Consider the following 72,089-nt stretch of genomic DNA (forward strand, 5'->3'; position numbering starts at 1 on the left):
CTTAAACTCAGATCTCTTGAAATTTCTGCTACTTCAAGCTGCTATTTCTATTCTGTATTCACTTAAAAGGTGTGGAAAATAGGCATATTCTATATCAGATTTTGTTGTTTTAAAACTGGTGGAAGTAAATACTTTGATCTAATCACATGTAAATTATGTGTCACTGTTAAAATATGGGACTGCATGTAAATCTCAGATACAAAAGAAGTCATCACCGTCTCCATGTAGAATGAAAAGAAATGTAGAATATTAAAATCAGGAGGTTCAACTTTATTAGCATAACAGCTTCAGTTTATATTCATGTGCACCAAAAATGCATTCACAGCAAAATAACTCAGAAAGAAGAAAAGCCCTGATTCAGCACAGTAATTTAACTCATATTTAGCCTAAGCATATGCTTAAGTCCAGCTGGGCTTAAGTCCAGATGGAGAAAAGTCCTCTAATAGTCAAGATAAAGTCAATAAAAGTTGAACAAATGATTGCAGGCTGACCAAAAAATCCAGAATAGTTTTTATCTGAGTTCAGTCTTTGTTTCAATTCAAGTGTGTTCTGTTGTTACAAATCTCTTTGTCCGGGCCTAAGCCAAGTCCTCTGAGGCTAACAAATTCATAATAAGTACTATCCTTGAAGAATGGGGGGCAAAAGCTTCCAGACTGCATCAATCTTCCATTGACAGCAAAAGAAGTGGATGGAGCAGCTACAGGTAACAGCAGCAGAAGCCAAGTGGGGCATACTGGTGTATACAGAGAGCCGAACAGGACACTGTTCGTCCTCCATTTTGTGTGAAAAAATGCAACAGGCCATGAATTCCCACCTGCTCCCTTCTCCCTCCTGAGCTGAGCAGCAGTCCAGAGCTTCAAGGTATTCCCTCCCCGTCCTCCCAGCTGGGGGTAGGCTGTCATTGCTGAAAGGTCTCCAGCTCTCCCATACAAAGGCAGGCCTGGTGTCAGGGCTAGAGAAAGGACTTAAACCGCGGGTGGCAGAGAGCTGTTTTCCTCCCCTACCTGCTCTAGGGGAAGCGCTCGCTTTGCAGGAGGTGATTTTCAGTGACAAGACACTGATGCAGAGGTGGTTGTGGCCACTGCATGCAGAGATCCCTGACCTGGCAGGCTGTTGTGACTCCCTCTGAGAATTGGCAGTGCCTTGTCAGGCTGCTCTCAGATTTCCCAGCTCAGTGATCAGTGACAGCACTGTTACAGACCATCATGGCAATGAAGCCATGGCTCAACCGCATAAGGGGGGAGAAGCGAGAGAGGGCTTCGCTCTCTGCCCGTCCGTCAGCGCTTGTGTGAGTGTCTGAGTCCGCATCCAGTTCAGGCATCAGCCCGAGAAAACAGAGAAGGGTTTTGTGACTTGCCTTGGTGAAAGTGTCACACGTTAGCTGCAGCAAAGAATACAAAGCAGTACTGCTACGCTTGGGGAAGACATGAGTATGTTAAAAGCAAAATAAGATCAACATAATAGGGAATGGTTTTCAGCCACTATTAAGTGGAAGAAACCCATGCTACCCTTCAAACAATAGCACCTGGCACCCGAACAGAAAAGCAAGGCATCTCAGCTCACACACATGCAAGAGGCTAACACATGCTAACTGATGCTAACAGACTCTCAGACTCGCTTGAGAGGGTATTCCAGGGCTGCTGGGCTGCAGTGGGCAACAATGGGAGAAGACTGAGGAACTCTGCAGTACCACTGCTCAGACTGACCCTCAGCTGCTCATAAGCAGAACTGCTTGTTAAGACCATGAGCTTTTCAGGGCAACAGCAAAATTCTTACTCAATATGTATATGACACCTAGAGAAGGAAAAGTACATTGTCAGTGAAGCCAAAGTTGTTAGCATAAATATTGCAATGAAAAAAACTTTTTCTCAAATTGAGGAAGAAACACCTGATTAATCTGGACAATGGGCTGTGCCTCCTGTGGGTACAGGCATCAGCAGCAGGGTAAAACATTTTGTCCTGTTCCAAAAGGCTTGATGCCCTAAAAGCTCTAAACCCCCTAAAAACTCTCTGGTGACATGAATTCAACCGTTTCCCAACAATCTTCTTTTCCAGAGCAACAGTGAGACACCCTCTTTCAAGGCAATGCAAAGCGTCACTGGCCCCATGCACACAGGAGGAGATCACTGCTTTCTCTCTCTGCACATTAGGTGACTTCACTCTGTTTGCTGTGAGCTTTTGCAAAAGGTTCCTTTCATCAGCTGCCTTTGAGGTTCTTTGAAAAATGGAAATAATTAGGCATGTGTATTTTCATTGGCACAGAGAGGCTGAAGCCTGATCTGAAAGGCTTTGCCTTTGCAAGAAAATAATAGGTCCAATTAAATGTACTTTATTCTCTGAAGTTCAAACGCCATAGCTTTGGGGGCAAAAATTACGTGCAGAACAGGGATATAGGTATATATAGGACTGGGGTTAAAGATAATCTGGGTTTACAAAACAACAATGCTGATGATTAATAGAGAAGCAAAGGGTGAAAGTGTGACACTCCTGTCCAGAGGGACAACAAAAAAGCCCTGTGTCCACTGGCACTTAGTCCACTGAGAACTGAGTGACTCCATTTGCATGCGTAATCATACACCAGCCTGCTAAAATGATGGATGTAGCTGTGATAAAAACACACTGGCCCTGAAGGGAGCTGGCTCAGACCCCTAATTATCACTCATGATTCCTTGTTCAGTTAATACTTGCAAGAAGTTTCTAAACTTTCAAAGGAATATAAATCTTATCAAAGTATTTCTAATTGCACGTAAATGACAGGTACAGTGTCATTTAGCTTGGGCTGCAGGGAAGGGGCAGCAGAGTTCTCCAGAACCAGTGCAAAGGTCTAGTACTGCATTCAAAACTCAGAGAGAAATCAAACCCTCATATAAATTTTAACTGAAAGCAAAATTGCAGTTAAAAACCAGAGAGGATGCTCTAAAAATAATTAAAATCATGTGAGACAAATCAACATGCTCCTCTGCTTATGGGTCTTGGCTCTCTGGGGGCTAACGCCTGTCTTTGCTGCCTGCAATGGCTTTCTTTCTGTATGCTTGGACAAAAGACACTTTATTACAGTAATTTATCACCCCATAAAAGTGGCTTTCTTGTATTGCTGAATAATTCTGAAAGAAATATGTTTTAAAAATTAAAAATGCAGTCAGTGTATGCACACTCAGGTCTGCTGGGAGACATTTCTGCAACTACTGTAACTGCCTGGGTAGTTTTAATACCTCTACCTTCTATTATTTAAAGTATGATGATATTTTTTTTCCTTCTCTGAGCTTTGTCAGCTATAAATAAAAGATAAGGGTTGAATTGTACAGGGTATCTGTAAGCACTTCCATTATTGATACTTAATGCTACTTGGAGGGGGTGGTAAGACCATGGTGCTTCTCATTTGCACCTAAACCCTGAGGCCCAGCTGAGAAAAGCAGAAGGTGAATGTTTGAGAGGTCATTTTTTCTGTGCATGCTTCCATTTTTTGTCCTCCATGTGGCACCTTTCAGCATGAAAATGAGACCTATCCACAGATATTTAATGAAACATTAAACAAAGATGCTTGGTGTGGCTGTGAAAACTGTTTGATGGGACCCGGGATTAACAGGAAAGGATTCCTAGGATAATCTCGGGACTCAGAAGATTCTCAGACAAGGTGTAGAACTGTGTCCGTGATTGTGAAACAACAAAAACTTGTTTTGCACTTTATTATCCCAGAGGGTCCTTTGTCTGCTGAACTGGAGCTGCTTTCTCCCCAGCTCTGGAACAAAAGGAGCTCCTTTTCTTGGCACTCTTGACTTTTAAAGTGTTGCCCTTGTTTTTAGCGCCACATCAGTCAGTTGTTCCTCAAAAGCAGTAAATTGCAGAATAAGGGAAAAAAAAACATGCTAAGATGGGATCAGTAAGAAATATACTTATCAGACTTGTCCCAAAGCAGAAGGGTTGTTTGACCTGGGATCAGTCTGAAGGAAAAGGAATGTGTTAGTAAGGCTACTGTTAAGGCAGACCTGTAATATGGTTTTACAGGTTCCAGGGTCCTTGTTCCTCACTCTGCTGTCTCCACCAGCTCAGCATCCTTAGGCACTGGACTGAAGCAGGACATTTGCCCCAGGGTGAGTGTCCCTACAAATCTTTTATTTATAGCTCACTCATGTCCTTGTTCCTCAGGAAAGTGGCGCCAAAGCAAACCACATGTACATCTTTTTGTCTGCTGCTGTAGCTGTATCAAGAAATTTTTTGCTGTTAAAACAGATAGGCTTTTCAAAAGGGTGAGGACTACCTACTCTATAGGAAGTGTCATCCCTACAGTCTCTTGGATTTGCAAAGTAGCAGGAATTGGGTTGGAACAAACACATGAAAGTAATCCTAAGGGATAAACGGGCATGAATCCTGCCCTCTGTGTCATTTCTCCAATGCTTTTAAAGATCATGTGGCAAATTCTAGCCCATGGAGCCAGGCGAGTGAGTGCAGTGCCAAAGTTGGAGAATAACTGGGTAAGTGGAGTCACTGTCAGACTCAGCCATCCGTGTGTCCACAGGCTCATACAGGGAGACAGGAACCATTCAAAGCGATGCTTCCCTGGGAGTTTTCATAAGAGCTAATGACCGCCTTCGGTTTTATTGTGGCCCAGTGAGATCACAGAGTAACCGGATTGCTAATCAGCCCCGATAACACACCAGCATTTGCCTGATGAGTCAATAAGTACATTGAGCTGAGTTTCCCCTTCATATTCTCTGTCTTCCATATTGCCTCAGAACTGGTAATGACTGTATCAGATATCCTTTACCAGCCGTACACTAATTACAGATCTTCAACCAGTCCTGATGGTTCTTCAAACCACAAGATGACAAAATTAGATCATTACTCACATCACCCTCTTTGCAGACAATTATCAGAGGGATGCAACAGTATCTCTCCCCATTTCATTTTCTAAGAAGTGACTTCAAGACCCAGAGAGTGAGATAGTGAGTCATGCTCAGAGGTTTCTTCACCAGCTTTTATTTAATCAAAGTTAACAATAAGAAAAGCTGCTCTCTGTGCATAGATACCTAAAAACTGTACTCACATGGTAGCACTGCAAGAACAGCCACACAAACCTCAGGCTCTGCGTAAATTCAAATCACTGGTCTACATTTTAAAAGCAAAGGGGTTGCCAGGCAAATCATAGGCACCACTGAAAGCAGAAGGGTGGGAGCCTGCATCCAACCATGAGCATAAGGGAGAGTCCCTAAGTTATCTCACTGACAGATGGACTCCTTCTGTATCGCACATCCTTGAACTGCCATTTCAGTTGGAAATACGCAGCAAGCAGTCACACAGACACTGGGCAGGGCGCTTAGAGGATTGGTGCTGTAGAAATGCCTAGACAGACACTCACTTGTTGAGCTAGCAAGTTTTGGTACAGGTACAGAGCTACACTGAATCAGACCAGAGGCTCATCTAGCCAGTGTCCTGTCTCCATCAGTGCCCAAGGCAGATGCCTAGGGCACAGTTTAAAGTTAGGCCGCTGTTCAGGCTGACCCAGTTTAGCTTTTCATTTATGAAGTCATCTGGGGAAAGACACACCAGGCTGAGCTGGGCATTTCCCACATAAGCGTGGCAGCATTCCAGATTTCCTAAAATGCCACAAAACCCACAGCCCCACTGCTTACACTGCCCTTGCAGTCAGCTGTGTGAGCTCCTGCTAAGCACAGTTATCTTTCCGGGCACTCCCAGCCAGACTTGCAATACCACAGATACTTTGCAGAGCTGCCCTGATTATGCTTCATGTTATGGTACCAGTTCTACGCAGCTTAAAAGGCATTAATAAATAATTAATTGAAGCTGTTGGCTTGCTATATATATATAAGCAGCATGTGTCCAAAATGGTTACCAGCACATCAGTGGAAGTTACCATAGATAATGATAAGCTACAATTAAAAACAATCTATTGCTCTGCTGGACTGTGTAACCGTATGTAATAAAAGACTAATCACTTATTAAAACAGCTACAAATATTTCATTAACCTTTATGCATTATTTCTAATGGGGCTTGTCTACTCTGCAGTCACTGCAGCAACTAAGTGACAGAAGTACTGGGCAGGATTTAAGCAGCCCTGTTCTGGCTCTGCGGGCAATGCAGCTGCTGTGACTAACAGTATTGTTAGTGCTTAGCCCCGAGTATTTACCCAGCCTTTTGGGCTGGGTTTCTGGCCCATGCTGAGTTCTGCGCTGTTGCAGCACTACAGTTAGCAGCACACAAAGAACAGGTTTAAAGCTGAAACTGGAGCTGCAGCTCCTGTGAGAGCACATTGAGAAATGACTCTTCACCATGGAGCCCTGCATGACACATCTCTGGCAGAGTCAGGCTGCTCCCTGTGAAGTGGCGATTCCCAGCACTGGCATCCCAAACTGGATCCCCCTGGCTGACTTCCTGCATGCTGCAAAGACATTTTGCCTACACACAGTGGACATTCCCCATAATTCTCTAGTGACCAGTTGAACTCTTGCCACCTGGTTTCCTTCCCATAATAGAAATCAGATGGGTCTGTTTTCTGGAAAGAAGCTCTCCAGAGAGCTCTGGATGTCTCTGCTCACCTTCATTTTGTGTGAGCATCACCTGTGCTGGGAACACCCATGTTGTATTGTGCCATTTGCACCTGGGGAGCTCATTCCATTTATTGTGTTCATGTTCTGTTATCAGTTGGATCTGGGTTTACACAGACATATGGAAACTCAGGCAAAATCTTTCCTCTGAGCACACACTATTAACTCTGCTGATTACTCCCAGCAGTACTTACCACTGGATAAGAGAGGCTTTCAGAACTGAAGTACTTCAAGGACTGTGTTTCCTTCACAGAAGCTTGTCTGCTTCTTCAACACCCTGCTATTTGAAGCTCTCTCTGCCCATGGCAGCCTATCACAAGCCTGCAGAAATTAAATCAACTCAAAAATGGTGTGCGCAACTGAAAAATGGTTTTCAGGAATGCTTTTTAAGCGTGTAAAATAACTCCATGGCTTGTTGAAAGCCATCAAGGAGTATGCTTGAGGAACAGTGTTTGGAGACAGCAGAAAATAGCTCTTCATTCCAAAGGACAGTAAAGTATCTCTAGTTCTCTTTCATTCCTATGCAAATGTTGTCCTTTAATGTGGCTGGTCTTCGAGTGATAAAGGGCGTACCTTCCCCATCAGATGAAACTATGGTCTCTTTTCTGTGTTCCTTATCATGCTTTCTCTATGCAGGAAAGAGTCTAAATTCTTCCTTAACCTCTCAGATTCTGCTGTGTTGAAGCCCCAATATTACATCCTATTTGGCTTCCCAGCCCTACCAGCTCTCAGACAGAATCATCTGAGACATTGCCTTGGCTGCAGCCCTCCTTTATTCTCATGTTTGTGGGACCTATTCACACATAAGGGACCTCCATTTTGCTTGATCTGAAAGATATGTGACATGTGGAAACAACATACTTTGAAACATTCATGCAGCAGTTCCATAACCTCTGCCAGAGTTCACAAGTTGCACGTAGACAGATTCCCTAAATCACTACACTGAAATACACTGTTCTCCAGCAAAGCCACTTCTGTGCCTAGATGTAGTTTCTGCCTGTTGGTATCTTTTGCTTTTGAAGGTTGGAATTTGTCTGATATATCAAGGCTAGGGGAGGAAGCAGTATTTTGCTGACAAAGGTTTGAAACTCCCGTCAGTTTTCACCTGTGACTTTCAAACCAAACAAAGCTCTAGTATTGCTAGATGTCACAACAACAATGTAAAGTGTCGCTTAAGTGCATGTTTCCCCACTGTTTCCCCAAAGCACCAAACAGCCAGGTCTAAGCAGAGGGTTTGGGAACCTCTCAGTGAACCTGGGATAAGTTTTCAGCTTGTAAAGTAAGTCGATAAGTTTCTTTTTACACAAATCTACCTTAGGTGATACGTAATTTATTAAGAACACGTGCACCTTGTTTCCACTGGGGTATGAGTGTGCTGGAGCTTGTATGGCAGAGGAATCCTTCCCTGATCCTCTAATACTAGGCACATATTCAAAAGCACCAATCACAGAAGCACAAAGTTTGAGCAGCAGCATGACTCACCACAAAAGATAAAATATCAGCCTCCCAGGAACGGGTCCAGGAGCACAGGGACTGCTGTAACTGATGAGCTGAGTGGTCTGTCTGCTCCAGGGTCCTGCCTCCCACACTTGCCAGCAGCAGCTGTTAGAGAGAAAAGTGCAAAATGCACTGCCCGCAGTGCAAGTTCCTCTCTGCTCCCCACCCCCGCCCCCCGCAGCAGGACAGCAATTTGTGCTCTGAAGCAGCAAGGTTTAGCTATCCAGCCCAGAATGATGTGATGTGGTGTTTATAAACTCATTATTACATGTGAGTAATGAGACAATCCAGAGATCCCAAATATATTTTTTGCCCTGTTAAGTTTTTGACCCAGACAATAATTTTGCTGAATTGAAAGTACAATTTGTATGAAAAAGACTCTCTTTTTCTGTTAATCTTCGTATTCCTGCTTTGCCGTACACGGTCTCTCTGCAAGACTTGTCACAGTAGTGGAGATTGCCCTAGTGCATTACAAATGGTGGAAGGTTAAGAACGATGTGGCAGGTTCTGAAAAATTCTAAAGAATCTCAGGCAATGATTCTTTAAAGTTTTTCTTTGGCATATGTCTCCTTTAGCATTGAAAAAGGGGTTATCTACTGTGGACATTATATACAGGGTGGGGAGCACAAGGAAATTTATGAACTGTTTTCTGGAGAGCAAGCGCCTTTCAGTTATGGTATGTACAAACTTAACATCTTATGCTCGATTTGACAAGAAAGAAGAGTTTCACTAAATTGTCCTTGCATTTGCTCCATCCCCCTTGCTGCTTTCAAATGCAGAAAGCATTCATCTCCTTTTCAAAGATCCAAAGAAGACAAGTCTCAGAAGAGAGCATTCCTGCCCAGGGTTGGATCCAGAGTTTCTGCACTTGACTCTGTTAATAATGGGTGTCCCTGAACTCACTGTTTACAGGATGAATGAAACATTTTTCACCTTTTGTTTGCCTCTGTTCTTGGCGCCTCTGCAAACTATGAAAAGCTGAAAAATCTGGAGCTTGCCAAGAACTGTTAATATGAAAACTTAATCTTTCCTCTCTGGTCTGGCAGTCACAGGTGTCAAACAACATCTAATATCTGATCTTGGGCAACACCTGAGCTTCTTCATACAAAATGGCGCAGAGCTGGGGCTCTACATACACGTCATACAGGTCCATTTCTTCTTGTGTTATGTCAGGAGCAGCCAGGCACTGCAGCACAGCTTGGTCTACTGCCTGTTCCCTCTTCCAGAAGCACCATTTTTTAAAAACAAAATCCTTGGCTGTCTTAATCCTTCCAGTCCATTTTCCAGTTCATTTCACCCACTGAAGTAATCATGGTTACTTCTAATGTGTCTCAAAGTATCTGAAATAGCTTTTGTGATTTCCTACTGCTGGCTTTGGAAGCAAGCGAGCAGGGAAGTTGCCCAGGGCTCAAGGTCTTAGGCAGGGCCTGTTAAGCTAATACAGGTAGTAGTTGAAGCCTCACTGATATAAGTGTAAAGGAGTCGTCCATCCCTTGGCCTCTGCTTGAGTCTAACAGCCATTCTACATGCTGCTTTCACTCCTACATAGTTTGTCCTGTGTGCAAAGTGGTCTCTCTTGGCAGTGCAATTTTCTTCCTAATGTTAAATCTTTTGGGTCTCTTCAGCCAAAGCTGAGTGCAGTTTCCCACAGAGCGGGACACCGTACTGTGTATGTTAAGCCTGATAGCAGGCCCAGTTTTCAGAAGTGCTGAGCACTCACAACTTCTGTTGCGGTCAGGAGGTGCTTCGTGTTCCCTGAAACCACAAGCTCTGCAAGTCCAGCTCTCCATGTCCCCATTCCTCAGTACTGAAGTCAAACCCACTGTCTTCCCAAGTACTCCAGTACTCTCAGCTGATGTAAATTAGCTATATTCCACGGAAGGCAGCTGGACCACACAGACTCGCATTGGCACTCTGATCCCACCTTTGCCAAGGACACTGCGGGTTTGTTTACACGGGTAGCCACTGCCTGGCCCATATTAGTGCTTCAAATATATAAAATATTGCATGCAAGTTGAGACGGGATTGCTTGAATGGGATAGGGAGTATCAGGAAGCCAGGCTGGGCAAGCAATTGCGTGATGTGCACGCCTTGTCCCATACCCTGCAACACACCACCAGTCAGTTCACTTCATATTCCTGTTCAACCACCCGAACGGTCTGTCAGTGGTAACGAGCAGAGTGGGGCCGAACAGACCAGCCTTGACAGACTGTAACAGGAGCTGTGGACCCAGCTGCATGTGCTGTAAAACTCTCCTTGACACCACCACAGTCTGCTCTCTTGGAGCCCTGGAATGGTTTCAGCATTTCTCAGACAGTATCATATCAAATTACTGAAAGTATTTTCAAAGGGGTATTTGCTTCCCTAAATTTTGTTTGCGTTAATAAAAACTGACAGAGTTGGAGAGAAAGCAAAGCACATGTGTTCCTGGAAAGAAAAAAAAAAAAAAAAGCCAGTCAACAAAAATGTGACCAACTGGAGAACAGTGCAATCAGGATGGCTTTGAAACATCTGCAGCCAGAGAGCGAGGGAAGAGCACAGGGAAAGAAGGAGCAAGAAGGGGAGAAGACAGCTCTCCGCAAACCTCAGGCTACCTTCAATGTCCTCCACTCACTGCCTTCTCTTACAGATGCTTATTTACATGTGGTTCAGCCAGGTAAGGCCAGAGCTGAATAGACACCTGGTGCACTTCCAGCAGCAGCATTCTCTTCCTTATGAACAGATATGGTCTCCTGTCTAGGAGGAAGAATAAGTCTCCAAGGCTGATATTCTAATAACTTTTAGCAGTGCTAAATAAAAGTTGGTGGCAAGAGGAGGACTATTTTATTTACTTCTAAGTGCCAGAAAACAATTTTTCATTTCTTTCTCAGGTCAGTCATGTGTTTGTAGCTTAGAGCTAATTAAAATGCTAAATTACCTCCAGCAACTGCAGAGAAAAATCATAAGTTAATTACCTGTGAGAAAAACTTTTAAGTTTCTTAGTTCATTTTGAGATAAACAAATGAAACCCCCAAGATTTGTTGCTTTGGTGGGTTTTCATAACAGGAAATGGTACTACCACATTTCTGTCTGTAGGAACTTCCTCTGGTTCCCCTCTTGGCACTAAGGGAACTTTAGGAAGCTGCCTGAAACAGGCAAAAAACCTTTGCCGTGGCAGGAAGCCAGTTCCCTTCACTTTCTGTCTCCTGCTGAAGTTATTGGGAACCACTGAAAGGCTGCCTGGCACTTGGCTGAAACAGGAAAGTAAAGGTCTGTGTCCTGCAGTTCTGTGCTCTTAACTTAGACACACAAGGGAATTAAAAGAGGAAAAGTAATGTCCTGATTTCCTATGCTAAGCCCTGCTTGCCTTGTGTGAAACAGACAATCTTACTCCAGGACAGTCTGATCCTAGACTGAACCCATCCACACACAGAACAGGTACTGCTCTCTGCATTCATGGGCAGCCTTTTTGCAAACTAACATTAAAAGGCAGACAACACCTGTAGCAACAAAATGAAAGCTGCACTCGTCGGAAAACCTGGCCTTTGGCAGCACACATAAGGTCACATTAAAGTGTCCACATCCCAGCCCTGAACACCCCTGCCTGAAGTTCCAGGCACTCCTGTTACCATCCCGCCAATGGTCTGCGAACGTGGCTCAGCTGCAGGCGTGGAGCAGGGGCTGCTGCATACTGTTTCCCCCATCTTTTAAGCAGCCCATTGCTTACTGCTGCTGAAATGCTGCCTGCGAGTCATCGTACTGCCTCTTATATAGAGAGTTTATAATGCACTATAACTACACTGTACAGGGTCAGAGCTGCTTAAGCACCTGTAATGGGACCTACAAGCAAAGAGTAGGCAAGGATAACACTCTAGATCCCGTGCTCATTGTGCCTGGAGGGGCAGGACCTGGACAACCCCCTGCTGAGACTGTGCCACTCCAAGGAGCTTGCTGTGTGGCAGAGCAATAGAGAGGTCCCTGAATGGTCACTATTAGCAACTGTGAAATACGTATCTCACCCAGACACACCGTTAAAATACATCTTTCTAATTTGGAAAAGCAGATTTTGCCATCCTCCCCCACCCTTTCAAGCTCAGAAATGTTAACAAATGCTACAGTTCAGAGGTATGAACAAGCCTGTCCTAATAATGTGTCTCTCTAGATTCTTGTCATGCTGCCCTGGTGATATTCAGCGTGATAATGAAGGCAGCAGGGAAGGAAGAACAGAGAAAATAGCAAACAACCTGGGAATAATGTGGAGTTGCCATGAAGAGTCACAGATTTGCTTACTGGAATTTAGAGCAGTTTGATTTTTTCACTGATGTCCTGCTTGTTGTAGCAGAAACCAGTACGTAGCAGCAGAACCACTCAATGGGGCTCAACACTGCACGGGCAGCTCAGGTACAAATGAGAAGATTTGTCCTGGGCACTTTGTCAGCTCAAAGATGCTCTTAGCCTACAAGATCCAGATGGAATGAGAGGGTACAAACAGCACCAGGGCTGACATCACCTCACAGCCTCGAGAAGTTCTTACTTGGGCTTATCTTAGCACTGAAAATGCAAGAATGACCTCTCCTTTCCAACCATCCCTGGCCAGCGCCTGGGCTGCCAGTCACAGAAGAGAGCAAGGGTCAAGAGAGCAGGGTGACAAAATAGCTCCCCAGTTTGCTGCAGGACCTCAGGAGGTTACTGCAGTCGGGAGTGAAAGGTGGGAAAGTGAGAGGGGATGGAGCAAAAGAGAGAGGGAGGATCTGCTTGTAGTGGAAGGTGCAGAGATAAAGGAAAAGCCAGGAACTTTCCATCCATCCATATTGGCCTTGCCCTTCATTCTCTCACACCTGCTGCCACATGTGCTCATTCAGCACCCCCAGCACCCGCAGCAGGCTCCCGGCATGACCCCCTGAAAACCCAGCCCTATGATCTTTCCTTTGCTCTTCAGCAAACATACTGTGTGGATTTGTACTGAACAATTCATAGCTGCCATAAAACACATGTGCATGTCATATAACAAGCTATGAAGTGAGGCACATGGAAAAGGCATGTGGTTCCAAACCTGCAGCCAGGGGTACAGGATCCCTAGATATCAGGTGCCCCAGGACAAAGTCGAACTTCAGGAAAGAATCTGGAGGAAAGACCTGAGAAAGGAAGACTGGGTGCTGCCCATTTTGGAAGCAAGTAAAAGATTATTTGCCAGGATAATTAAGAGGGAGTGTAAGATTCAGGAGAGCTGCCTGAGCTGCGCTTTTTTGTGTCCTGTCATAAAACAAAGTGATGGGGTAGGTCAGAGTCTGGTACTGTGGTTTGCGCCTGAGAAGTTCTGAGTAGATTCCTTTTACACCCGGACTGCAGGGAGTAGGGAATATAAGGAGCAGAACAGCAGATACTGCTGCTATTAAACCTACTGGGTTTAATACCCTCTTCAACCTTAGGATGCTGTGACACAAACAGAAGTGGGACGAGCAAGAGATTCAGACTTCTCTGTTCCTCCAAAACTTCAATGCACTGGAATGAAGTTAGCTTTTTATTTTCTGCTGATTTAGCTGATAAACTTTCATGATATGCTCCATCAGGTCAAGGTGGCAAAACTTTATTTTTTAACTGGGCTCAGAGAAGTAAGGTCCTTTTGGTAGTTTCTGTAGAACTCTAGATATAAATTTATTGATTTGTGAGATGATTTTTTTCATCTTGGCATTTGTTTTTAATCTTTCTTAATAGACACAAGGTTTAATTCACTGTAACTAAAGGTACTGGGATTTTAGTGAGTTTTCTGTCAGTTCCCATAACTCATTTTGATGGGAACCCATTGGATTTTAATGGAAACCTATTAGGTGAACATATTGTGATCATTAATGAACTTGATGTGCAATTATACGGGGAACCACCTAAAGGTAATTAAAACCTATCAAGACCACTAGGGAATAAAGAGAAAGGAAGTTAGTCTTGTTTAAGACAATTAGTGTAGACAGTGATCTGAGAACAAAATAAATGATCCCTGATGGAGAAAAGCTGTGTAGGTGGCTACCCTGGAAGATATAGGCCATGCAAACAAGGGCTTCTTTAGAAAATCAACAATTATGGTAGTCTTGGTTTTTTCTATTTTAAGTGGTGCTTTGACAGGGAAGTTCAGCCTTTTCCTTCCTATCACTTAATTCTTCGACATTTTGCTAATCCTCTGGTTTTCTGGGTCTGGGACAGAAGAGCACAGAATGTCCTTCTGACACCTCTGTGCTTGTAGATCCAGGCAGAGGGAAGCAAAGGAGTGTTAATCCCTGTTGTTTTGAAAGGATCTGCTGGATGACATTATGCCTGGATTATGCACACAGACAATTTTCACTCTGTGTTCAGGGTAGCTGGAGAGGTTGCATACGGCTAACAGCACAGAAATGGCAATACCCCAAAGGATGAAGTCTAGGCGTGGCAGAGAGCAGAGCTGTGTTCCACCCTTAGCCAGGGACTCAAATGATACGTAAATTTTCCTTTAGTCTAGTACTGTTCTGCCCTACTGAAATGTTGCTTGGCACCAGGGGCTTATCCTCCTAACCATGAAAGGCCAGCATCTCAAAAAGCAAGCAAGCTGCAGTCTCAGAGTGCCCCCAAATCACCAATATATTCCTCAAAATCACAAGAAATCCTATTGCTTGTTGACCACTAGACAATTAAAAGGTCCCGCGCTCCACTGTTGTTGATCTGCTCACGCCTTTGGTGCAGAAAGGGAATGTAGCATAGTTAGCTGGCGGGTGATGTCCACCAAATGTCATTCCTGAACACATTTGCCTTAGTCCCTATTCACCAGCGTCAACAGCAAGGCTTCTTCCCCATCCACTGGCAAAGGCTTTCGCCAAGATTTTAGAATTCAACAATGAAACAGGCCTGCAACTAAAACATTTATCTGGCAGTTTTCCCTCTTTAAGTCAAAGTGTTATGTTGGCACACTGCACTGTGGGTGGCGATTTGCCAGAGAAAAGCATGTGTTGGAAAACCTTGCTCAATATTATAGCAATCTCGTGCTCGCAAGCCTCGTACAACTCAAGGAGGAGACTGCCAGCAGGGCTCACAGCCGTCCTCCCCTCTTCCCAGGGCAGGCATGGAGCAAAGCTCGACAGTTGCCCAGAGCAATCGAAAAATGAGGTGTTGCTGGACGCAGCCTAGCATGTTACATGTTGGGTTGGGGAGGAATCGGAAAGGTGGGGGGGTTGTACAATGACTGCCATTAATATGTGTCAGCTGGTCAGCAGAAGAAAGGTTTGGGGAGGATAGCATAGAGAGACATTGTTTTATATTTTTGAAACAGTTCCCTGCAGGTCCTTAAGTTTCTTTGCGACCAGCCCAAATGTTGGACAGCTCTGGTGGGCTTTTTATATGGGGCAGATAATCCTCCCTGAAGCAGAAGGAAAGACTACAGGGACTTGCCTGTAGTACAGAAAAACATATTGAGGAGGCAGCAGTAACTTAATATGCAAGAGAGGCCTGGATTCAGAAGTCAGTTGCATCATTCATTTAGCAACACTCAAGCCGTGCAGCAAGAGCTGGGCCGCCAAGTGAGTGCACTGGGCATTGTGCTCCTGCCAAGTTACGTCTTAGGGGAGCCAAGGAATGAGCCAAGATGAAAACAAGAGGATGAAATGGAGTACTACAGAGCCAAATGAAATCAGGACTCTCTTTCCCCTGTGCTCAGCTGACCAGGTACCTGCCCAGTGAATGGGACTGGGAGAACACAGACTGTGGACAGCTCTGACCACCCTTCTTTCCCTGTGCTGTGTGCTGATACGGCTGAGGTGCAGTTGGCAGGGCAGAGCCTGTTGCCCCAGCTGAGCTCAGTGCCGGTGGAGCTGTTCCTCCTGCATACACAGCCAAGGACTTCAACTAAAATGTCCCTCGGACCATCCAGTTGAAGTTCAGCCTTTTGGGGCACTTCTAAGCGAGAGGTCTTTGAGACGCACAAGTCTGCTGCTGAAAGAAGGGCTCTAACTCAGCTGTAACTTCTGAGGCTGGTGCTGGGGGTCACTGGGTGAGGCGAGGGCCCCTGCTTTTTTGGACAGGATGGTCCAAGCAAGCCCTCTTGCTATTGAGCTGGAGGTGTCTCCAGAAACCTTCCAGTCAGAGCACAAGCAGGACAGTACAAAAAACATACCTTCTGTTCTAAAATAGCTATCTACAAAATTGTTATCAGAAATGATAGCTAAGTTAGACATCAAAAAAGCCATGAAACAGGTTAGCATCCCGTCTGCTTTTTCACCATTATGAACACCAAGAGCTCAAGGTCTTCAGACATATCCTTATCCTGCTGTCCCATTTCACTTCCCTCCTGCTCCCTACCCCATTCCTGCAACAGCCTCCAGGCCAGATGTTCAGCAAGTGAGTGGCAGAGTGGCTCTGTGAATCCTACCAGACAATGGTAAACTGCACCTCCTCTGTGTAATCCTATTTTTCTCCCTCAACTGTAGTGAGGTACAAAGAATCTTTTTCACATCAATCTTTTTAATATAAAGTTCTGCAATATCTTCAGGGTTTGTTTGAGACCCTGGTTGCTGTTGAGCTGGGGAAAGAGTTACTGCTGTAATCACTAGAAGTCACAGCCCTGCTTGAAAAGTGCAGCTTCATCTTTTAATTCCTTAGTTTGGATTGTGATTTCTCATTACACTTCAAAAATTAAAGCAACATGCATTCACCCCTCTCCTACGTTCATGTAGCTGCAACACTAGAAGTTGCTTTGAATCACCTGGATACAGAAGATATGGGACAGATGGGAATGGTTCTTGGTGCAGTCTCACAAATAGAGATGCAGCATTACAAATGTTTTAGCTAAGCCAAGCTCCTGGTAGTGGTATAGCTACAGGAAGCGAACAGTCCAACCCGCTACAGCTATCACAAAGTGTGGTTAGAGCAAAAGCAATTTCATTTCTATTTAATGAGGTTTCCAAGTAAAGACATTCTGGGTTTTCTAGGATCTTCATCTTGCTCTATTTAAAACTACCAGCAGGGCAGATGTCACACAGGAAATAACACCGCTGGGCAGCTAACGATCCTGCAACAGCAGAGCTATTGCTCTCCTGAGTTGCACAGAGCAAATACTGGAATCTAGCACACCTCAGTGGAAGTCAGTAGAAGAGCCCCCTTGTCAGGGCTCCCATGCCTGGTGCACTTACTCCTCCAGCTAGCAGGCAGAGCATGAACCTTTCAGATCGAGAGATATTAGAAGGGAACCACCCTGGAAGAAAGGGTCAGAAATAAAACAGCAGTGCAGCAGGTACTCAAAATGGCTGTGTAACCAGAGGTACACCTCACTTCCTCTGGTAAAACAAAAAAGAAAAAGAAAAAAAATGGAGTGTAGAGCAGGAGGGGAAAAACACGTGGCTGTGATTAATACCTCAACCTTTTATTAATATGCCTTTATAATTCTATCTGTTCCACTTCACTGGTGTCAGGAGCTGCTGTGCTTTCATATGTCTCCCAATGCATAATTTGTTTTTGAAAAAAATATGAAGATAATACATTAACATTATGCACATGCCAGTAATGCAAGCCATCCTTCAAAATGCTCCCCTCCTGACAGAACTGCATGCAACGTACACGCCTGAAAACCTCCTTAGGATTCCTAGCCTGCTTCCTATTTACCCTCCATTTGAACTGAAGCAGGAGACGGGAAAAAATTCCTTTTCTTTTCTGAAGTTTCTTGCCTTTTGTCTCTGTGGTGTGGCTGGCCTTGCCCCTGTTGCAGCTGAGATTCTTTTGCTGCATGTTCCAGTTGGGATCCTTGGCCTTTGGAAGAAAATAGCAGCTCCGCCAGCAGCAGGTTCTCAGTTCACAAATACTTCCATGGGGGACACTACTCCATTCTCCTTTCCTCTTTCCCCATACTACCAGCAAAAGCTTCAATTACCTTTTCTTACCACTCTTGCAAGCCATTTAACCCTCTTCTTACTCCTGGGCAAGCTCAGTAACTAATTTACATTGCTTTGTGCCTGTAGTCTCTTCAGATACCTGAAGTGCCACAGATCAGAAGGGCAGACACAGAGCAATATATTTGAGGTAGGAGATAGGATCTGGAGTGTTTTTACCTTTTTGCTTTTGTTTCATATGTCTCCCTCCAGCCCAGCTGCTACTGATGGAGGCCGTGAGAAGGACTTGAAAATGCCCGCTGAAGTGAGTGGATATTATGGGATCTGGGCTGTAATTTTGTATTAATTGTTCCAGTCTAACATATCTGAACATTAGTATTGTCCTTGGATAGATTTCTGTGGTATTTGGTCTTTGCATTCACTAAATTAATAGACCATTTCAAACCTGTCACAGTGACCCTAGGCTGTCACAGACTCTTCCCTCACAGTGGGTATCAAACCCACTATTTCTGCCTGTCTACAGTCACCTAGACTAGTCCCACACCGAGTCCCTGCTTTCCCAAGACACACAACTTTCCTGCACCAATATAATACACGAATCGTACCTGTATATCACATTAGCACTGTGATAGCCTATTTTCATCCCAATCCTTACGCTTACTCCTGGCTCTAAATTGTTCTTTATAAAGAGGTCTGCAGGGACCTTGTTATTTTTATTGCTGTAATAAGGCAGCTCTACAGGAGAGAAGGAAAGTGTTTAGAAAGACAGTAAAGGCCCAGAGGCTGTCTGAATGTCAGGGAAGGCCTGTTGCAGAGGCCAAGCAACTTGGACTCTTGCCTTGGCAAGCACTAATTGCAAAATGTATACCAGGCAATAAAATACAAAGGGTGAAGCTATCCAGCTCAAGGATGAACCTGCACCAGGATCCCTGGCCAAGAAAGGAGGTAGAGCAGAGGTATTACACCTCCTCAGAGGGTGCTTTGGGGTGGTGCTCCTCATTTTGTGCTCAGGGAACAGGCACCTTCAGCAGCAATGACCTGAACCCTAGGGAGATGCTCAGTAAGGGCAAATTACTAACAGCACATGTATGTATTTCAAGTAATTCAAAGCACAGGCTCATCAGGCAGGTAACAGGTGATGAATGGTGCTACCCAAGTCGTGTGCTCAACATGCCCGAGTGCTCTGCGGTCCTGTGAGAGGATGTGTGGAGCCAGCGCTGGCAGCTGCCTGGAGCACCTCCCCTCCCTGTGCCAGGGGCCCTCCCAGGGACCTTTTGGGGCATTTCTAAGAGTTTGCACATCTGTCAGGATGATTCCCCTGCCGCTTGTATGTGACAGATTCATTGTAGCTTTTCCCATGCAAATCCTATCAGAACTGTGCTGTCATGCTTCTTTGTGAGTGAAAGAGTTTGATAGAAAGATTCTGAAAAGAACACAACACACAGGCCTTGCTCTGCACCTGCCGCTTTGGGTGATGTGAAATCTCTATCACCATTACCTGCAGGTTGAGGAGTTTGTTGTGGCAGATATGTTCCCAGGATGAGGATTGACTGGCTAAATCTGTTGATGGTCAAGCAAACAATGATGCATCATCAGATTTGTCTCTCAGGACTTCAACAGAACAGGTTTTCAAAAAAGATAGATAGATCGATAGACAGATAAGTGTCCTGGTGGACCTAGAGGAGATGAAGTAGCACACTGACAGGTGAGAAGTGCCTGCCAGTAAAAGGAATCAGTGCACTGGCTGAAATAGCTATCGATCCCGTGAGTGCTATTGTCTAATCTGAAATCAAGTCCTCCAACACGCATGACAGAAGATCACAGCCTGGATTTAATTTCCAAATCATGCAGTAATAATACAGAGAGAGATAATGTTAAAGGTAGAGCAAGTGTAAGAGACTTCCAGGGTTACAGTTGAAGCAAAAACAAACATTAAATAAATTGGGTGACAAGAGCTGTGCCCATCCTCACTGCAGCCACTCTCGCTGAGCAGAGATGCTCAGAATGCTTTTGACCGAATGTCAAAAATCAGAAAATGCTGTTTCATCAAGAACAGAAGTGCTCCCTGGGAACATGGGCAGTTCAACAAAGCTTGAAATAGGAATATTTCTGAACAATTTGTTCCTACATTCTGAAGTCTATATCGCTATATACTTTATTGTTATATATCATCTCTGACACTTCAAAATTATTGCACAGAAATGCCTCAGTATTAGAGAAAGGTAATGTTTTGATAATGCTGTTTTGCAGGTTTGTTCCCAACTGAAATATTTCAGATGTTTTGTCCAATGTAGCATTTCAACATTTTGGTTTTTATCATAATTTAGGACAAAAATACTCCAAATTCTGAAATATCAGAATTTCTTGGGGGAACAATATTTTGTTTTCCAAAAAGCCTTATTGCTGAGAAACTAAAAAGTTAGTGTCTTGGGAGGTGATTCACTGCTGCAGCAGCATCTCAGATGTGAGAGTACACTATACTAATAGATGAGGCTGTTGTATGATGCTAATATGGAAACTAGAGCTCCAGCAAGCCGTTCATCTCCCTGGTGAACAACTGAGCTCAGTAGCTCACAACTGTTTGCTTTATATGCTCCCTTCTTGTTGCCATGAGTCCAGGCACACATATTCAGTTCCCTCAGCATTCTTGCAAGACTTAATACTCATTCCAGGTTCCCTCTTGGCACAGAAAATTTGCTGGCTTGATCCAAAAGTGAAAGCAGCTTTTCTTGTCTCAATCCCATTGCTTTCAGCACAGTGGCAACTCATTTTTCTGAGTGTGCTGGGATTGAAAGAATGAGCTCTCCACTACATACCTGTGCAAACCACAAAGGCTTGGCCTGGAAGATTTGCTGTGAGAGCCATTCTGCCACCATTATCTCAGAGTTCCTTTAAAGATCTTACAAGGCAGTGATTGATCTGCCCATTGCAGTGGGTTTGACTAACATTTCATTACCTATCCCCACTGAAAATGTTGTTTGATTTAGGTTCAAAGAGCTCATTATGTAGGGCTTTTTTTTTTTTCCCTCAGGAAAAAAAAGTGGAATGCAGAATAAGAAAATATCAAATACTGAACTAATTACAATTTTCCAGGTTTGGTTGGTGTATGAGTGTATCTGAGATTTTGCTCATTACCAGTTGTATAATATAATTTCTACTGCACAGTAATTAGTACCCAAAAAATAACCTAAGGAATTTACACAAGCCTAGTTGGAGGACAAGAAATAAATCACTGAGGAGTAGGTCTAGGGAAAATCCCCAGTGAGGACATTTCACTATTGATGTAAAACACTCAGAGGATTAACTTTCAAAACAGACATTTTGGGAGAAGCTCAGAAACATCTCAAGGAGAGCCTCTGTGCCATATTCAGACAGTTAAACTCCATCTCATTGCACAAGCTAAGTGCTTTTATCTAGTTGATGTCAGCAGATCTCCAAACAGGACCCAGCTCAGGCTTGGGAATCATGCTTTCTGTTGACTTGGCAGAAGCACTGAAGTGATACTCAGCCCATCTGAACACAGCTGCCTTTCATCGCACTACTTTGTTTCCAAGACTCCCCTTCTTTTGACAATTCATTCCAAACACCTGAAGCTGACCTGAAGAGAAATTTCACTTAAGCACTAGCAGATATCTCTTCCTTCTACCACCATGGTATTCATCCTGAGACAATGGAAAATGTCATCAATCCTTTGAAGTCAAGAGAGCTATGATAGACCAGATGACAGATCGGCTCCCTCACAGTCAACCAGGCTCCCTTAGGTTATGTATAGCCATGTGAATTACCTTCCCAGCTGTGCAGTGTGACTGAGAAATAATCATCTCACTCTTAAAAGGCTTCATCTTGGCCAGTGGTGTTCACCACTGCCGGGACAGGACATACTGAAAAGCTGCTGCTTCAATTTTGAGGCAGATGGGTTTTACTACATATGTGGGTTTGGTGAATGTGGTTTGTTCTCCAAGTCAGTTGAGCTATTCTGAACTTTGGCCTGGATCTGAAAGGAACAGCTCTCTGCATATCCCTTCTAAACCAGTTCATTCATTCCTACTTTCTGCCCTTTTTCATTCAGATACTTTTTCCCTTTGAAACATGTCCAGTTGTTCTACCCCCAACCAAAAGAGAAAATAAAATTTACGATGTACATAAGCGTACTCTCTGTGAGGCTCTTCCAGCAGCTCAGCAAGAAATAAAGCCTACTGGGATGTATTAAAACCAATGACCATCCCAGACTGTTTAAAAAGAAGTTAAGATACCAGTAACCAAATACGTTGCCGTAAAATGTATTGCTCTGTCTGTCTGGGTCTGTGTTTGCCATCATATCAAAGCCTAGCAGTGATCCCCAATTTGCCTGTATTGGAATTCTTCATTATTCACCACTCCTCCCAAATCTGATGTGATCTGCAAACTAGGAAATCTTGCTTTCTATGTCCTCAGCCAAGTCTTTCATACACTGTAACTATCAGAAAGACCAGGATCTGCCAGTGCAGTCTCCTACAGTACACGCTCCTTTATTAACTTGTCTTTCATCTTGAAAGGCTTCTATTTATGCCTCCTTTCCCCACTCTGCTCCTGTCCTCTGGCCAATTTTCAATCAGTGAGCCAATTCTTCCCCTTTCCAACTCCCCACCTTTAGACATTAACCTCCGACGTGGGACCCTGTCAAACACTGTCTGAAGATCCAAGCCTCTCCTGACTGCTGCTTAGCCTCTTGTCTATGCCGACAGGAGTGTATGTTCTAAAAAAAGAAATTTCCAAAAGTTAGCGAGGCAGAAAAGGTCCTTTCCGGAAACCATACTGGCTATCTTTGGTCAAGCTGTGCGTTTCTCAACAGGCCACCTTTCATCTATTAAAACATTTTCTAAGACTTGTCTTCACCTGAAGAGAAACGAACTTCCCTGCAAGACCCTGGTGCACATCTAGGTCGTTCCTTAAATAATGGTGGGAGGCTGTCCGCCTTCCACCTTTGAGGAATCTCCTGCAAAACACTTCAGCTCTGTGAAGTGCCTGTGAAAACCTTTCCAATTTAGACCCACAGTTCCTTTAACCTCTTTAATAAGAGAGCCATAGAGTAGGGGGTTTGGTACCAACCATCCACTTCACACCCTCCAGCTCCCTGAAAGCTTCGTTTCCTGTGCTCTCTTTTCCTTTGAGGAATAAAGTCTGGTTTCCACCTTTCTACTTACAACTTTGGTCCAGACAGCTCCTCTCTGACTCAGGTGTATTCTCTCTGCCAGTAGCCAAGCCTGGTGTTTCTACTTGCCTCATCTCTACTCCACAACAAATAGGTTAAAACAAAATTAGCTTCCATCTTTCCAGCTGGTCCTTTTCTTCCTGCTGACACGCAGACTCTGCCAGCTTGTTCTCACCCTGCTCAGTTCCAATGCCAAAATGTCCCCAATTACCAAAGAATCCCATATATCCTGCTCTGTGTGTGATCACTCCTACACCATTATCTTGCCGCTCAATTCATAGCCTCTGCCTAGAAGCAGCAGTAAACCTGTCTCAATGTGCCACTTTACATCCACATTGAGTCTCCTTGGTCTCCAGAGGAGTGTCTCGGTTCACAGTCACCTTTCTGCTATGCCATTTATAGAGATATGTGTGTGCTTTCTTCCTTGCATGCCAGATGAGGAGATGAATATCCTATGTTGCTTACATAGCCACAGAAACAGGCATTTTCCCAGGCCACTATGTTTTGCATGATTAGAAAGAGCTGACTTAAACATATTCAAGTGATTGCATGGGCTAGTTACAGTACATTGTGTGGAGTGGCTGCAATTTTTATCCTCTGTATATTCACATTGCCCTGGACAAAGGTGTTATGTGAAATGGAAAGGAGCAAGATCAAAACTTGTTTTGGGCAGAAGTAGTTCTTGAGTTTGAGTAATTGTTGGGGCTTGGTGGGGAGGGAGGAAAAGATCAGCCCTAAATAATTTGTGTCCAGTTCAAAGACTGAATTTCTCACAGGCTTCCCAGTTCATCCAAAATGTACTGATGTACAGGGAGAAGTAAAAATTATTCTGCTCTGTCTGCCCTACTTCAATGTCCTTCGCACTAGGCAAGGCAAGCCAGCTCTTTGCTTCAGCTTGAGCTGTTTCATTGTCCAGGTTTTAGGTCATCCAAGGCAGTGACAGTCCCTCACCAGAAACCCTTCCAATCTCCTGAATAAATACTGGAAACACAGCAATTCTTCTGGCAGCTGGTGGAGCAGAGGACTGAGAACTAAGCTGATAGCTCTTCATGGCATTGTCCCAGACAGACATACCGGCTGACAGAGCTCTATGCTGCAGACTACTGCGAGCAGTACTGATGTCAAGAGGAAACAGCTGCTCCTTTGGGTTTTCCTGAATTTCTCTGAGTCCAAAGGCTCCCCAGCCCCAGCCGCAGCCACCTGGCCAGGCATGGCCTATGGGAAGGTTCATTCTGTATGCGAAGAAAGTAGGTGAGGCCTCTCACAGGTGCTTGCGTGGCTGCCTCTTACGGCCTTGCTGAGATCTTAACACAGCAGTACAGCAAAAGTGGCAGGTAACACCAGAAAGGCGCCTGGCATGGCCCAGCACTGCGCTGGTGCTGCAGCCAGTGACGCAGCCAGGGACAGGACAACACACCTCGCCTGGTCAGCTGTCCCGGCTCTAAGGTCATTGCCACTTCCAGCTCCAAGCCCTTACTGCAGCAAACTCTCTGCTTGTCCTCTGGACTACACTTCGCTCCCCCTCCACCCCAAAGATAGCCAAGGTCACATTTGCTGAGTTACAGGCTCCAAAGAAGCTTTGTTTGTTTCAGACAAGCCAGGGGGAGCAGACAAGAGAAAGTCAGTCAGTGTTATCACAACTAATGCAGCTCATTAGAATTGTTTTAAACTCTGAAAGCAAATGAATATCTAATGAGATTTCCCCCCAGGTGTAATTAGCAATAAGCTTTACATTGCTCTAAAAATACCCTCCAATTTTTTGAAAAACTAAATGCAGATAACTGGAAGCTCTAGTTACACTTAATGAACTGAACAAAGCACATTGAAAACTAAGAATATTTTAATTGTGTTTATTTAGCCTTCAGCAAAGGATCCAAGACATTTTCATAATCATCAAATTAATTTCAAAATGCTTCTTTGTAAGTTGTCCAGCTAGCAATGTCGATGTTGATCATATCCAGTGGACTATTTCCTGATCGGACAGTCAACTTACTAAACAATCTGTTATTCAAGAAATTGAAGCCATCTTTTCACCAAGCTTTCCCTCCCCTTTCTGCCTCCCATGGGCTGTTTATTGTATAAAAAGAGTTTATCAGCTCAAGAAGAAACACTGCAGTTCTGGTTAGTGAAAATAATTATGATTAGATATCTTCTTTCTCTATATTTGTCCCAAAAAGAATGGTCAGGAAAATACTAATTTTCTTTAAAATTGTCAAGAATTACTAAAAGCAGGTATTGCCTTTCACATTCACTTCAAATTGGTAAGTTGACTTTGTATCACTGAGCACCCCAAATGGCCAATTTATTTTGGCAAATATCAGCCAGAGCTGTCTAAAACACTGACCTTTGAAAGAAAAGAGGCTACAGCTTGGTACATGTATCATCTTTCCCTGTGAGTGTTTAGGACTTGATCCTGGTTTTGATTAAATCAACAAAACATCAGCAAGACAACTGTCTCACAGTTTCTCTGCTTCTGGTGATTGCTGCCATGTTTTTGAGATGTAGCATGAGGTGGCCCCTATTGTGAGTGCCACTATCATTTGGATACCTCCAATGTGCCTTTGTCCATGGGTGATGCTAACATATAATACAAAAAAAAAATCACAGGACAGGAAATAGGGCAACCAGTCCATGCTGCACAGAGCGATGGGGCCCAGTCCTGCAGCCTTTCCCACATGCTGCTCCGAGGGAACATCTCAGCGCAGTGTCCACGGATGGATGCATGTCCTGTGGGTGATGGGAGCTGCACAGCTTCCTGCTTTACCTTCATCAGCTGGGAAGGGCAGTTTGGGAGCACCACATGTCAGTTAACAATCCAAAATCAAGCTGTTAACTGTTTTGTCATATGGATGGATCCTTGCCTCTCAGCCAGGCTGGGGGCGCTTCCTGGGCCTGCTTGCTAGGGCCATCCTGACACAGAGCCTTTCTACGCCACTGTGCCATTGCAAGTCAGAAAAGCAAATGCAGAGTAAGAGCAGGGGTGCCTGTCGCCTTCCCAAACATTCATACTGCTGTGAGATATTTTTTTTTAATTCAATACTGATCACTAGAAGGCGGAGCAAGCAGAGTAATGAAAACAGAGCTTGAGTCAAAGAAACGAATTCATAGAATAGGAGCTGTGATGAGACCTTTCCTGTGAATTGTCAGTGTCATTCCACTAGAAAATTCAAAGTCTAAACAATAACTCAGTCCCTTAGACTCCCCCACACTTCCGTCACAGGTAACGGAGCTGCTGCTTCTCCACAGACAGCGTGTTCACAGCTTCATCCACACATCCCTGAATAAGCATGAAAGAGCAGGACACAAGAAGGGACCATGGCAACTCTCCCTCCTGCTTCTGCTGATCATCCTCCATGAGTAGCCCCTGGAGCCCAGGCTTGGCCCAGAGCACAGCCTTGCTGCACTGCTTCACACAGCCCAGGTAGTCAAATCCCATTGATGTCCTTTGTGTCTCCATGCCTAGCTTGCCAGCTTCCTCTGAAGCATTGCAAAGGAGAGTTAATTAATTCTGATCAGTTCTAATAGTCTTCTAGGTCACAAATTGGTGATTCAGCTTCATTAATTTGATTTCTAACATTTCATCCTTTGCACTCTGCCCGATTAGCTTCTTGAAATTTAGTTTCAGTAAATGGGATGAGCAAGGCAGAAACTTCCAAAGAGATTTTCCTCATTGGCATTTGGAGGACAAGCCACAGCACAGAACTCCTGGATTGGCAGCCAGGGTGAGGTCACCTCAATTCTGCAAACTTCTTGGTGACAGGGATAGTGTGGCCAGGCTGCAGTCTGAGTCACTGTGCAAAGGAAGCATTGATTTTCCTTTCACTCAGACAGGCCTGTATCAAGAAAAGCACCAGAGCAAATTGCAGTAGAGTATGACTAGCACAGGAGGAAAATCAGGCCATAGAAGATCTGAAAATAACAAAGAATTAATTTTTCTGGTAGTATTTTTAAATAAAAGCTGACATTGATTTGTAGGCATATGTAAGCAGAGATTATATATACTGAAAAGTTCTCTATTCTTTCAGGCATCTATACATGCAACATCAGGGAAACAAAGCAAATCATGTCAGCTGCACTCTAGGGGAGTGAGAATACTGCAAGTCACCAAATGCTGTTCCTTTGTCTTATGTGATTTTTAGACAGGCCATTGCTATAAGACCCCCTGAAAAGTGAACATTTCAGGTGGAGGAAATGAATATATTATTCTGTATTTGAGACCTGGGTGGGGTTTAAAAACAAAAAGACATTTTTCAAAGTGACCCAAGGATCATTATGGCTACATTTCTAGTTTTCAGATGAGAAGTCTGTAACATGACATGTTCATATTTGTCTCTCTGTGGTAAGAGTCTTTATTGTATTCCACTGTGCAGCATCCTTTTTTCCAATGGGAGACCAAAACCACTTCTTCCTTAGTAGGACCTAGTCCTTCTTCCCAATGAGTAAAAGCTTCAGTATACTTACACATGCCTGCAAGTCAATGCTGTACGCACAAAAATCATTATATCAGCTGGGGAGGGAAGAGGGCAGGAACAGTATCAGTCAAAAAGCAGCATTTAATTCTGTGATGCTGAAAGTTTCACGAGAAGGTCAGAGAAAGACATGAAAATGTTCTGTGATCCCTGGTGGTCCAGGCAGAAAATTGTACCTTTTGTCTCCATACAGATGACTGAGAAACATCTTCTTCTAGCTGAATTAACCCCAGAGTTCATTGTGAATCTCAGCCCAAGCCATGGCTTTTCAGCCAGGTTTGAATCAGCAAGGTGCATGTGGTTTTGCCACAAAACCACAAGACAATATAAGTTTGGGGATATTCCATCAAACCTAAGCCAAAGCTTATCACAGCAGAGAAATGTGAAAGCAGGCTGGTCCCACCTGGCTTGTGGGTTTCACTGCAAACACATCACAGAGCTTGAGCTGCAAAAGGAAACAGATTTCTGAGGCCAAAGGAAATCTTGGGGTAAAAATATTTTCTAGAAAATTAGTTGAAACATGCAGATGTACAGCCAGAGCAGCGCAACCTGAGAGAGAAAACAAACCCACAGCTGTGGCTGGAAAATAAACCTGCTCTGTCGGCAGCACAGCTTTTCACATCACAGGAGCCAATGAAAAAGTGCTCGAGTGTTCTCACTGCTCAGACATGTGCAACCTGGACCCTTTGCTGGGCTTATTGTTCCCTTGCAAAAGGCCCATTTATAGCAAGCCCAGCAAGCCTGAGAGGGGAAGGAGGACAATGGCAATCTCTCCCATTCAGCAGCAGAGGCCTAGGAAATATTTGCTACTCCAGGAGAGCAGCAGAGGAGCCTTTTCAAAGCTGCCTTTGCTGGGAGCTGAGTGACAGCTGAATCACAGTGCTGCTTTCCAAGAGCCAGACCTCAGTAGCACTGCCAAGAGTGGCCCGTTGTATTCAGAGCCCCGACACAGCTGCAGTTACTGGGAGGTCCTGCCATTGTCCTCCCCCAGCAGAAAGATGTTTCTGTCCCCCCTTTATAGACCTCCATCGCTGCCCAGTACAGGCAGGCTGAATGAAAATGTCAGCAACAAGCACCGAGCAGATGTGAAGGGACCATGCTCTCTGACCTGGATTCACCCATCACGTGGGCTAATGCTGCTAGATGGAGAATAGCTTTATAAGACAACTTCAGGGGGATGGGATGCTGCCATTTGAAACAGCGTGAATGTGGGGCACAGATATGACTAACTCAGGAACTGTGCTTCAAGGGAGGCTGAGAGAAATTCTTCCAGGGAGACATCCAGGAACAGATCAGCACTGTAAGAGTTCAACAGGATTTGTACACTCAGGAGTATGCTGAAAACTCTCCCCATCTAATCCCACTCTTAATTTCCACATAGTGCACATTGGTGCACAATTAATACCCCACTTTTGAACAGTGGCTGTAGGCTTAAGTCCAAGCTTTTGCAGTAACAAAACCAATAAAAAGTAGTTTTAGAAAGCATTAATAATGTAATGTTTCCAGAAAGTAAACAGTATGTGGTATCATTCTGTCTGTGGTATCATTGTCTCTGCAGAATAATAAAATGAATTTTATTCAAAACAAACAAAAAAAAGAGTGAAAACAACTAGTGTAGTTTCACAGTCCTAAGTAAATAAGATGCAGGAAAAAATAAAACTGAGTAAGAGAAAAATACCACACATGTTCAGAATAAATTTTAAGCACATTTTGTCCCCACTATGTTTGTGACACTTCCTCAGTGGATGCTAGAACTGCAATTCATCAGCCCAGCGCTCACATAGAGATCTTAAACATTCACCTGAAGTGCATCCAACTGTCTGATTATACAAAGATTCAGAATCTGCCCTGTCTCCATGCATGCACTGCTCCACCAGCCAGCACCCACTGCCATGTGACTTACGTGACTACCCACGACTGCAGCTAGCATATGGGCACAGATTTGCAGCATCTGAAGAAAGTACCAAGCAACACGATTGAGAGTTGGGTAAGAAAAGGAGAGGAAGGGGAAAAGAACTGGGAGGTCTGTCAACAGGGCGAGCAGTGTGGTCCAGGGGGGATTTTACTTCATTTGGGAAACAACGGGACATTTACGGAAGGGACTGTGCTCCTGGGGATAGTACAGGAGAGCAGCTGCTTTACACTGTCAGCCAGATCAGAGACAATGCTGCATCCAAGGGCTGGATGTGAGCCAGGTGTACTAAATGACTACAGAGATACCTAAGATACAGGGATGGTAATCTCTCACCAGGTTTGAAATGCAGATGAGGGTCTGCAGAAAGGGCAGCAACACAAATATCTTGGAGCTGAGAAAAGCCAACTTTGAAGGGAAATGAGACAAAGCTGAAGGAAATTGGCTGGGATTCAATAAAGCCTGAGAAAAGCACAATGGAAAGGGTTTAATGCAGTCAGAAAGTAATTACGTTAGAATAATTCTACTTTACAGCATTTTTTTCATCATCAGAATTTTTGTCGTGTTCTCTCTCAGTGAGTGGCAGAAGCCAAAATTTCACAAGGGAAAAGTCCTGAAAGAAATCTCGTGTGCCAAAGTACTGAAGACACAGGATCCACGATTCTTCTCAGCCAAGAAAGAAGCACTAGAGGAAGGCAAAGCAGGCACAGCGGTGCAAGAGCAGGTGTTGGCAGGCCTGCCGGAAAGCTTCGTGGCAGTTTGTACCTGCCACTTCGAGTGCTGTCAGGTGTGCAGGCAGGAGAAATAGCCGCTCCATTCAAAGAGCTCCTGGGTAGAAGGTCAGTGCTGTGAGTGACAGAATAAAACTAGAGGGACGGAGCAACTTCTTACCCACACTTCAAAGCAAACAAAGTGCCAGTACAGACAGCACAATGAGGCCATTGAAACCAGAGAGTGATAATGGGAGAGGAGGCGGCACCATACAGCTTAAAACCAAACAGATTCTTCCCAGAACTCAATCCCAGAGGCATTACAAACTGAAGGGAAAAACAAGAGGGTAAAAATAGATTCAACTCTGATCCACAGTAATTGCACAACAGGGATAACAGGGATCTCAGAGGTGGAGATCATAAAGCGGCAGAGTTTTAAAAGTTAAAACTGTGAGCACCAAGAATCAAAGCAGAAGTTGATGAATCTGGAAACTACAACCTAAAATGTTGTTTCGGCTCTGGGCTGGCTGGGACATTTCTCTCAGTCCAAGAAAGGGTCCTCCTGCCACTTTTACAAACAGGGGCCCTTGCTAGGAAAGTGGGGTATGTGCAGCTTATACAGCCACTAAATCCCAAGGAGAGGGAAAAAACATCCTGCTCCTGACCCTGGCTGTAAACAGAGCAGATACGAAGCCTCCAGCTCTGTCTTACTACCATCTGCGTAGTAATCCTGATGAACTACAGCATTTTCCAGCCCAGCAGGATTTTTCCATCTCTCAGTTCTAAGGGGAGATTATACTGAACAAATGATTTGCACTTTAACTTTAAAAACTTGCTTTTCCCATGTGTCTTTGTTCTGATTTTATCTGCCTTAGAAGGCAAGGCAATTTTGACTAACACAGAGTAATTAAAGTTTGAGACCGGAGTCTTAAACTACTACCATTAAAATTTCTTCCAAGTTACTGACTCCTAAATAGGTTAGACACATGGAGAAGGAGCCTTGAAAAATGAGCACGAGCAGCCCATAGGGTTCATCGTGTGCGCATACAGGCACATGGAGGGGACGCAGAGTGATTAGCATCGTTCCACAGATGGGGAGTGTCCATCTAGCTCCAGCCCCAGGGACAAGCACCACAGCCACTGCAGTTCCTGGTCATGCTCTCTTCTCCCTCCCTCACCAAAAAATTGCCAGTGCCTTCAGCCTCTGAGTGGATCAGTGCCACAGAGCCTGGGCCAGTGCCAAGCATAGCTCGTTTTATCTGCACAAGTATATAAGCAGGCTTAGAACAGGAGTAATCACAGCATGCATTGCCAATTTCATGTGCTAAAAAATAATGACTCATTCTTCCTCCCCAAACTGATCATGTGATAAAGAGGAAAGCTAGACTTTGGTTTCTCTTTCTTTGCTTTCTGGTTTCTGATCCATTAGGCTGCGTTCATTTCGTGTTTTAAAATGTTCTTGCATAACCACAAGGATTAGAAATATGTTTTCTAAAATGAGAGTTCAAATTGCACAAAAATCCATTTCTTTAAGCATCTGGAAGAAAAAAATCCCACCAAATACTGCAGGACTTAGTCACACTACCAACAGGACACCAGTGAGTCCTCTTCCAGCAATCCCAGCCTGATTCAAGTGCCCTGTTCCCAAAAAGAGTTCTGCCTCAGGAGTAAACAGACAAAGCCAGAGAACAAGCCCTCCTGCTACTCTCACTGCTGCCTCTACCCAAAACCCTGAAGAACAGAAGCATGTCTTTTCAAGACTGACACTCTCACACCTATAAGAAAATATTTCAAATATTACATGTAGTTGTACCAACTCGTGATGCCTTCTATACCAAACAGTCCCTGGTTCGTGACCATACCATGCTTCAGGTACAGTTTAGAAAACTTCTTTCCAACATCACTCTTCTTCTTGCCAGGGGAAAAAAAAAGTTAAGCTTTCCCTCCTAACAGAAGTATTAACTATTGTTTTCATGTAGCAAAGCCAAGTAAAAGAAATGTAACAACCACTAATGCAACAGCTATAGGGCTACAAAACGATGCTAGCCATTGCTGGGGGTTATTACCAGAGTCCTCGTAATTCAAGAGAATCTCGTATCTCCCTGCATTTACAGCAGGAACACAGGCCTTCTGCTGAAGAACGGAGCATTGGGTCTCTCTCAATGTCACACTGAATTTATATGTACCTCAGAGTAGAGGCATATGTCATTTTTCTGTGATTAACACATTTCTAATGAGATCCAGACAAATCTGACGGGGTGATAGGGTTTGGAGGGAAATTAGGTGGTTTTGATTCAAACCCTGGCTTCCATCAAAATGCTGTGGTCTGTTAGAATGTCTGCGGACATCATTTTACAACACACACTCACACACACAAAAAATTCCCTGGGGGTTCTAAACCCTGATTTGCAGCAGGACCCAAACTAGAAACTTGTGTAACCAGACTGCCAGGGACTAGCAGGAGCCTCTGCAAGGAGAACTGTAGTGGCTGGACAAGACAAGACAGAGGGGTGCCACTGGAATGGGGTGCAGATTCCACCACCTCTCACAGTTACAGCTTTTGAGGGCCTTTGTCCTTGCTGTCCTGGGAAGTTGCACACAGCAGAAATGGCCAAGCCACTTCCTGAGTCACCCATCACTACTGTCTGCAGGAGCTGAATGTGTCTTGGAAGCCTCCCACTTTAGCACTAACTGTGATCAGTCATCAACTCTGCCTTGCTGCCATCCGATGGGCTCCCAGCACTAGGTGGTCTGGCTGTAGGCACAAACACAACCTAAAAAGATAGTAAATTGTGTGCACAGACACATGGTTTTTTTCATGTCCACCAGATTATAACTAAAAATATTTCAACAGCTGTTTCTTTTTGCTGCAGGGGAAGGCAGGGAAAGGGAAGCACATGGCCCAAGTTATTATCTCAAGGATACTTAATGCTGCTACTAAAAGGAGCAGACATTAACTATGCTGTCACAAATCTATGTCCTGCTGTGGACCGAAGACTGGCAAGTTCCTCCTCTCACCTACAAGTAATTCTCAAGCAGCCATCGCATGATGAAGAGTTTGAGGGCACCTGAACGGTCATTCCGCTGTCCAGCGTAATGGGTCAATTAGTACTTCATGGCAGGTTCTTTTCTCATCCTCCAAAGCACAACTGCTACTGGAAAGGCACAACCAGGAGGGAAGGTCCAGAGTTTTAGACTGGGCCTGGAAAAGCACCTGCCTCCACCACCCAGAAGATACTGAGATGAAGTGCCCCCTCACATTGCATTTGCTGTACCACACTGCGTAGGTTCCTGGCAAGAGCAGGCACTGACATCTCTGTGCCCAGAGGTGCTCTTTGGGCCTTTCTACTCACTCCACAAAACCCATGCTGCCTCAGATCAGATATGGGTATTTGTTCTCTCAGGACATATTACAAGTGCTTTAGGGCTCGTCTCCCGAAAGCAAACCCTCAGCCTTGCTGCTCACTTTATGCTCCTCTGTAGCTACCCAGGAGGAAATGTTTCCTTCATGCTGATTCCTAGTGTGATGCCTAATACAACCAGGCAACATGCCCTGTATTTTAACTGTCTAGTAAATATTTCAAATGCTTCTGGATCACAGTTCAAGCATTAGAAACAGCCTGGTCCCAGGATAACAAGCTACCCCTGCCTATAAAGAGCAATGGTTTATGCCTTTCTACCTGAGCATGCGAGAGAACAGCAGCAGAGTGTCACCATTCTTAGCTAATTTGGCACTTCAAGCAAGAATGGGGCTTTCATCTCTTCCTTTTCATTATAACATGGTGAGACACACATTAGATATCAATAAGTAACTAAGCTGGCTACAGAGGACAAACAAATAATTGCAGACGCTTGCTTGGTAAGTGATAAGCCTTTTTGGGCTCGATCACCACCTGTAGGCAAGCTTTGATTCATACATGAGATCATGGAAGAGGAAGTCAGGCACAAAACAAACACGCACAAGAGAGTAGCACTTAATTTCTTCTGGTACCTAAGACAGCAAACACAAGCAAGTGTAACTCTTGTAAAACTCCAGTGGGGAAGAGGCAGAAGAGATTACTCCGGTGCTTTCATTTTTTCTAATCAAATTAATATTTATTCTTTGCACGTGTGCCTCCCTGTTCCCACCCAAGTATACACCCTGCACTGTGTGATGGTATCTCCAGCGCCAACGGTTGCTTCAAATAAAGAATCTCATGTTACCTCCCCCTTAAGAGGGGACTAGACGCAGGGTCTCTCTCACTTGTGTGTATGCACCAGCACACAACAACGAACCAGCCTGAGAAGCATTTCCTTGGGGCAGGAAACTCAGGTAGCAGCAGCAATAAAACACCTTTACTCTCATTCACAAAGCCAGGTCAAACCAGAGAAAAATAGGTTGCGCCATCACCTGCTGAACATGTACAATGTGGAGAAATGGGTTCGGCTTCAGGAAAGGGCAGCCAGGCTGCAAAGGCCAGGAAGAAAACCTGAGTGCTTCAGCCCTTGCTCAGCAGGGCTGTGTATGGAGCTGGCTCCTGTTTCTCGAGGCCTGAACCTGACACAAATGCTTCCAAACTCCAGACTTCAGCCTGGGACCTCCTTGGCCTGACAGCATGCTTCACCTTTAAGCAAAGTTTAAATGTCAGATGGCTGCTAAGCCAAAGGACAGCGGAGCTGTGAGCTGCACCCGGCGCAGCAGAAGATGAAGTCAGGGAGATGTCTGTCAACTTTTACTGCCGCTCTCTCCTGTGCAGCGTGAGGAACAGGAGAACCTAAAACACAGCCCGTTCTAACAAGGGGCTTATTTGAACTTTAACCAACACAGTAGCCACTAGATGGCAAACTCACAGCCAAAACTGAATACTGACCGTAACAGACTCCTCAACTGCTGTAAAATCAATGGTGCAAAAAGCAAGCGGGGGGACAGGGGAACGGGGCAGGGGCAACAACACACACCAAACACAGCAAGTTCCTTCACCAGGTTCAGTTTCTTTGTGTATTTCTGTCCCATCACTATACTGCACAAAGATGAGCCATAACCAGTGTGCTGTCAACTGTGTAAATCTTCTCCTGCTACTAATGTGCAGTTCCAAACATCACAGGCACAGTCATGGCAGAAGAGACAAAACAAAATTCCAACACATCCACTAAAAAACATATTGCTGAAGCCAGAAAAAAACGGCAGCCTGCAAATAACATGGCTAAAGGAGACCAGATTGCAGATTATGTATTATTCATTGCTATCATCATCGTAAGCCTCCAGCCAATCTAGTTTTTTCAGCATGGGCTGCAGGAAAGGTGGGGCCACTATGTAAATCAGAAATATCTTGCAAATGACTCTTACATATTAGCTGCATGTCTGTGAAAAGAAATGAATTGCATGGTAGCCAAAGCTCTACACAAGCAATCATCTTTGTCTTGCAAAGTGGCCATTTGTATTTTATGTCAGCCTGTTATTATCCTGAATCAGTTCTTGAGCAAAGATCAAAGCTAGTGTGGGTAAAGCAGTCCTCACTCATTACATGTTGATAATTTTTCTAAGTAGGAGTCCTTTCCAGGAGCTGGAGTCACAGCAATGGGCACTGTTACGTGCACAGATTCTGCAAAAAAGCTGGGCCACACTGAGCCAAATTTCAGCAAAGATGCTGAGAGCAGCTGCCTGCCGCCACATCCAGAGAGACTGAATGTCAAAATTTCTGTGCATCTGTAAAAATACAAGGGCAGCAATGTGATGGTAATTTTACAGAAAGCACTAAACTTCTCATTTAGCTACAAGGGGAAACATCCCTTCAAGAATAATAGGAAGTAGATCCATTTTTATTTAGTGTCCAAATGTACAAACCACCAGTGATTTTACCATGCTACTGTACAGGGAAAGACCAACTCTCAGGCAGTTAACATCCCTTGTATGACTATAACAAAGAGTTGATCAAAACAATTTTCTTTTTTACACCAATTTCAGAAGTTCATTTTCCCCAATAGAAGAGTTGTCTGCTGCACTCAAAGTAGCAGCAGTGCTATGTACCCAGACTCAAATACTCCTTTCATCCACAATTACTTTAGGAGTGTCAGGAAAGAATAAAGTCACAATCCTGCAAGCATTACTGAAAATATTTGCCTCACCCAATGATACTGTTTCACGCCCCTCAGCAAATTCAGCCTAAATAAATAAATATAGTGGATCCTACTGATCCCTGGTTTTGTAAGCGTGGAGCCATTCAGCAGAACTCATTTCCCAGGTTACTCTTTCATACAACTTATCAATAAATTTTACACCATTAGTTCTGAATTACAGTAACTCCATAGATCTGTGGATCACCAAAGTCAGGGTGTATCTTGCTCATAATACTCACAATAACCATCTGCTCCTTGCCAGCTGTGAACCTCAGCTCCAGAAAAAGATATGCCCATTGACCCACTTTCCAAGAATCCCAACTGAAGTACTCTGGAGTCCATTCATGTGGCTCATCCATATATACCCTCTCTGCTCTGCTTTTTTCAATTCCACAGATTTATACAAGCCAGAAAAATTTCTCCTGAAAGGGTACTGTGCAGCCTTAAGCAACAACACATTGCTTCCTTTTGCTATTCTGGTTCTGCTGTTTCCCTGCTCTTGCACCCACTCCTTTAAATTGTTGACACATCTCATAAGTGTGTCTGTTATGACCAACATATTTGATCAGTGTGTTTCAAACCTGAGCACTGCACTTGCCCATTTAATGAGCAATATTTTAGACATTCTCCAAACTTCCTGTCACCAGCATTAGCTAACACACGAGCGATCCAGACAGACTCTTTTGTTCTGAGCAGCTGTGCCGTAAAACAGGCTGAGTTATCTTTGTGGCCACAAACTGCTCTCCAAGGTCTCCCCATCCCCAGTCTGCCATATGTTGCCCCGATAGTTTGTACAAACTCTTTCATTTCCTCTCTATCCTGTTGCATTTCATCAGGTTAAACTAAAAGCACACACCGGTATCCCAAAGCCTGGCTGTCTGTAGTGCTCTGTGTGCTCCGCTCTGTTTTGCAAAGGGCACACAGCCTTTCAGTGAAGTTCCTTACATGGTCTCTCACTAAGCTCTCTGATTGTCAGGTTTCTCAGCCTTGCAGCTCTTCTACTTTCAAGGAACACTTGTGAGCACTGGAGCACTGTGAGCACTGGAGGTGTCACACTCAAAGCAGTCCGTAGCAAAGACAGTGCTAGGTGGTCATGCTGCAGTGTGGCTATCTCAGGTCAAGATCGAGAAGTCAAATTGATTTAGATAAGGAAAACCGTCAAAGAATTTTGAAGCCATCCACTGAGGTTGGAGAGAGACAGGGCCACTCATTGGCCAAAGCGCTGGGAGCAAGGTGTAGCTTCCTATCTATTTTTGTTCCCTCTCCATCCCACTATGGAATGTTCCCAATACTGGGGACAACTAATCAAATGAACATTGGTGCCACTAAGATAAAAAGAAAATATGAGATGAAGTGCTGATCAAAATTAAATGCTGGTTAAAATACAATCCTTTGATCCCCAGTTGGGACTCCAGGTTTCAAGAATTGACAGCCCAGTCTAACACCCCCATGTGATGAACAGCCAAAACTGGCACTGGATGTGGCTCCACAGTGAGTTCTGTGACGGAGACCTCTTCCACATTCCCATGGGGGGGCCATGTGGCAGAGGCATGCATCACAGACAGGTCCATGATGTGAGCTTCTGCCAGGCACAGAGCCATTAAATGGCTTTCCTCTGCACCCAACAACTATCATCTGTGCCACTCTGTCTAGTACCAACAAGGCTGTGTTCCCTCCACAGTGCTGTCCCTCCTCCCCAGCAGCCTGCTACATAAAGAGTGTGCACAGAAAACTGTGTCCTGGTTTGGAGAGGAAAGTCACTTCAGATGATCCAGCCACAGTAGAGGAGCTATCTCATACCACCCTGTCAGGCTGCCAAACAAACACAGAATATCTAGCTCATTCATAACTACTGAGATAAAGGCTTGCATCAACAGCAGATTTTGAGAAAAGCAGAGCAAACTATAGCTAAGAAGCAACCACTTGGAAAGGCAGAGGCTGTGCTGTACAGACATCACGTGCTTCACAGGAGGAGAGTTTGTGTCCTTGATGCTTTACTGGAGAACCCTGTGGAGCCTCACTGACATGACAAGCAGCAATGGTGAGAGTGAAGGAACATTCACAATCTCTTGAGCTCTGATTATGAAGAGGAGCCTTTTCAGTTCTTCTCAGTTCCAACTTTGGAGGCCAATGAGACATGAATACGTGTCAAGCTCAGTGTCAGAAGGATGCTAATGTGTGTATATAACCCAGTCTGACAGGCAGCCTCACTATCTGCAGATTTTCTCAACTCTGAGCAAGCTGTTGCCATCCAGAAATCCTGCACCAAAAGTCACCGTAGTAAGCTCACTGCAGAGGCCCAGCACATTTGATGGGCAACACTGCACTTTCTGCACCTGCATTGTGTGGCACATGCATATATATTTCTGTCTGGATAGGGCCATATGAGAGCCATACCCCTGGCCATGACCCAGCCGGCTGCACTAACTGGAGTTTAGGAAATACTGTCCCTGCTCCAGAAGACACTACTACAGTGAAGTCAGTGGAGCTCAATCAAAATGCCACTTCTGCTGTGAATCCAGGGACTCACATCCCCTCCCACTGGGGGACAGCACATTTTCCATTTCTCTGAACAATCTTACCAAGCTGCAAGCATCAGCAGCACTAAATTCTGCTCTCTTTTGGGAAGGAGCCAAGACTGCAAATGTAAAGCACAGGATGTGATTTCCTGCCCCTCCTGGAAAAGGAAGCTACAGTCCAAAAGGTACAGAAAGAACTATTAATCCTAGAACAACCATTTTAATGTTGATGAACACATGATGCAGCTGCAGAAATACCAATTCAATTTAGACAGAACTTGTAATGTGCTAACCATGCAGGACTCATGATACTGAAAAGGGGATACCAGATCTGGGTGCTAAGAAGAGGAATTATTATTCACAGGCCCCTAAGGAGAGATGCCTCTAGGACCATTGCTCTTCTGACAGAATTCTTTAATCAAGAAAATACTAGAAAACCATAAAAAACTAATGGTAGATTCGTTACAGAATCTCCTACAGGTCTACTTTATACTGTATGTATGAGCCAATCAGCAGCAAGGTGCTGGCTTCTTGGGAAGGGAACAGCTTATGGAGTGAAAAGAAAACTAATGTACAACCCCAGCAGGTTTACTTTTGCACAGGCTTTAAAAAGAGATGGAGAAATAAGCAGCGCTATTGAGTTAGTGCAGAGATGGGCTGTACAATTCCAGTAGCTGTTGCCTGCTTAAGCACAATGAAATAGGATGAATAGAAGCCCTAATGTGGCTGACTCACCCTCATTACCCAACAGCTTAAAATGGGGGGTGGGTAGGGGGGGTGTCTTCTGAGGAGATCAGAAAATATATTTTTAGATGACTTAAGGTGTGAGTCTGTACAGTTTACGCAGCCCAAGCCACAAGTGCCCGTTATTTTCCATCTGTATGATTGTAAGAACTCTCCCATGTGCAGAGCTCAACAACTACTTTTGTTTTCAGAGTGTCTGCAACCATTTGCAAAAGACTGACAGACATGCATGCGCAGACACACACACCGTGCTGTCATGGGGACTTGCCTTCTGTTCTTTCTCACTACAGTTTCCCTCAACCTAAAATAAAAGCATGTTATGCTGTGCCCTTTGTGCAAGAAAATATAACACAAGAGTGTTTATTTGCCTATGAACACTATAATCTTCATAGATCGATATTAAACCCCTTCACACTTATTTTCACTGCCTAGTTCAATTGAACTTAGAAATTCCAATGTATCTTGAGAGAGTGCTGAACAGCTGCAAACTAGCCAAGGGATCACATTCCCACAGATGGTATTAGAGTCCAAAGCCCTTCATGTTTGACTGTGGGATATGTACAGGTCAAATGAGAAGTTACACTGTCTGGGAACAAAGTTTAACAAACCTTGCAGACAGTGCTATTTGTTTTTACAGTTCTTTGACTTAATACCATTTACTTGGAAACGGCTATTTTATAGAGGTTTTTTTTCTGTAGAGGTAATTCAAGGCCAATTAGCTTTCACCGGAGGCCATCTTCTATGTAAATTCTAGTATGTCCAAACTTTGTAGCTTCTCCACTGATTGATTAAATGTAAGGTTTGAAGTACTGTTTTCAGCGGTAATCTGACAGGTGTCCAGAGAAATGCATTAGGCTATACAGTGGTCGAAGGAGGGGATTAGGAGCTAGGACCCTTAAACTCTAGATCTGCTCAGTATTGTTAATTATCCTTGCCAAATTTCCTACCCTCATTTATAATCTGTCGGAGACATGCAGTAAATTTACTGGATGGGGAAGGAGGAAGATGTCCATGATTGTTTGGCACTCGCAGGCATTATCTGCTATGGCCTGTGCTCAATGTCATGCAGCTAAGGTGAGACTGTCAGCCCTGCCACCATCACTCACTGCAGCTGCCTCCAGCTCACAGCTCAGCACTGGTGTGAGCAGCCAGTCCAAGAACAGCCAGTGACAACAGTTTGCTCACAAAAAGGCAAATAGGTGATGATGAACATAGCAACTTGTTCTTGCTTGTGATCAGTAGCACCAGAAAGGATGCTATTCAGTCCAGAAAGACCAAAAAGCATAGACCCACATCATCTGTCTGACCAGAAACTGCTTTCATGTACTTGCTGCTATGCTCAGTAACGATCCAGAGCTCCAGAGTTTTGGAACATGCATTTCAGGGGCAGTGACTTTCCAAATACTGCAGTCACAAGAAGTATGAAACTTAGAAAAAGCAAATCTTTTTACTATGGCTGTTTCAGAAAGCAGGTGTACAAGAAGACCCCAGGTGCCCAGATGCTGGACAATGCAGGCACAATTGTATGTTCAGAAGCAGTAGCAGCTTGTTCAAAACCTCTGCCTGAAGAGCTGAACTCTGGAGTCATCTTTCATTATTTTTAACCAAAGCTCAAGAGCTGCTTGGCAGACACGAGCTCTGGATTGCTAGGCAAGCACAAAGTTTTATTGTCCCTGTGTGATTGAGAGGCTAACCCACAGGATCTTTGTTTCCTGACCTCATGTATTCAGCGAACACTGTAAAGTGCACAATGGTCAATGTGGCAGCCTATTTGCAACAGCCAGGGCAATAGGCAATTATGCTCTGGAGACAAAATGATTGTATGCATGTCTATATGAGAGTAGGAGAGAACAAGAGAAACAAAGAGGAGAAGAACTGGTGAGAGTATCAGCCAATTTCTCAAATGCCCTGCCTTCCACAGACAGGCCAGTGGGCCACCCCCCTCCTCAAACTGCCCAAAGCAGTCATGGCCTCCAATGAAAGTGTCACCTTTGAAACTGAAGAGGTGAGCACAGATGTAAAACAAGATCTGCTTCCAATTGAGTTCCACAGCCTTCCTTCAACATCTCCAGTTCACACATCTTATGTTAGCGTGTCCTGGACACCTACAGCCAGAGCACAGCTGAGTGGATTCTCACTCAAGGCTGTCCCCAGGATGCAGAAATATAAATTATCTAATCACATCGAGATAGAATATATCTGCATTGCAGCAGAATGGGCAATCTCAGAGCTTTCCAGTGGTATTCACAGTGCCTTTCTTCATGTAAGCTTCCAGAATTAATCACCAGTGTATGAATTTGGCTTCCCATCCCTTTCCCCAGCTGACAGGAATTGATGGCACCAACTGCCGTCACCACTAGAAATAAGTGATTCCTTCACTAGCATGGCAGACATATGCCAGCTAAGAAGAGAAGATCTGATTATCAGACTTGCTTGTTTTGGCTTTTCAATGCACAAAAGGCTGTTTTTCTCAGAATTAGGGTGACTGCAACAATCTGTTTTTAGACAGAGTTAGAACCGCAAGATAAAAGAGGCAGAAATCTTCTCATCTGCATATTTATCATCAAAATGCAGCAACTGCATAATTTAAGCTTAGTGTTAAAAATATTGTATGTATATTTTAAGGTTTTCCTACTCAGGTGAAAAGGAGACATGCTTTCACTAAGGAGGTTAATTATTTCCTAATGGTGTGAAAACAACAGAAAAAAAGGAATCAAAAGGAATTCTCTTACCCTTCCCCCTACCTTGAGGCACAGCAAAGAGACATCTCCATCCATACCCTTCACAGACACATGCAGTAAAATGACTCAGAACAATAGAGCAGAGGCATGCACTAGTAACTGGGGTCCCACTGAGCCCCACGAGGGTCTGGACACTTGCACAAAGGTACAAGTTACAAGACATGTGTGGAGAGAGCAGGAGCTTATTCTCAGCTCATTAAACTGTTCACCTGAGAAGGGAAGCACCCCCACACCCAGGGAATGGGCACAGGCCCTAACCACCTAGTGGGTCTGCCAGAGGAGAGGTTCTCCAATACCACGGGCAATGGTGCCACCCAGCTGGGCAACCACTGCCCCCAGCCTTCTCCAGCATCAGCATGCCAGCAGCTGCCTCCTCTGCAGTCCTGAGCAGAACATAGCTGGGCTCTGGCTGCCCTGTGTCATCCTCCCCACCCCACACACCCTCGGAGAGGTGCTCTTCACTAGGCCAAGCTCCACAGGGAAGAATGAACTAAATACAGGCTGCCTCTGTGGTATTCAGTCACGACTGAGCTCCGTCAGTGGCACCACAGGAGTTTCCTCACTCTCTCTGCTATACATATGTAGCCTTTATACTCTGTAGAGCTGAAGTCACCAGCTAGCTGTACATGAAATCTGACTTAGTAAGAGGACTTCTTCACCCAGGGGTGTCCTGGTTTATTGTTGTCTTTCCCACTGGCCGCTTCCTTAATAGACACATTTTTATGTGACCTCTGCTGCTGTCCATACAGACATGTGATGTTCCAGACAGGACCTTGCTTTCATTCTAGGAAGCATCCTTTCCTCTCCAGCACTGCCCAGGAACCCTGCAGCACGATCAGTCACTGCTCAGAAATGTCTCTGCGAGCTTGGCATGCCCCATGAGGGCTGCAGAGCAGGCTGGCCTGCTGGACACAGCCAGCTGGTACTCCCTTCGCTGACACAGCTTTCCCATGCTCTCTGCCGGCTGCCTTTGCAACCTCACACGGCCACACAATCCACTCTGCTTTGACAGCCTCATCCCTCAGACCCTAGTACCTATAACTACCTGATATGCACATGGGCTTCTGTTTAAAAAGACAAGTTAGAAGGGCAATGCATGACAATAGACCGCAATCTGAAGACAGCCAATCAAACCAATAAATCCCTACTCACTCCCCAACAGCTGTAGCCCAATTAAACTCAACAGTTCACAGGTGTTCATGTAATGACTTTAACACAAAAAAGCACCGTTCCCTTTAGGGGCCTTTAAAAAAATTTAGAGCTCTTTAAATTTTATATACCAACAACATCAAACCAAACTAGGAAATAATAAAGAAGGAAAGGAGATAGAGCAAAGAAAATACACAGAGTGTCAGCGTCAGCATCAGCAACAGCCTAATTAAACAATAGCCAACAGGAAAATGCACATTCTGCTCACCCAGCCACGGCCCTTCTTGAGACCTGTGTGCTGGATGCAAGAGCAGTTATTCATACAGCCTTTTCAGCATTGTTGCACCAGACACACTTTCATTCATGAAGTCCCTCTGCCTCCTCAGAACAAAGCTGTGAATGAACTCATGCTAGCAAACCAAAGGCCTGCATCTATCATTTCTCTCCAACTCTTTGGCTCCCTCCCTACCATGAGGTCAAAACTGGGCTGGTCTCCATGGCGTGCTGGGAGGCAGAGCTGTACACCTCTGGAAGTGACTAATGACCCCACTATTTTCTGTGGCCCTGCAGCACATGTTAGCTGATCCAGGGAGCCCTGCTGAAGCTGACACCCTTGCTGTTCGGGTTGTCTGCACCATCTGTTTGCTGTGTGCCAGCAGCAGGCTCTTGCTAGGTGCCTCCTTATTCTTGGATTTTGTTACACCTTGCTATCAGTTCTGGCCACAACCTCATTATTTTCTTTTGTAGTTTTCCCATTGATTGCAGGTGTTCCCTCTACTTCTAACTCACCTTCATCCCCTTCATTCTCACAGACCTACATGAGCCCCTAGCACTGTTAGGATCACAGCTAGGAGCTGCCACATCTATTCATTGCAGGAGGGATGAAGAGACAGGAAACACGATTCTCATAAACCAAGAGAAGGAAGCACCAGGCTGGAGAAGAATGGATACTTTTGGGACCCTACAGGGTCCTGAAGATGCAAAGAATTTGCAGTACCTCAACCTTGGGGGAAACTCAGTCCAAGGATTCTTTCTTACTGCCCTTGCTTTGATTATGTGTTTGTAGCTTCCAACTTTCCCATGGTGACCCACTAAAGCCCAAGTGGATCTGAAGCTTTTGCCTTGAAGCAATCCTGGCTTCAGCTTTTCATTCTTATGAAGAAACGTGAAGTGTTCTTATAAAGAAACATTTTTGTCCAAAAGATTTTTTAAGAGTATCAGTGAAAAGATGCTGCTCTGTTGAGAATTAGAAGGTTCTGGGAGAGGAACTCAGTTTCTCTCCATCTTACTAAAAAACAAGAGCCTAAGAAACCGAAATATTTTGAGGCTTCAAAAATCAAGTTACAGTGCCAAAACAGTGCAAAAGAAGGCTTTTCCAGAGTTCCTAGAAAAGGAGAAGACTGTCTTGCTGGGCCTTTGAAGCCAGGAATTAGCACAGGAGCAAACCAGGCCGCTCTGAATCCTGAAGTCCATTTTTGCATTAGCACAGCACAGACAGCAGCAGTAAACTCCCTGGCCCCAGTCTGCCTTTCCCAGAATATGAAATCTTAAATACTTTCTAGAAGCAAAAAGATGCGGGGTTGCAGACTTCATCCATTCCCTGTCCTCTGCTTAGAGGGAGGACTGTAAAATGTAATCCCCCTACAAAAGGCAGATTCATAGAGCAGTATGGAGATCTTCACAGTTATGTATCTTATTCATGCACTGACAACACCTAGCACACTGGGCCGCAACCTGGAGACTCCTTTAGGAATTACTGTAATATAAATAGTAAATGAATATGAATAATTATCTGAAGATGATAACTAGTGATTTAGATATGAAAAGGCCCCAGGATGCAAGTGCTAATCTCCTGAGATACTTAGCCATCCTTTCAAGATGCATGAAGACATATAAGTAGGCTAATTACAAAGGAAAATGTCTCTTGTATATAGATCTCATCTAAATTCAGAAGTGAGGCAAAAAACAAATTGAGAAGATACCCAGGAAAAGTTCAATAATATTGCTGGGAAAGGTTAATTTTCAGAGATTTCTTTAAGATAACCCAGAAAAACCCTTAAATACAAAACCAGTTAAACCTTAAATAGCAACTGCAAATGTCACACCAGAAAGGCACTCTAAAATGAATAGGACTATTGAACTGTGGAAGCATCATGGCAAAAACCACAACAATTTCATTTTCTTAGTTCAGTTTCAATTTCTAATTCACACAAGTAGCTTAAACACGTTGATTTGAGATCAAAACAGAACTGCAGGTTACATAGCATCTGTTCTATAGGAGGGTGCTGTGTGCACTGAGATAATTTTAGATGAATGTGTTATAAACAAGATCTGTGGAACATTGCAGAGTAGCAAGTTTTGAGAGAGAAAAACATACAGTTTAAATGCATAAATTGTTTAGAATGTTTAGCATGTGGTTGTAAAGCAATCAACCAAGTAATCTGTTTTCCAGAGTAGGACAGCTCACACAGATGAAACAGTAGCTTCCTCTGTAATTAATGTAAGTCTCATTCAACACTCAGAGAAACATCTTCTTACTCTGTGCAAACTTGGTGCAAAGCCACAGCTTTTAGCCACTGCTTTTGTTATTTTCCAACAAGAAAGTTGCCCAGGCTGCTGCTGCAGTTATCAGGCCTGCATGCATGACATATTCTGGCTGGAAAAGGTCCACTGATGACCAGACTAGACCTCCCCTGGGACATACTGGTCAGTGTAGACTGCCACTTTGATACTGTTATTTTGGGATATGGTCATTTTTGCTGTGAATTTCTGAGGTTATAGAGAAATAAATACATGTTTATTCCTTCTTGGGGAGGACAGTTTTGGAGAGACCCAGGAACCAAGCTACACCGCTGAGGTGCCTTTCCAGATTCGTTTACCAACATACTCTAAGGACATCAGGTTGCCTGTTCTGCCTACAGCAAGGCGAACACTATACTGTGTCCTGCACTCACAGGACTGGTTTCTAACAGGTCTTCCTATTCTAGTCCTAGACTCAACATTCCTCCAGTATTCCTGGGTCATCTCTCAACATACCTTATTAATCCCACAAGTCCTAGATAAACTCAGATGATAATCAAAAACTTGAGTGTAGAAATGTAAACTAGATTAACATTTTATTTCTTCATAGTTTTTCCACCGTGTGAAAAAGGTTTGTGTGTAACACAGGGATTTCTGACATACTCTGCCTTGATTTATCGATACAAAAATTTTCTGCATTTCAACTCCTCTTTTAGTCAAACCTAAAAGTGAGTTCATGAGAATGGTGTAGGTTCAGGTCAGAAAAAAGGCATTTCATATGTGAATGTAAATGAAGATGCATGAAAAGGGTTTTCCTTTTAGATAAAAAATCTGATATTTAAAAAAGTGTGAAACTACCTACAGAATATAAGACAAATATCATTTCAGTTGGTTCATAATCCTATCCAGGCTGCAGTGGAACATTTCCCTGAAATGTTTCCTGCCTTGCTCAGTTATTTATGATTTGCTTTCTAGCCTAACTGCAGCAACTGACACCCTGCAAAGAATCAGAATAAGAAGAGAAAGCAGCTAGCACCAGCTTTCTCTGAGATGCTCTAACCTTCTGACTCCAAAGCAGATTCATCTCTTATCGAGCCATCACCACAACTCACCACAGGAGCAGTGCGCTGCCATAGTGCTCATGACCAACTCCACAGTCACTTGTTGCTGAACACAGAGCACCCAGGTACTCAGACTGCAGGGAGGAGCTTGCAGGGTAGGCTAGTTCAGCTCAGTGTCAATGTTTAGGCGATAACACTCTGGAGATCTACTGAGGTCTGCAGCACTGTATGAGTTCTCACCTTAGTGAAACCTGTGATGAACTGTAACATTTTCCATCATCTGGAGCAAGGGCTAAGTGCAACCTGCTGCCCTAGTAGCAGCCCACTCCCGCTGAAGCACAGTAACACAGTAGCTGCCAAGCCCTTCCTTCTTCTACATGAGCTTTTCCTGCCTTCCCTGAGCCTGCTGAACTGATGCGAGACACAACCACACCAGGCACACTCCATTCAGTGAATGAAGCTGGCTCTGTTTTGCTGCTACGAAGACCAGCAAGAAATTGCAGCAGCTCTATTCTGCCCTAGGGAATGGAGACAAATGGGTCTGGCTCTCTCTATAGCAGAGTCACCCTCTCATTGTGACCTCCAAAAATTCTCTGTGGCAACTACACATGAGAGCATAGTGAGCCTGAGCAGTATTAACAGGGACACATATTCCCTCCTCAGCTGCGTAAAACTACCCAACAGTAGCACCTCTCAGTGGAAGCTGCAGCAGCCTTGCTTCAGCAGAGCCCTTCTGCAGAGACCAGAGGTGGAAGGGAGATAGGTCACTGGGTGTGATGTGAAAATACCCTCCTTGCAGTCAGCACTGGTCTCCTGCAGCACTCTGCAAAGGGAAAAATCACACTTGTGCTCCAAACCAGCACAAAATTGCCACTAGACTGCCAGAACTGGTTGCCCATGAGGACAGGCTCTGGGTACTGGATTGAGCAGGGCAGTGACATCTCTTGGCTAGACATACTCTCCACTCTCTCTGCTCACATGTTTGTGGCTACCCAGTGGCACAGAGACTAGGCTGTGATGAGGATAAGGTGCCCATCTGCTGTTTGCACTGGTTGCTCACAGGGCATGCTGTGACCTCCTCCCACCCTTCTCCAGGCACCAGCCGCTTCCATACATTCATCTTCTTGCATATTGAGCCACTGTGCCGTCACTCACAAAGCTTATATTTAAATACGTCCTTCTGTTGAACTCAAATTAAATATAGCCTAGTTGAATCTGATACCATGAGAGAACCAAGGCTGGAGGCGAGACCGAGAATGAGGAGGAGATCACAACTGAACAAATACATTTAAAGTTGTGAAGTTAACACCAGGCTGCACATCTGACTCAGGTACACGCTGGGTTTGCTTCTTTTCAGCTCAGCTATAGTATTAGTTGCAGTGAGGTCATCCTTGCATGTCCTTCTGCTTTATGTCTCTTACTAGATAGACACACACAAATCTTCAAATTTTACAGACAGAATGAAAATTCACACAAACATTTGTCTTCCTGACCTGTCAGCACTTACGGCAGCGCCTGACTGACAGATGCACGACAGGGGAAATGAGAACCTCTGAAAAGGCAGGTATCTCAGGACTGATTTTGGAGTCTACTGACAACAATAACAATCAGCTCTTAGCTAATGTCACAGTGCAACAACAAAGCCTGCAGCAGCTTGTGCTGCAATTCAGGCCAAGGACTCATTTTGGGCCCTCTCCTGATGTGGTTTGCCCTGCCAGCCATTTTTCAAGCAGTGCTTAAAATCTGTTTGGGGAGAGTGGCCTGGGTGACTGGATCTGAAAAAGGACCAGAGCTGAATGTATGGATATTAGCAAAGACATAATTAAGGAGCCCAGATGTAAAAAACCAAAAGACCAGAAAGTGTGACCATTGAAGTAAGGAAGAAAAGTTGTAACGTTGTGGTAAGAGCGTTCACAAGAAGTAATACAGTAAAGTTAAAAACCAGATCTTCAGGCCTGCAAGACTCAAGTGTCCAGATCCACTAAGCTGTCTGCTTAATACCTTGAAACTCTTCATTAGGCTTCAGGTTGAACAGCTTCTAGCAGCAGAACAGATTTCATCTAGGTCAGTCAGCCATGAAAAGCCTCATCAGTCATCACATGATAACCTTGATTGAACCATCCACATATATTTAAGAAACCAGTCCCATTAGTTGCATTGTGAGGAACCAAGCCAAGTTGTTCCTATTTCCGTCCCAGTATCCTAAAAGCTAGTCCAGATCTACTTTGCTCCAACCAGCTGACTTACTTTATGGCTACCTGTTGTCTTTGACAGCTACGAATCCACTATGTTTAGTTACAAACTGAGCCAGGGCAAGGAGAAGCAGAGGAGGAGAGGGAAAAGCATGCTGAGTGAACTTGTCGGGCTTGCAAGAGTTAAAGGTGCTGTGTGTCCCAGTGCCTGTAGACTGTCTCCAGTACTGATAAAACAGTGTGCTTCGAAACATATGGTAGGCAAGCCCTGGTTTGTCCTGCTGCAATCTCTTCAATTATTTTTTCTGTTGTATATTTTACAAAGGATAAATCAGGGAACATTTCAAGAAATGTTTTCTCATTCTAAAACTTATCAAAATATTGCTGACACTGATCCATGGCTGGGAATGTCATTCCTGAATAAACATGATGTCATTCTCATTCCATTCATACTTCTCCTGGACAGCTGCTGTCAGCCTCAGTGAAGAAAAATGCCACCTCGCTGGTGACAGCTGCCACTTGAGGTACTTTGTATATCAGCCTCCATAGGAAAAAAAAAGGAGCCAGTCACGCAGATGCTATTTAAAGTATGTTGCATCTTGATGAGAAATGCAAAAGTTAATATGGAGCAGGTTGCTCTGTGTCAGAAGTCTGGACAATGAAGAATAAGGAACTTTTCTGGTCTCACCTTCCTAAGAAGCAAGACTCAGAAAAGGCCCTCACTCCTGCACTGCATTTGCTTTAAAAACAAAGGAAGTGCTAGCTAAGATGTGCTTTGGTTTCTTTACTTTTCTTTATTTTAATCAAGACCTGGAAAGTCTTCTGGAACTTACAACTTAAGGGGGACAAAGAAGTGCATGACCAAACCTATTTATGTATGCTTGCCATGACTTTATACCTTCTATGTCCCAGAAAATACCCTAGAGGTGATACTTCCAACTTGGTGTCATCTGCAAACTTGCTGAGGGTGCATTCCGGTAAGAACCTGTAACTTGACAAAGCAGGTAACTGCCAGGGAGCAGACAAGCCCTCTGCACCTGTTCATGTTTAGAGGGGACTGTTCAGATCAAGGGCTTCAGTCAGACTCCAAAGTGCAAGCACCAGCACGCTAGCGAAGCTGTGGTCCAGTCTGCAACAGAAGGCACATGCATTACTTTGCAACCACACTTAGAATGCTCTGGGAGAGTTCAGAAGGACACAGGTAAATGAGAAATCAGGACAGAAGAATGAATATTTTGACTTCTGATGATGGTTTTTATTAATTTCCTAGGCCACAAAGAAAACTAAACCTAATCCTTTAAGTTTCCTCCACCACCAGTAGAGTCCACAAGAATTGATTACTACAAATCCCTGATATGTGTTGATGGAAACTGTTTTGAGGCAGTTGAACCCTTGCATTGACTCACTTTTCCTCATTCAGTGTCAAAGGGGCAGATGTATAATCTGGCAAGCTTTCCAGATGCATCTTGAGCAAAGGAGAGCACTGCAAATCATTAGTACTAGGCAGGATCTTTCAGTCTGTCACAGTACCACTGGCAGCACTCAATATGTACTCACAGCACACCCAGGATGACAAGCACCTCATGGAGGGGACACCAGTATTCACCAGAGCCAGTTTCTCAAAGAACAAATAAGAAAATTATCTTCCTTGCATGCTGTGGTGTTTCATCACACACACTCTGCCCCCAGTAGAATGGCAACAAGCCCATGCTAGGCATGAGCTCCTTTGTAGCCATAAATGTTGCATTAATAGGTTTCTTGCTAGTACTGGGCTATCAGTTTAACTTTATTACTTCTCCTGTCCCATAAATGCTCTCAGGTTCTCTTCCAAGGAGTCTGTGCAGATTGCCAAACAGAGAAGAATGACAATGACATGGCCTCTGGCTCTCCCCTGAAACAGCAGCTTTTCTGTCATCCCCTGGAAGTGCTCCAGTTTCTTTACAGCTCTGGAAACGTGACCTAAGCAAGGTTGCCAACACATGTTCGTCCATGTCAGACATTACTCTGATTCTGGAGCCTGCGAGGAGCCTGTCAGCTATCATTCTGCCAAGAATACCCCAGCCCTAGCTCCTCTGCTTTCAAATTCAGTCCGTGTTAGGCTGAGTAAGAGGAGCTGTCAGGTATGTGGAAAAACAATAGCAGCTCTTGCTTTAATTTGCATGCCCAGTATTGAAATCCTTTGTCACTAACTCAAGTAGGCAGTGGATAAAAACTAAGTGAAATATAATGATGCAATTCACATAAATGCATGAAGAGAGGATCTCTGCGCCTAACCTCATGCTTGCCAATGTTCTGGTGCAGATTTGTTGTGTCAAAGCATCAGAAAACAAGCATGCTGGAGTCCCCTGATCAAAATGTTCACAGTCTCACAGACTGTCCACTTCTGATTTCAGCACAGTGGCAAGTCACCAGTTCTTTCTTTAACCTGCTTTCCTCTGACACCTAAACACCGCCTGACCCTCTGCTGGGACTGCCCTCCAGGTGTGTCCCATACCAGGTTGCTCTATAGTTCTAGCATTTGGAAGAGAGAAAGAAAACCTCCGTGCAGATTTTTTATGTGTGTTGGTCTTGCCTGGCCCTTTTGACACAGAGATCCTCTGCTTCTTCACCGTTTCTTCCTGCTGGCCTGTGTGCGCAGCCTTATTCCCTTCTCAGGCTGCCATTGCAGCCTGCACGGCTGGTAAGCACCCACATCTCAGGCAGCTGAAACACCGAGCACCTCCCAGCGCTATCGGCTCCTCACACTGCAAGACAGGTGGAGAATAAGGGAGCTCCAGCACCTCAGCTTTAAAAAAGAAAGCCAAAGTGCAGAGCAGTCACCTATACAAGACTTTCACAAAACTCTGCCTTAAATTGGCACTAACAGAAGTAAAGCTAAACTTTTCTCCACGTGAAAGCCCTCCCCTGTCTCACAGCCCGGCTCTTTGTCTCACCAGCAGCCACAGATCTCCCCAGTGCTCAGATGTGACACACCCTAAAGCCCCAACCTCACTTTTAATTAAGGACTGTGCCCCTGCCAGCCCGTTTTCCAGGAGACCGTGCTCTCCTCATGGAGAGCCCCCTGCGGCACCCAGGCCTCCATGGCCTCAGCCTGCTCTGCGCAGGGATGCAGCCCTCAGGCCAGCACCGCCGCCACCGCAGGCACTGCACATCGTTCATGAGAGAGGATACGACAGAGGGAACTGAGCCCCATGCTCAGTGTAGTGCACTACATCATTCAGTTGCTGTGATCCTGCTGCAAACATCTCCTGAGGGGGAACATGAGCAGCTCCACACGCTCCAGGCCCCAAACACCCCAGACTTCCAGCCTGTCTTCTCTCCAGCCTCACCTGGTGCTGTCTTCTGGGCGATGTTTCCTCACATGGCGCCCACAGGAGATCACCTGCTCCACAGAGGCCTCCACTGACACCGCTGGCCCTTCCCTTCATGGGGAAGGGGCGTCCACGTCGGAGGGCACCGGCAGCAGAAGGCAGGTCCCTCAGACAGGTTCCCGCCATGCCCAGGCCGCGGGAGGGTCACTGTGCTGAAGTGAATTCTGGGATTTCCTCCACTTTTGAGGATAAAACACTCGCTTTACAGAGGCCATCACCTCACTGAAAGCACCTTGCACCTGAGGAAAGCCCCACCTTCCTCCCAGCAGCCACCGAAACACCGCAGTTCTGTGAAACGTCCTTTCTCGGAACGTGGCCGCCTCAGGAAAACCCAGCATTTGATTCGAAACCAGCCCCGACAGCCACCTGCCTGCTGCAGCGCGCTGTGGCCGGTCTGTGGCGGGAGGGCAGCTGCCAGCCGGGGCTGCCACTCCTCCGAGCAGGAACCCGCCCACACCACTCCAGAACCTTCTGGCACCTTCCCTCAGGGAGACATGGCCACAGCGGGGCCCAGCTGGGCCATGCCAGGGCAGGGTGGCAGCGGCCATGAAGGATCCCCCGCCCTCACGAGGCCTGCGGGTGCTTTGTGAAGGAGGGGGCATCGCCGGCTGCAGAGCAGGGCCAACCCTTTGTAACGGAGTGTGACAGTTTGCAGGGACACTGCGGGAGGCAGAGGAGGGGACAGGAGCTGCCGCCACAGCTGAGTGGGCATTGCCACAGCACTGTGCAGCCCCCGAGCCCCCCAGGGCATGCCCAAAGGCCCGCCAGCACCAGGTCCTGGGGCAGGGACAGGACTTCCTCCATCAACCAAGACAGAGCCTGCAAGCCTCAACAAAGAAAAGCTCTAGCAAAGAGTTAATTAAAGAGTTCCATTTCCCTTCGACACAGACCCTGGTCCTTTGTGAGCACAAAACTAAGCCTGAGCATTCCCACAGCTAATTATGAATATGTTGAGGAGCTTTTTGATATTACCGCTGTGGTTCATGCTGTTGCTGCACAGTGCAGACAACACCCACCAAAACCACTGGTGTGCTGGCTGCAGCCTCTCCCCTCCCTTGTTTTGTTCATTTATGTTGCTTGCAAGCTTTAGTGGCAGTCTGGTGTATCCCTGGAACTAAAGCTGTAACTGCTTTCTCCAGGAAATTCTCAAAATTGCACCATGTGAATCTAACCCTGTAATAGTGATGGGGAAATTACAAAGATTTTTTTTTTCTATAAAAGGCTCCTGTATTTTTCTCCTAAACAGGCGGGTCCACAGGTAGAAATACAGAGCAGGCACATACATGTAAAGCCATGGTTGCAGCAACCTTTCACCAAGGTTCGTCAGAAGCTCTCACAGCTCCTGGCTGTTTCAGAGCAGAGTTGAGTTTTGTGAGTAGATACGTGGTGATGTACACCCACAAGGAAAGCGGCTGCAAAGCTCAGAACACAGACAGTACTTCCAGAGACTGCCTCTGCTGGAGGGCTTGCTGAGTCACATGCTGACTGCTGAAATACGTGGTCACCTGCTAGCTCAGCTACTGCAAAAATGGTGGGAAGGTGATAGCAGTTCACACTCTAATGCTTCCTCTCACTGCTCAGTGCCAGGTCATCCAGCATTGTTTGCTAATGCCAAGTCCATGTGGGATGTTGAATTAGGACATGGTGTCGGTGCCCTGAGCTCACAGCACAGTTTTCTCCTGGAGGTGCAGCTCAGTACATGGTTAGCATCACACCAACAAAAAGAATTCTGGACTTTAGTTGGACTAAATGTTGCAAACACATGATAAAGACCAACTTCTCCGCAGACTACGTGGAACAGCGCACAATAAAGCAAACCATGTCACAAACGTGAAAACCTAGAGCTGCTTTCTCATGTACCATCAAACTCCAGGACTCTCTCTGCCAACAAGACTACTTGCCAGTTTCTTACAGTAAGAGAATTCTTTACACCATTTGGGCTGGTTAAGTATGGGTACCAGCACGTGCTCATGTTCAGCATTGATTCTCCCCAGAAATCCCCCATGGGAACACTGAGAGCAGCTGTAAAACACTCCGTCAGGTCTGCTCCAGGGAGGTGATACTGTCTATCTGCCCGGTCCAACTGATGATACTGGGCTTGGCCTTCCAAGCTCAGCTAATCATGGCCAGCTGACAAGAGACCCTAATAGGAGGATCTCACTGGAGCATTAACAGGAAGCAGAGAGCGTTATCTGTGCAAGGGAATGACTGCTTCAAACAAGGACAAAATCAGAAAGCAGAAAATTAGAGCTTCAACCATAAAGTTCAAAGAACATGGGGGAAAAAGCATGAAAAATAATTTTGACACTTTGAAGTAGAACTCAATTGTTCCATTAAACTGTATTTTTAATAAAAAATAACAATAACAGCATTCCAAATATCTATTTTATAAGCTTTACTTATGTATATTTTTTTAATACATGTCAGAAATTCTTACTTGAGGCAAATGCAATATTTATAGAAAGCAAGAGACTTCAAAACAGCTCCAGAGACTTTAAGCTCTCGATTTATTCACAGATTTAGAATAACTCAGGAATACAAAATGACAAAATGTACATTTTTTATATTGTTTACTAATGTATTGTCTCTTGTCCCTGATCCGTCATTTTCCTGACTGGAGGAAACACATTCAGCTTCTTCACTCTCTTTAATGCTACACACTTCTGGAGGAAAATATTCCCATTTGGTGAAAATCTATCACAATTCTGTCTTGCAGAATATCATTCCCAGAGAATTATGTGAAGATCACTAATAAATACATTTTTGCAATGACAGTCATTTCTTCTTTGGTCATGATTTGTACCTATTATTTGCCTCGGCCTCTCCAGTTCCCAGAGAAACTGCTGGTGAGGGTGAAGAAGAGAAGAGGCAGTGCAGCTTCACACCAACATCCAAATGGAGGTTTGCCAGTGGCTATAAAGGCTAGCAAGGTGTTGGTAGTGAGTTAACCCCTAGTTAGACTGGGTGTGGAAAGATGCCCTGCATGGTGTGTTGGATCTGCTTGGAAGCAAGGAGCAGGCTTTCAGGAGGATGGCGCTGGGAGGTCCATGTCTCCCCCCCCCCACCTCAGACACTGCCTGTCTGTGTGGGCTTGTGCAGGTCACAGAACCTCATCCTCAGCAGAAGAAAGGGCCCTCCCTCGGCCAGGGCCCGCTCGCAGCCCCTGGGCCCAAGCTGTTCTGGTGAGAGATGCCATGAACAGCCAGCAGAAAATGGGTAAGAAGATAGGAAGCAGTCAAAATACTCTTTCTGTTAGCATAGTAAATGCTTAGTTTTCAAAAACAATGACTCTAGACTCACAGAAAAGAGTTGCTTAAAAATGCCAAATATTGGCTCCTTTTGTGTATTAAGTCTGTGTGAATGTGTGACATTCTTCAGTTTGGAGACAGTTCTGAAACTGCAGAATTTCCACTGTTCCTTTCTGCCTCCTCAATCAGCAGGTGAACGTGTTTCCCTCTTGCTGGCAGTTGTACCCTGGCAGCTGCACTTTCTGTTCTCATGTGGGTTTTTTCATTATATTACAGTGCACCTGTATTTTTACATACATTGGCCATACCTAAACGCTGCGATAACTGAACACTGAAAAATTTAGGAGCAGCCAGTCTGTAACACTCCACCTATGGCACAGGCACAACATTGCTCTAAAAAGGAGGAAGGGGAAACAGTCAAAAGCCTAAGAGAGCCTTGCAGCATGAGCTGAAGTCTGCTGTCCTGTGCTCTGCTGGAACAAAGTTGGGATATTCAGCTGCAAATAGCTCCACAGTGAAATTTCCAAATCAATACCATGTTTTACTAAGAAACCATAAACTAGTACTGGCTTCTCCTTTTTATTTCAGCACCATGTAAGCTTTAGAATGAAAACTGATGTTCTAAAAAGTAATCTAGCCTCTGATTTTGGGGTGTAAATTTATTCCACATACTTCACTATGTGCCTAGCAGAGGACACTGGGAAACAAAGGAATTTGTGACCCACATACACAAATAACTATATGTGCAGCATGATACAGATCTGGGCAGACACAGGGTTATTTTTCTTTTCCAAGAAAATCCTGGATCAGAATTAGTCAAAAGACATGTTAACCTGGCAAAAGATAAGTCCAGAGCTCTCCCAAGTGTACTGCTGATGAATCAACAGCTAGAGCACTCAGCCAGCTCAGTGTTGTGCTAGTTACACAGCAATAAATGACGTACTTTTGCTACACAAATTGCAGCAGTGAAGATATGCCGTGAAATGCATAACTGTTGAAAGATGATGAGCACACAGTTCACTGTACTACTACAGCGTGTCTTTTTTCATTAGACTTAGCCTGACGTTTCCAACTTCTACCAAAGTCCTGCTCAACCAGAAGGTTCCAGCACCAGATAAAAGACCACAAATTTCACCTACTCAGTTTCCTGAGAGAGAAGAAACAAATTTAAGGTTATGCTTCCCCTTGGACCCACGTGGGCCCTGCAAAGGCACAGTGTCTGCCCAAGATCTGCACAGGAACTACAGATCTCAACTTAGTTTGTTGAACCACAGGTGTCATTGGGGCTACATTTCCTGTAGAAGCAACCTCCACCCATACTCATGGCTACCAATGTTCAGAAAAACAATTCTGATGCTTTGGCAAAAATAATTTTGCAAACTGCAGCAAACCAACACTGTTCGGCTCAGTCTTAATTCACAGGAGTGTCCAAAGGTAGATGGCAATTTGAACTTCCTTCTTCCAAGCCAGCAGCTGCACTGGTCACAAGCTGTAAGTGAACTGTGTTCTGCAGCTGCACATTCTCTCTAATAAGTTGGTGAACTTACCGTAGGTGTAGTGCTACCTATGCTCTTCTTCAGACCATCTCTGAGATTTTTTTACTACTTTAAATAAGTGCTTTTAAAACTGATGCAGTTGCAGTCATTTCTGTCACTAGCATCCAAAAGTGTAACTCAGGGCACAAAACATCAACAATTTAAAAGTGAGAATAAGCGCTGGGATCTTTTTTCCTTCCATGGTATCTCAAGTTCAAAGTATGATTCCTCACATAGTGCCTTGATTCCAGCAGCTGGTCTTTAAGAAAAAACAGTAATTGTCTAAAGGCATGTGACAAAATCATGCAAGTTGGTAAAAGCAGAGCCAGAGGGGTGGAAGAAACTGGTGAGTCAGCTCGTCACAGAAACATATTTAGAGCTTAACTGTCTGTAAAACTCAATAGGGGCTATGTGTTCTAGGGCACTGGGCCAAAATATGCCCAAGAGCCTCCAGCTCCATATGACAGAAGTAGCTCTATCATGCAAACAAACACTTTTCTGAGCAAAGGATTTTAACTGAGTGAGCAAACAGGTCTTTGTGAGCCTTTCAGCGCAAATGGCTTTGTGCTACCAAAATCTGGACCCTTCAGACAGAGACGATTTTCCTCCCTGACATTTCCCCTTCCCCTAAAGGACGTGGGAACAGTTCCCAAACCACTGTGCACTTGGGGAACAGAGGTTGCATAGCTCACTCACCAAGTGGCCACACACTCGCACTCCCGACAGGTCCAGCCCTGTACTTCTGCACCTCCTGTGCCCTCTGCACCTGCACCAGTCATTCCTCCAAAGAGAAAACAGTACATTAATGGCCAGTTTTCTGCCTCCATGCAGACACTAGCAAGTACCCAGTTGTACCAGACCCACGCAGCAGACTCCCTGGCAGGTGTCACTCTTGAAGAGAAACACCATCAGGAGGGATGGCCCCAGGCCAGTCACCCAACCTGCCATGAGCCAGTTGCTGCAGACACTGGTCCCACTGTACCTGTTGCTGCCTGCCTCAGCTACTGGCTAGTTTCTGCTCTGATCATAAAAAACTATCTTAGAGCATGAAAACAATCAGTGAAACTTCTAGGACATAAAGCAAGGGTGCAGTCCAGAAAGAAACGGTGTCACAGGGCAAGCCCGGCCCAGAAGGATTTTTACGGGCATACAGAAATACAGGGAGCTGCTGTGCAAGGGCACACGTGGCTGCCTTGGGAGACACGGCTGCTGCCACAGGCAGGGCCTGGCCGGGCTCCGCGCTGGCGGGAGCGATCAGCACGCACAGACTGGGCTTAACAGCGGGTTTTACAAACAGTTTTTACCAGCTGAAGTGATCCTGCAGCTGCCTTTGGAGACTGCTATTAATAGTTAATTTTGGACCATTTGGTTGGTGCTGACAGAAAATCCCCCGAAGTGCTCACCAATGAAAGCTTTCCCTGGCTACCTTTAAAAGGGGTGGCTGATTAACCAAGAGGTTTAATTGTTATTTTTGATGTTCTGGGTGTTTCCATGAGACTCTGGCACAAAGCTGTGGAGATATTTTAATATAAGCTTTGACAAATTCACTGGAGCTAAAGCAGAGCGCTAACACTGGAAGCTCTGAGGAAGTGCCAAAACAGGAGTTTTTAGTGTATTGCACAGCTCAGGTTTGTGCTACACAGGCTGCCATGGCCAGTGGCATTTCTTTGCGGGACAATTTCGCTACTAGCACCCCGTACCCTCCTTGACCAGAGTTGTCCCAATACACACAAAACTACTGTTTTTTCACAAAATCAAAGAACAAAGCCTTGCTGACACCAAAAATGCCCCACATCACCCTGATAACAACCATTATGCAATTATCTGCAGAGACATGGTGATAACTCTGCTTCAAAGGCATGGGAGATACGGTTTCAAATTAGGACCACAGAACAAATTCTTTGGTTTGATGACACCAAAGAGCTCATACAACTCTGCTGTAACGAGTAGGCATAACACACTGACCCTCATGGGCCCTGCTTCAAGCCCACGGTGGGCTCTTAAATCAGCAATGTCCAGTTTGGGTTATTTTTCTTCTATGTAAATAAGGAAATTCATGCTATTAAGAATCGTGGTTAAACTGCACAATAAAAACCATGGGCATTTGTCTGTATGGAAACCATCTGTGGTCATAAGGTCTAGGGCAAAATCACAACTGCCCTGGGTACCTAGAGAAGTGGTTACTGGCATCACCAGGCCCAGCTGCTGCCTGTGCAGACCAGCAACTGGTGCCATTCCAGCAAACCCTGCAGAATCACAGAGAGCAATTTCCAAAGCATTTGAGCTGGTGCTTTTCACCGGCACTAAACTCATTCAGCTCCTGTGCAAGGACAGGGTGGCGGAGCAGGTTTCAGATCCTGGGGAGACCTGTGCATAACCCCACCTGTGCCCATCCCCTCTGCGACCTGGCCTCACTGCCGGTTGCTGCACCTTGGCATACTGCAGGGCCTTGGGCTAAGTCAGTCCTTTCCGTATCGTATCGGTTATTGACATTTCCCTGTTCGCAGCTGCTGCAGGAGCAATGCTGTCACCAGGGCTCAGTGCAACGACTGGATCGGGGATGTGGGGGAAGGCTGCTCATGCTCTGAACACGCTGGATGAGCAGGACCCACAAGCTCCTGTGCCGAGGGAGCCCTCTTCTCTCTGATACTTTGTCTTAGCAGGACCTCACATTTTTGCATCTTGCTCCAGTGCTCGTTCACAAGCCTGACACGTATGACTGTATCCTGTGTGGCCCCTGCTAATTCATGACAACACTAGTGACGGACAAGAGCTGGCATCTTCCCCATCAACACACACTCTGGGCCAGCATGAGCAGCAAATCTACAGTTGAGGAATCTCTTAAGTTAAATGCTGGAGTGAGTGCTTGTGGCTGTATCTTGCAAGCACTGTTCAAAAGACTTGGCTCCTGGGGTTGGAGTATATCATCTTCAGTGTGAGCCTCGCTGAAGTTAATATTAATGCGACAAATATTAATGCTACAGCTAAGCCAGCCAGCTGCTGCACAAGGCAAAGAGGAGAGTTTATAGCTGAAAAGTCCCTGCAGCCTATTAGTTCTCTGCAAGACAGCAGTCTCATCCTTCCAGATGTGAGCTCTGGCATTCAGCTCCAAAGCGTCTGAGAGCTGTAGAGCTGGCAAGCTCTACACATGCCAAATGTGTCAAAAACATTTCTGAGGAGCGTCTGCTCTTGCTACCCATCCCATGCTGTCCCGTGCTGTTCCTGACATGACCGCAAACGGTAGTGTCACACACCAGGGTTCTCGCTATCAGGAATGACATTTTGAAGCCACACTCCCGGTGTCAGCCCCAGCTCTGCCGCCGAGCCCTTGTGCCAGCACGGGCTGGTGATTCAGGCTGCGCTGAGACCGAGCAGGGGGTGCTGGCCGCAGGGCGCTCCACCTCCTGTCACCAGGCAGGGACGCGGTGGAGGGGTCCCGGCTCCCCTCTGCTGCCATCCCTGGTTTCCTCGCCGTGAGCGAAGGCTGAAGCACGCTGCTGGGCACCGGGGTGTTGCAGAGATGTGGCTCTGGGCACAGCCTGGGTACCTGCCCAAACTGGGAGCCTGCGTTGTTGGGCTGGGTTTGTGGATTCTCACCTCCCTGGTTCGTAGGTGCGTATCAGCCTGTGCATGTGCCACTAGCTGGAGGTGTATTTCTATCACACACCGGCTTAGCAGGACCCATGCCAGAACCTTTGTACACGTTACTAAGTTTCAATAAAGAAAACGTTGCTTTGTTGAAGGGTACAACGATAAAACTGAAACCTTTTCCACTGCATGTTTAACCAAAAGTTACAACATCGGTGGATGCTGCGTTTAATTCTCATTCACACAGAAGCAAATGGCTTGCAAAGATGCACATTTTCATGTCCTGAATAGCAGTACTTTTTGGAAAAAAAAAAAGGCCTTTGAGAGAGCAGTGATCGCTGCGTTCCAGCCCAGAGGTGTGGCTGCCACCTTCCCTCCATAGTAACGTGAACAAGTGCGCTCCTTGGGGGAATTAGAGAGCTGAATTAGCAACCACTGGCCCTATCGTGGACACATGTCACAACGCAAACCAACACTGTAGGAGAGGTTTGCTTTTATTTGGGGGTGAATTGTATTTCCATGAAAGAGAGACAGTAAGGCTAATGGTGCAGGCACAGAAATTAGCCAGGATGTGACAGAGGCATAGTGAGTAATGCACTGGAAGTACTAGTGGGGGGGAAAGACTGAGCAAGAAGTATTTTTCTTCTTTTTTACATTTGTATGTGGACAGATAATACACACTTACATCTCTTGGTGTGTTCTATATTAGTCTCTCCAGTGTCACTGTCTGCCCCTAAAAGACCAACATTTCCCACTCTTCCTCTGCTTCCACAGAAAGTTTTACATGACCTCTGCACAGGTGGAGAACAAATTTTGTTCCGCCAAGTTCTGGCACATTAAACCTAACAAATATACAAGAGATGCAAGAGTAGCTAATGCTGTGTGCTCATTGCCTTTGTGATACATCACTACTAAGGGGAGTGTAGAGGGGGCCAGTCCAGAGCAAAACTATTGTTTGCAATTGCCTTTTCCTTTTGACATTTTCATCGTATGTTCTTTTAGGATTGTAAATCTCCTGCAATGCCTTTACAACACAGCTGAGAAGAGGCAATATCTAAAAGGCTGAGGAAGAAAATGTCCTGCCACCTGGGAGCAGCACTCTTTATCTCCCCAGTAACATTCAGGTGTCTTGGGCCAGTCTGGCTCTCTTCTTTTCCACTATATTTTTCAGTCAATGCATGCCTGATTCTTTTTTTGTTCTTTCCTGAATTGCAGGTAGCTTTGAAAAAATACGCATGAACCAGCCCTGCCAGGTGAAAAATAAAGGCTCCTGATTGCTATCATTATTATTATACCACTAGACATTTTATTAACACTAAAGTGTGACATTTCCCTCCAAAGAAAGGCCTTCTTCTGCCCTTCTGCATGGCTACTTTATTGAATCCAAACTCCGTTTCCGACGATCTTCACCTGTTTAAATGCTGCTGTGTTTCTAAAAGCAATTTAACCTTTCATCTTTTATAGATGGATCCTTTTTTAACAAAAATCCTATAGGGCCATTTTTCTCCTCATCTCCTTGTGATCTCAGTGATATTACGTGATGTAGCTTTTGAAGAAGAAATGCCGAAACAGCAGCTTCACCACCTGCAGCTAATGCAGCAGGAAAACGGAAAAGGCAACCTGGAAAAATCCCTTTTCAACATTTCTCTCACAAGCTCCTGGTAAGAAACCCCCAAACTGACAATGTCTCTTGCATAGAAATGATGGGCAAGCGCCCAGGAAGGAGGGAAGGGCCTGGAGATTTTGCCAGTGTAAAACCCTTCAGCTTGTTTTCCAGCCTTACATCCTCTCATTGCATCAATGACTCAAGCGCCACCCAGCTATAATTATCTATATTTGGCAATGGCTGTGTGTTGTCCAAGGTAACACAGCCTCCTGGGATGAAGAAAGTTATTCCGAACACAACCAGTGCCAGAGAGGTGCAGTCTTTAGAGACAGAACTGTTTTCAAGGCATTGTTGCATGATTTTACTGCTTACTTACTGCATGGCTCACACGGGATTTTTGGTTCAATAAAAACCAGACAAACTACAGACACTAGTATGTATTTTCCTCTACTAAACCCTCTAATCCCAATTCAGTCCAGAGTACTCAGAGAAATTCAGCCTCTCTCCATGCCAGTACATGCTTCTCCTTCTCCCTCCTCAGCCCGGGCATCTCTCCGGGGGAGGCAGATCCGTCCTCACAGCAAGGCCAGTGCTCCCTGCGCCCACACACGCCACCCCAGGCAGGGATTTACCACCAGGGACCAGAGCACCACAGGGCTGCACTGGCACCAGCTGCAGCAGGTCCCTTTCTCCTCCTCTCATCTGCTTTGGCACCAAAGCTGAGTGATGGCCAGAGCCCACAGGGTCTTTGGAAAGACCTACCACAAATGCAGAGCCCTCCACAGCGCCGCTTGGTCCAGCTCTGCCACGTGCCCGTGGAGAGGCACCTGCCTCCGCTGCCCAGCTGGGATCACCCCGTGCCAGCTGGGGGGAGCACAGAGAGCCTGGGTGCTGTGGGAAACTCAAGGTGCCTCCAGACAGGGCCGGGCACCCTCTCCCCGTACAGCCACGCTCGGCTCCTTCCTGAGCCCCTGGCCGGGGAGAGCAGGGCGGCAGCTGGCTGCCTTACTCACGTGGGGAGGGACTGTGTGTCCACAGAGGAGCCCTGATGACCCTTAGGCTCTGCTCACCCTACGTTTGCACAGCATTAGTCCTATGTTTTCTCATCTAATGGCTCTTGTGGGCTGCACCACTTCCACAAGGGAACTCACCGCTCCAGGTCCCCCAGGAGGCCCAAGCACTGCGGCAGGAGACTGAGCTGGCTGAGCAACACAAACAGCGGCTGCCACAGCCCCAAGGTCTACCGGTGCCGAGGGGGACAGTCAGAGGTCCCTGTGAGCAAGCCCTGCCATGAAGAAAACCAAACATGCCCTGGTCTTCCTGTCACCGAGAGGTTCTCAGGAGTTTTTCAGGGAATTTTGAGCAGTAACAAGTAGAGAACTTGGACCTTTTCTTTATAAAGTCTCTGGATCTCTAGTTTGAGCATTGTCTGGTGACTATGGAGAGGAACTGCTGAGTGCTGCAAATGGAAGTTCCTTCCTTGGTGCGGGCAGGTGTCCCTGAGCAGGAGCAGCGCTCGCTGACCCTGAGTACAAGCTGTTTTGCAGATCTCCTGCTCCCTTCTCTCTCCCCTTCCCTGTCCCTCTGCATATCAGGTGTCAGGTTTTAGTTTTGGAGCTTTTGCTTCAGAGAAGCTTCTTCCGGCTACACCTGTGAACATCCTCTTGCTCTGGAAGATGTTATTGTGCATTTCACCCACAAATGAAAGACTGTGGACTCTCACAGGTGTGCCATCTCTAAGCTGTAGTTAAAATCTACATTTAACTATAATTTACTTTATAAAACACATTAATAAAAATAATTAAGGCCACATAGCCAGAGCATCCACCAGCCAGAGACATCATTAACATTCCCTGTACCTGAATAACAAGCAAGGAAAAACAACACAGGGATTTAGAGTTCAACTTGCAAAAGATAACACCATGCATTAGAAGCGAATGAGCCTCCCAATGGGAGAAGCACTAGAGAATGGAAAGAAAATAAAGTAGGGCAGTGTGCCAAATTCAGGAGGTTTAAAAAAAATAAGCAGCACAGCCATCACAAAAGAATCCCCGTTTCAGCCCAGCATGGGAGGAAGTATGAACTGAAACCCAACGAGGATTTCCATGTTACTGTCTTAATTTGTAAAGGCTTTGAAAAATAACACAATGCTGAGCTGGTCTTTCTTTTTGGGGAAGAGGGGAGAGGGTCAAAGGGAACTGTATTGGTTATCAAATAATGACAGAAAAAGCTATTCTCTCTGGCTCTCCTAAACTCCCAAGTGACTTGAAGGGACACAAAACACATCCAAAGAAACCCTTGCACAGGAAGGCAAAGCAAAGCCTGCACCTTTCTCCAGCACGCTGCTCTTGTGTAGCTGCTCCCTGCCTCCTTGCTGTGCGCTGACACACAGCTGCTGTCCCCCCGAGGGACGGGAACTGCACCTTGAAACGGAGACCGATGCTTGGCCTCACGCAGGAAGACACGCTTTGGCGACTGAAAAGCATATGGCAATAATGGCAGGATCAGATCTTGGGCATTCAGTGAGAGTTCTGGACACACGCCACCATGAAGGGCTCGTACCTTGTAATTACTGGTCCAAGCTGGAGGGAGTTTATGCTAATGACACCCACAGGTACAGGACACAGAGCCTTTTTGTCCATATTGCTGAGGGATGCCACATTCACATCTAACTTTGCCTCCTGTTCAGGATTTTTGATTTTCCCATTCTTATTCTGACAATTTTAATTGTATAAACCCCAGCTTTTCACCTTTTGTTACTCAATGGATATAGGAGAAGGTGAAATGCAGGTAGAGCACCACAAAAGCAAAAGGCAGGTGAGCTTTGAAGGAAAAGGGATCTAGGAAAGGGACAAAAAGGAGCATAGAAATGGAGGGTTGATCTCTGTTGTACTCACAGCATGTAGTAAGCCAAGCAACAGCTACTGTACCTTAACTAGGCAACCGGTAGAAAATCAAACCTTCCCTGTGATCAATAGGATAACGGTGAGAGTTTGATTAGCCTTCGAAAAATTACAATAAGGAGAGAAATTTTTCTCTCCATGGGCTGGGTGATTTCCCTGTGAAAGTTTTTACAAGAATGAGGCTGCATATAATGCGTCTTGTTAACCCAAATTACATGCACTCGAGTTCCCTCTCTTTCCCCAAAGAAATCAGAGGAGAAATCAGGCGTGAAATGGCATGTGGGTGGGGCTGCGCAGAGCAAGCACCACACTTGTAATTAAATGAGACTCGCTGAGCCCCCCCTTCTCACAGCCTTCCAGTTTTTCTGCTGGGCTTCGCTCGCTACCCAGAAACTGGGGAAGTACTGCTTGTGCACGGATTTTACACACTGTGCCAGAGAAAGCATGCTGCAAGGAACAGGGGTGCCTCTTGCCTTTCTCTAGGTCAGGAAACCTTCAGGCCTGAACTTCGTGCTGCAGCCCCAGAGCAGAGCTGACTGCTAGAAATGCGTCATCTACTAATTTGTCGAGTCCACTTTTTAATATCTGACACAGAAGGGCTTCTATCCTGTTCACTAGAGGCAACCGGACAGTGTGATGCATTGCAGTGTAATTTTTCTAATCACGTTCATCATTTCTGCTACCAGATAATGTCACCAGCTTCACCAGATGTGCCAGGAGCCCCTTCTGCCCTGTCACCCCCGAGCGTGTGCCCACACCCCCATGTGCCGCTGTTTGCACCGATGGGGTGAAACTCCCTGTGCTGGTCCCCGCCAGCGGGCAGCACGTGTGGCACTGCTGTACAGCACAGGGCAGCACATGTGACACAGCTGTACAGCACGGGGCAGCACGTGTGACACAGCTGTACAGCACAGGGCAGCACATGTGACACAGCTGTACAGCACGGGGCAGCACGTGCAGCACGGGGCAGCATGTGTGGCACAGCTGTACAGCACAGGGCAGCACATGTGACACAGCTGTACAGCATGGGGCAGCACGTGCAGCACGGGGCAGCACGTGTGGCACAGCTGTACAGCACAGGGCAGCACATGTGACACAGCTGTACAGCATGGGGCAGCACGTGCAGCACGGGGCAGCACGTGTGGCACAGCTGTACAGCACAGGGCAGCACATGTGACACAGCTGTACAGCATGGGGCAGCACGTGCAGCACGGGGCAGCACGTGTGGCACAGCTGTACAGCACAGGGCAGCACATGTGACACAGCTGTACAGCACGGGGCAGCACGTGCAGCACGGGGCAGCACGTGTGGCACTGCTGTACAGCACAGGGCAGCACATGTGACACAGCTGTACAGCACAGGGCAGCACATGTGACACAGCTGTACAGCATGGGGCAGCACGTGCAGCACGGGGCAGCACGTGTGGCACAGCTGTACAGCACAGGGCAGCACATGTGACACAGCTGTACAGCACAGGGCAGCACGTGTGACACAGCTGTACAGCACGGGGCAGCACGTGCAGCACGGGGCAGCACGTGTGGCACTGCTGTACAGCACAGGGCAGCACATGTGACACAGCTGTACAGCACGGGGCAGCACGTGCAGCACGGGGCAGCACGTGTGGCACTGCTGTACAGCACAGGGCAGCACATGTGACACAGCTGTACAGCACAGGGCAGCACGTGTGACACAGCTGTACAGCACGGGGCAGCACGTGCAGCACGGGGCAGCACGTGGGGCACAGCTGTACAGCACAGGGCAGCACATGTGACACAGCTGTACAGCACAGGGCAGCACATGTGACACAGCTGTACAGCACAGGGCAGCACGTGCAGCACGGGGCAGCACGTGTGGCACAGCTGTACAGCACAGGGCAGCACATGTGACACAGCTGTACAGCACAGGGCAGCACGTGCAGCACGGGGCAGCACGTGTGGCACAGCTGTACAGCACAGGGCAGCACATGTGACACAGCTGTACAGCACAGGGCAGCACGTGCAGCACGGGGCAGCACGTGTGGCACAGCTGTACAGCACGGGGCAGCACGTGCAGCACAGGGCAGCATGTGTGGCACAGCTGTACAGCACAGGGCAGCACATGTGACACAGCTGTACAGCACAGGGCAGCACGTGTGACACAGCTGTACAGCACGGGGCAGCACGTGCAGCACGGGGCAGCACGTGGGGCACAGCTTTACCGCATCTCACGTTCACAAGCTACGTTTCATTGACCTGGAGGCTTGAGAGCCTTTTGAGCCTTTACATGGCTACACGTTGCGGTGGGTTTACAGTCCGCTCCCAGGAAGTGCTGCAGGAGACCCTGCAGGCTGCGGCCGAGCACCCAGGGGTGCTGCTGAGCTGTGGGGCGCGTTGGTGTGACACCGGTGCCCGGCCAAGTGCCCCCCAAGAGCCTCCCTATTGCCCTGGCCACGTTCAGGACTGTGGGTTTTCTCTCGCAGCCCTGTGCAGGGAGGCAGCACGCTGGCGCGGAAAGAGGCAAACCCCAGCCTGGCTGTTCCTATGGGAGTAGGTGCCTCCAGCTGCCGGGGGGTCCGGCCAGGCACAGGGGGGCTGCGGCCCCTTCCCCCACCCGGCCCAAGGGCGCCAGGACCCTTCCCTAGACCTTCCCGCTGCCGAGCTCCCGCGGCTCTCGAAGGCAGCGGGGCTGGGGGGACGAGGAGGGGCTGGGGGGCTGGGCTGGGCTGGGCTGGGGGGATTGGGCTGGGCTGGGCTGGGCTGGGCTGGGCTGGGCTGGGCTGGGCTGGTGGGATTGGGCTGGGCTGGGCTGGGCTGGGCTGAGCTGGGCTGGGCTGGGCTGAGCTGGGCTGGGCTGGGCTGGGCTGGGCTGGGCTGGTGGGATTGGGCTGGGCTGGGCTGGGCTGAGCTGGGCTGGGCTGGGCTGGGCTGGTGGGATTGGGCTGGGCTGGGCTGGGCTGAGCTGGGCTGGGCTGAGCTGGGCTGGGCTGGGCTGAGCTGGGCTGGGCTGGGCTGGGCTGGGCTGGGCTGGGCTGGGCTGGGCTGGGCTGGTGGGATTGGGCTGGGCTGGGCTGGGCTGAGCTGGGCTGGGCTGGGCTGGGCTGGGCTGGGCTGAGCTGGGCTGGGCTGGGCTGGTGGGATTGGGCTGGGCTGGGCTGGGCTGAGCTGGGCTGGGCTGGGCTGGGCTGGGCTGGGCTGAGCTGGGCTGGGCTGGGCTGGGCTGAGCTGGGCTGGGCTGGGCTGAGCTGAGCTGAGCTGGGCTGGGCTGGGCTGGGCTGGGCTGGGCTGAGCTGGGCTGGGCTGGGCTGGGCTGGTGGGATTGGGCTGGGCTGGGCTGAGCTGGGCTGGGCTGGGCTGGGCTGGGCTGGGCTGGGCTGGGCTGAGCTGGGCTGGGCTGGGCTGGGCTGGGCTGGGCTGGGCAGGCCCCTCTGCCCGCAGCGTGCGAGGCCCCGCAGCGCCACCGCCAGGGGCCCACCCGGGCACCCCCTGGCTCCGGCACCCTGCGGCACAGGCACCCCCTGGCTCCAGCACCCCATGGCCCGGGCACCCCCTGGCTCCAGCACCCTGCAGCCTGGGCACCCCCTGGCCCACCTGCTGGCATCGCTGCAGGGAAGAGCCGGAGCAGCCCCCAGTGCGGGAGCTGCGGGACGGGGTGCAGGAGTTGGGTTTGTGAGAGCTGCTCATGTCTCCTGGTGTGCAGTGAGGGGGAACCCCGGTGCGGTAGTAAGGAGAGGGGCAGCCGGTACCTGGAGAAAGCCAGGACACTCAGCCCTACCCAAAAGCCCTTTGGGGACAAGGAATGGAGCTAAGAACATGTGCCAGTGATGCCATCCTGTGCCCACAGGCTCTTTGGGGGTGGTGGACTGAGCACAGGAGCGCTCAGGGACTGGTGTGAGTTTTGTGCCAGGTCTGGTTTCATAGCTGGAGACCAGCCATGCTGACCCAGCCCGGACCCCAGGCCAAGCCTGCGAGGGCACCCGTTTGACACCGTGTTGGTGCCTGATGTGATGCGGTTCGTTATAGCCTGGACAGCAATCTTGTGCATGTGGGTGCTGCAGTTCCCAGTCCCTGCCGTAACATCCACGGGAATGGATTCCCTGTTTCCCAGACAGCACAGAAAACAGTGTATTCAGTTGCTGCTATTATTAACGGCAGTAATAGAAGTACAATAATGTAAATACTAATAATTTGCACGGCAGCAGTGGCAAGAGCGCTCGTCTCACAGTGGGGCCTAGTTGTGCCAGGTGCCAGAGCACACGCAATGCCCAGAAGTCTGCAATCCAAAGACACTCAGCAAAGTCTAGGTGACAGGAGCACTTCAGCCCCACTCCTACAGCTGAAGTCTGAGCTGCTAGTGGAATGTAATGGCAAGATGGACGTTTGGTTATGAAAACAGATGTTGTGACTCTTCCCCTGACTTCTGCTTCGCTGTACACTTCCCTCTGTCGGTGTGGAGACCTGCCATTGCTTCCAGGCTTGCGCTCCTCTGGCTTTCTGGTCCTGGCTGTCCTTGAAGCCCACTGTCTCCTTGGCGGCTTGTGTCCCTGTTTCTTTTATGCTACTGGTGCGCTGGCACCCTGCCTGCTGGGGCTCCTTGCTCCTCAGGCCTCCCCTTAGCTTCTGGCTTTGTTTTTGTCAGTGAAGCATACGGTACAGCGCCAGCGGTCCCGGTGATGCAAGGGAAGGCTGCGGTTGCAATAATAAGCTGTGTAAGTAAGCCCTAAGGGGAGCAACCTGGGACAATACGCTCACGGTGCTGCCTTCCTCCCGGGAGCAGGGACAAGGGAAAGAAACAAAGGAGACTAAGTGAAGAGAGGCAAGCAGGTGGCACTGGGGAGACAGCAGGTGGAAGCAAGGCAGCAGCGTACAAAAGATGAAAAGAGGAACGTAAGAAGAATATGAAGCTCAAAGAGGTGCTCAATCTGGGACAAGAGAATGCCGAAGAAGGAGCCACGTTTTAGGCCTTTGCAACAATAGGTTGTGAGGGGGTCTGCTTAGCAGAGGATCAGCTCTCCTCCTTGACTGACAGCTGCTAAATGTGTCAGTACCTCAAAAGGAGATGTTTTCAGTGCATGCACCTCAGGCTGCCTCTGCTGATCCACTGCCTCAGGTTAGGTGTATTTTAAACACTATAAAATAGCAGCATCTTCAACAGTTCCTGAGAATCTCCCCTTCTCTGCAGTCATCAAAATGCACTCCTCATTCATGTCTCCGTCTGACACTGGGAATATCTCAACCCTTAGCAACAGGTGATGACAGGGCATGACATGTTACATCAGTGTTTCAGTCTCTAGAAGAGCAAGATTAGGTTTCTCCCACTGTTGCATTAATGTCCTGTGAGATGCACGGGGCTCAGCTTGCAAGCCAAGTATCATGTTGCCTACACACGGATGTATGGCTGAGCACTGCAAAAACACAACTAACATACCGGTAATCCTTTCATCTTTTTTTTTAAATTCAGTCCTTTACCCGGGGCCAACTTAATGTAACGCTTTGACAGTCCAGATGCCATGTCAAGAACACATAAAATTAAACTCATTTTTCATCGGTGCCCCGACAGAAACGGCAGAGGTGGCCTTGTAGAAAACACAGGCAAAGCTGTGTTTTTTAAAGAGAGCTTGTGCGCAACTGAGCTTACTACAGGCTGGAATCTGGGGCTGAGGGTCCTGTCTGGTTCAGTTTGGTGAGGAAACCGTTGAGGCTTTTTGGAGATGCCTGTGCTACAGTGCAAGATGACCCAGAGACTACCCAGGCAGCTCCAATTGCCGCTGCACAGCGCTGAGCCCTGGCTGGCTGGCTGCTCCAGCCGTGGCTGTGGGCTCTGGGCAGCCATCACCTGGTAATGCGCTTTGGCTACTCCACAAAGCTGATCAGGGAGCCACCTAATAAAAACCCTAGAATTACGTGTTGGAGACCAGTGCCTTTAGTCTTGATCTGTGTCCAAAAGCAGTAAGGAGAATAAAGCAGAGGGTCTCTGATGTTATTTAGGTGTTTACTTCTTGTTCTCACTATTCCCAAATGTTCCTGGAAACTGCTACAAAATCTGAGCATTGTCTTGCTTCCAGGTGCTGTGCCTCTCTGGCAAGGAGGACTGTAAGCCCAAAACTGGAGCTCGGGGAAGGCTGTGCTCAGTAGTGGGAGAATCTGGAGATTTAGTCTTGTTAATCCAAAGAAATTGCTGCAGCTGGGCCACATCAGTCCATTTTTGCAAAATAATAGAAATGCAGGGATGGACAGGTTTGGCACGTGGGACCCAAATGGGGCCATTTGGTGTGTGTCCAACCAAGGGAGCTTTCCCAGAGATGTGACAGTGACATACAGACACACTGCATTCCCGAGCACTACAGATCACGTACTGCGTAACTGCAAGGCTTTCAGCCTCCCTAATGAATCCTGTTAACTGTATCATTAACAATGATCAGCTAGGCAAACAGCAAAAGAGGTAACCAGTTATTAACAGAGGACTTTTTTATTGTTTCTAAAAATACGCCTGTGCAGCTAGGTGTTTTCTTGTTCTCTACGCACACATTAAAGAGAAACTGCAGAGCAATAAACGTTAGTATTTAAAAACACCCAAGTTAAGAAGGGCACATTCACTATAACTTTCCTCTTTATGGAGGAATAACAAAGGATCCCTAAGCTTCTACGGTTCTACAGAGACTATAAAACGATTGTGAGTT

The 72,089-nt window shown here is 46.3% G+C and overlaps 1 long non-coding RNA gene across 2 annotated transcripts; it reads right to left on the minus strand.

Annotated features, from left to right (window-relative positions):
- Positions 1–314: 314 nt before the first annotated feature.
- On the minus strand, positions 315–52,797 carry LOC129736883 (uncharacterized). 2 transcript variants are annotated; one of them, XR_008734026.1, is made up of 3 exons: positions 52,513–52,797; positions 8,047–8,166; positions 315–1,794 (listed from the first exon to the last, which is right to left on the minus strand). It is a non-coding gene; the product is annotated as an uncharacterized LOC129736883 (long non-coding RNA). The 2 variants fall into 2 exon arrangements; XR_008734025.1 differs by lacking the exon at positions 315–1,794 and adding an exon at positions 5,324–6,885.
- Between the last annotated feature and the right edge of the window lie 19,292 nt (positions 52,798–72,089).

This window comes from Falco cherrug, chromosome 9, assembly GCF_023634085.1.
Source record: "Falco cherrug isolate bFalChe1 chromosome 9, bFalChe1.pri, whole genome shotgun sequence".
NCBI classification, from domain to species: Eukaryota; Metazoa; Chordata; class Aves; order Falconiformes; family Falconidae; genus Falco; species Falco cherrug.